This window comes from Caretta caretta, chromosome 23, assembly GCF_965140235.1.
Source record: "Caretta caretta isolate rCarCar2 chromosome 23, rCarCar1.hap1, whole genome shotgun sequence".
Taxonomy (NCBI): Eukaryota; Metazoa; Chordata; order Testudines; family Cheloniidae; genus Caretta; species Caretta caretta.
The window spans coordinates 5,949,908-6,019,668 of record NC_134228.1 but is presented as its reverse complement, the minus strand read 5'-3'; the positions used below and the strand labels follow the sequence as shown (position 1 = coordinate 6,019,668).

General features: G+C 53.7%; 2 protein-coding genes across 6 annotated transcripts in view; one reads left to right on the top strand and one right to left on the bottom strand.

Annotated features, from left to right (window-relative positions):
* Positions 1-27,039: 27,039 nt before the first annotated feature.
* PGLYRP1 (peptidoglycan recognition protein 1) lies at positions 27,040-37,387 on the top strand. The gene is made up of 7 exons (XM_075122661.1): positions 27,040-27,087; positions 30,240-30,309; positions 32,535-32,606; positions 33,485-33,543; positions 34,096-34,352; positions 35,784-35,902; positions 37,284-37,387. Exons 1-7 carry the CDS (start codon positions 27,040-27,042, stop codon positions 37,385-37,387), a joined length of 729 nt encoding a protein of 242 aa, XP_074978762.1.
* Positions 37,388-55,543: 18,156 nt separating this feature from the next.
* CCDC61 (coiled-coil domain containing 61) overlaps positions 55,544-69,761 on the bottom strand; it is a 17,167-nt gene continuing 2,949 nt past the window's right edge. For 3 of the 5 annotated variants that reach the window (XM_075122419.1, XM_075122418.1, XM_075122422.1), the window contains exons 2-14: positions 67,730-67,918; positions 67,179-67,261; positions 66,638-66,801; positions 65,648-65,800; positions 64,932-65,148; positions 63,840-63,922; positions 61,427-61,674; positions 60,630-60,708; positions 59,991-60,115; positions 59,623-59,701; positions 58,905-58,971; positions 57,890-57,962; positions 55,544-57,073 (exon numbers count right to left, since the gene is read on the bottom strand). In XM_075122419.1, the coding sequence (XP_074978520.1) occupies positions 56,976-57,073; positions 57,890-57,962; positions 58,905-58,971; positions 59,623-59,701; positions 59,991-60,115; positions 60,630-60,708; positions 61,427-61,674; positions 63,840-63,922; positions 64,932-65,148; positions 65,648-65,800; positions 66,638-66,801; positions 67,179-67,261; positions 67,730-67,877 (1,617 nt within the window). In that variant the 5' untranslated portion in view covers positions 67,878-67,918 and the 3' untranslated portion in view covers positions 55,544-56,975. Of the gene's footprint in view, positions 57,074-57,889; positions 57,963-58,904; positions 58,972-59,622; positions 59,702-59,990; positions 60,116-60,629; positions 60,709-61,426; positions 61,675-63,839; positions 63,923-64,931; positions 65,149-65,647; positions 65,801-66,637; positions 66,802-67,178; positions 67,262-67,729; positions 67,990-69,761 lie in introns of all 5 variants that reach the window. The other 2 variants (XM_075122421.1, XM_075122420.1) reach the window with 1 other exon arrangement.

Below are 69,761 nucleotides of genomic sequence, written 5' to 3'. Positions count from 1 at the left end.
CTGGCAAAGAAAGCTATCAGGTTGGTTTGACATGATTTGTTCTTGACAAATACATGCTGACTGTTACTTAATTATCTTCTAGGTGTTTGCAAATTGATTGCTTAATTATTTGCTCCATTATCTTTCTGGGTACAGAAGTTAAGCTGACTGGTTTGTAATTCTCCACGTTGTCCTTATTTCCCTTTTTGTAGCTGGGCACTATATTTACCCTTTTGCAGTCCTCTGGAATCTCTCCCATCTTCCATGACTGTTTGAAGATAATTGCTAATGGCTCACATATCTCCTCAGTCAGCTCCTTGAGTATTCTAGGATGCATTTCATCAGGTCCTGCTGACTTGAAAACATCTAACTTGTCTAAGTAATTTTTAACTTGTTCTTTCCCTATTTTAGCCTCTGATCCTACCTCATTTTCACTGGCATTCACTAGGTTTGACGTCCAATCACTGCTAACGTTTTTGGTGAAAACTGAAACAAAAAAAGTCATTAAGCACCTCTGCCATTTCCACATTTTCTGTTATTATCCCCCCCTCCACTCCATTGAGTAATGGCCCTACCCTGTCCTTGGTCTTCATCTTGCTTCTAATGTATTTGTAGAATATTTTCTTTTCACCCTTTATGTCTCTAGCTAGTTTACTCTCGTTTTGTGCCTTGGCCTTTCTAATTTTGTCCCTACATACTTCTGTTATTTGTTTATATTCTTCCTTTGTAATTTGACCGAGTTTCCACTTTTTGTAGACTCTTTTTGAGTTTCAGATCATTGAAGATCTGGTTAAGACAGGGTGGTCTCTTACCATACATTCTATCTTTCCTACACAGTGGGATAGTTTGTTATTGTGCCCTTAATAACGTCTCTTTGAAAAACTGCCAACTCTCTTGAACTGTTTTTCCCTTTAGACTTGCTTCCCATGGGATCTTACCTACCCAACTCACTGAGTATGCTAAAGTCTGCCTTCTGGAAATCCATTATCTTTATTTTTCAGTTTTCCTTCCTACCATTCTTTAGAATCATGAACTCTGTCATCTCATGATCACTTTCACCTAAACTTGCCTTCCACTGTCGCCACCCCATTGCCATCTGGTGCACTGCCTTGTGGGAGATTTATGCAGGGCATTGTGGGACACCAGCCCCCCCAGGGAACAGAGGGAGCTTCAGGGGCAATTCCTCTGCTCCATCCCCTGATCTGCCCCTTTTGGGCTGTTTTTAGTTCCACACTCCCCTTGGCTCGCAGTTCCACACTCCCCTTGGCTCGCCGGCAGAGGCCTGGGTGTTGGACGGCCCAGTAGAGTTCCTGTGGCTGGCCTAGAGACAGGCCTGAGACCCTGCTGCAGCCAACTGCCACAGCGGCAGGCGGACAGCCATGAAACTGGGACAACCGAGGCATGGCCGATGCCCACTCTGACCCCTGCCCGGCAGCTCTGTTCCCTGTGCCCGCCAGAGCCAGACCCGCCGGCTCCGCCCACAATCATTTCTGCCCGTCAGCACCACAGGGCGAATCCAGCTCCGACTGGGCAAGGCAGAGCACAGCCTGGTGCAGGCATCCCCGCTCTGGAGCTGCACCCCAAAATCCTCAGGAAAGTAAGAACAAAATCCAGGGCTGCCCAAGCTGATCCAAGTCATCTGAGCTTTTGGGGGCCTCCCGTTTCCTCTGCAGCCTCCAGGGCTAGAATCTTCCCTTATGAGCTGGGTGCATCCTTGTTATGGGCTGGGTTAAACCCCCATTGATGGTTGGTGGGGGCGAGTGTGTGTGTGTGTGTGACACACCCCGGAAAAAGCTGGAGAGAGCGATTTTGGGTCTGTTGTTAGCTAAAGAGGCCCGCGTATATTCTTGGTCAGAAACAAGGCTGCATCAAAGAAAATCCCAGACTCCATCAATTTCTACTTCCAGCTGGAAGGTCCCCAGGGCCCCGAACTTTGACAAGCCACTTGACTTCCTTCATTAAAAAAAGGACAACTCAGGCCCTCTCAGGATCCCAGGAATTCGGGAGTCTGGGGTTTTCAACACCCCGCCCCCCCACCCAAATAACAGCATCGTGAAAGCCATAAGAGTCGGTGACGCGGCCCCCAGCAGGATGGTTGGCTGAGTCCTCGGTCGCTGGGCATAGGGCTGTGTGCTGGGGGGCTCAGAGCTTTGCTGGGATAACCAGCCGCTGGGGCGAAATGCCAAGCACAGACAGCTCAGACTGGACTTGCTGGCACATCTGGTTTAAATGGCACCTAAGTGGCATCAGGCTCTTGTGCCAGCTTTTGCCATGGTGCGGCAGGGAGAGTTTTGCTGAGCGCATTGGATTCTGGGGTGGCCTCTTCTCAGTGGGGAATGAGCATGGGGATGCAGTTCCCTCCTGACTCCACCAGGGGGCGATAGCCCATTGCAGGGCAGGAGCCTTTGGTGACAGCCGCTGAGCCAGCGCATGTGGGTAGGTGGGGGCCACCCGCTAACCCACCCAGCCTGGCATGAGTGCCTGTCTGGCTAGAGCTGGATCCCCCTGAGTGCTAGGTCCCGATCCAGCCGGGCACCCGTTTCTCCCTACTCTCAGTCCTTTCAGTGCGGGGAAATGAAGAGTTAATCTGGGCTGTGCAGGGGCGGGCCACCGTCTGTTCCCTTATCTCTCCATGTCCTTGGCCCGCACAGGTCAGTGCAGTGCGTCCAGGGTTAACCATTAAGCAGGACTTCCTGTTTGCCGCCAAATGCAGCAGGACCGAACAGGGGAATTAGTAGGGTTGTTAGGGGTCCAGTTTTCAACCAGTATGCCTGGTCGAAAAGGGACCCTGGAGGCTGCAGTCAGCACTGCTGATCGGGCCATTAAAAGTTCTGTCGGTAGTGCAGCAGGCCTAAGGCAGGCTCCCTGCCTTCCCTGGCTCTGCACATCTTCCAAAAGTGGCCAGCTCCCAAGCAGAGGGGCGGCCAAGGAAGTTCCGCATCGCATCCGCAGCTCCTATCGGCCAGGAACCATGGCCAATGGAAGCTGCATGGGCGAGGTGCGGGCTTTGCGCACTGCGCAGAGCCGCCTGACCACACCTCCACCTAGGAGCTGGACATGACGTCCGCTTCCGGGAGCAGCGTGTAGCCAGAGCAGGCAGGGAGCCTGCCTTCGCCCCACTGTGCTGCCAACCAGGAGCCGCCTGATGTAAGTGCTGCCTGCACCCTGAACCCTCTGCCCCAGGTCAGAACCCCCTTCCACAACCTAACTCCCTCCCAGACCCCACAGCCCCTGCCCAGCCCTGAGCCTAGGGTGACCAGATGTCCTAATTTTCTAGGGACAGTCAAATATTGGGGGCTTTTTCTTATGTAGGAGCCTATTACCTCCTACCCCCATCCCAATTTTTCACACTTGCTAGCTGGGCGCCAAACCTGAGCCCCATCCCACACTCAAACTCCATCCCAGAGCCCGCACCTTGAACCCTCTCCTGCACCCCAATCCCCTGTCTCAGTCCTGAGCCCCTCCTGTACCACAAACCCCTCATCTCCAGCCCCACCCTCAGCCGGAGCCCTCACTTCCTTCCACACCCTAACCCCCTGCCCCAGCCCAGAGCCCCTTCCCACACTCTGAAGCCCTCATTTTTGGCCCCACCCTGGAGCCTGCACCCCCAGCTGAAGCCTGCATCTCCCTGCACCCAAACCCCCTGCCCCAGCTCAGTGAAAGTGAGTGAGGCTGGGGGGAGGGAGGGGGGCTGGAGTCAGTGGGGGATGGGGCCTCAGAGAGGGGTGGGGCAGGGCCGCAGGAAGAGGCGGGGTATGTGGTGAGACAAGGATGTTCGGTTTTGTGCAATTACAAAGGTGGCAACCCTAGGAACGAGAAAGAGAAAAAGGAGAAGAAAGACCAATGCAAAGCTGGTGGAGGGTGCTTGTCCAGCTGGCACCCACTGGCATCACTGGCCCAGGAACTGGAATCCATAATACCCTATAATAGGGCTTGGAGACATGGAAACAACGCTGCCAGCTGGAGACTGGCAAGCAAATAGAAAGGTGTCAGATGCTGAGATACAGGAAAGTCCACGGTTTTCCCCAGGAATTGAAATTAGGGGGGGTGTTTGAATTTTCAGGGGGGTGAGGGCCAATGAGTGGTGAGACTGTGAGGGTGGACTGTATGGTGCCATAGTGAAAACTGAAAAATATTTCACACTCATTTTTTTAGATTTAACTCATGTTTTAAAATCATCACACAAATTAAAGTTGGCTACTCAAGCATTACATCTACATCCTCCTTGGTTTCTTCTTGTAATTTTGCACAACTCTGTTAATGAACTTCGTGCAGTGTGTTCATCTTTGATGGCTTCTTGTGTGTCTGGTGTGACATTCTATACCTTGGGGGAGTGGCCTGTAACCCCCATACTCCTATTTATATGCAATTGTGATCTTTCATATAAAGCATGGCATCTAAGGTATCAGGGTAAATGTTATGATCTGCTGAAACCCACTGTTCCATCTAAATATATGTATCATTAATTCATACGAAGTTATGAGATTGTGTTGTATGGTTGTCAGTAAAACATGCTGCAAGTTGGGGAATCGGCCAGATATTAGCTCCCCACAGACAACAGCAAGGAAAGTAATCAGTGCCTGGGCAGGTGTCAAAGAGCCGTCAACAGCCATTGTCCAGCAAGGGAGCTACAATTCAATGACTCATCTGCATAAGGCCAGACCAGGGGAATTGCTCAATCTTCCCTGGGGACTGAGAAATGCCCACCGGACATGCCTGGACTTGTGTTCTCCAAGCACATGGATTGAAGGCTGCAAGCAACAAAGACACTGAGAAGACTGAAGACTCCAACAGAGGAGACTGGCCCAGGTTTCAAGGGTGAAACCTGTATACTATGAACTGTAATATCCAGGGGGGTGAGAAAAACTACTTAATCTAGATGTTGCCCAGTCTAATAGGGTTGAGAGTTTAGACTGCATGCTTATATTTTATTTTCCTTTGGTAACCAGTCTGACTTTTTACCTACCACTTATAATCACTTAAAATATACCTTTTGTAGTCAATAATTTTGTTTAATTGTTTATCTTTACCAATGAGATTGCCTGAAGTGTTTGTTAAGGGTGTTTGCTCAGGTTTACAAAGGCTGGGGTATATCTGCTTTCCATTGATGAAGTGGTGAACCAGTTAATAAACTTGTACTGCTTGTCTTGAGCAGTGCAAGACAGTATATTCCTGAGGTACAAGGCTGGGAGCTGGGGGGATTTGGCTGGTGCCTTCTTCTGTGTGATTCATGAGTGGATCTGGGAGCATTCATGCAATCTAGCTGGGTGAGGGGTTCCACATGCAGTTGTGCTGAGTGATCACAGCACCTGGAGGGGTTTGCTGCTTGTCACTAGCAAAGCATTGTGAGAGACAGCCCAGGCTGGAGAGTTAAGGAGGCATAGCAGTCTCAGGCTTCACCCTGGGGATTTCGTCACAGTGTTGTAGTCAGCAGGATGAAATATACAGCTTGTTGTACTAAGCATGATTTGCACTTCACACACTGGTGTAAAGATTTTAAGTGAGGTTTTAGGTGTGGTGGCTAAGGACAGTCAGGAGAAGGCTACAGCTTTGTTATTTTCTGTTTGCTTATTTTGGGAAAGGGAAGAAGGGACAGAAAAGCAGGAAAATGAGTGAAAGCAGTGAAGCCGTTACGAAGTTGGAGTTTTTGGAGTGCAGTTTGCAGAAAAAGAGAGAGAGGACCAGAGACTATTGTAACTGAAAGAACTGGAGATAAAAACGAGAAGGGAAGTGAGCAGGAGGAAAGAGAAAGACAGAAGGAGGAAAGAGAAACAGGGCAAAAACACCAACTGGACCTGCTAGAGAAACAGACCCAGAATCCACCAACTCCAGCGATTCCCATCACACCAAAAATCCACAAGTGGAACCATTTATGTTTTGCATACAATGAGGCGGACAATATTGCTGAATATCTGACTACTTTTTGAAAGGCTGTGTGCAGTGCATGAAATCCCTGACGCTAAGACAGTTCCTACCCTGATTGCAACCAGTGGTTCTCAAAATGTGGATCGGGACCCCAAAGCGGGTCACAACCCCCTTTGAATGGGGTCGCCAGGGCTGGCTTACACTTGCTGGGGCCCGGGACTGAAGCCCGAGCCCCACTGCCCAGGGCCAAAGCCAAAGCCCGAGAGCTTCAGCTGTGGGTGGCAGGACTCAGGTTGCAGGCCCCCTGCCTGAGGCTGAAGTCCTTGAGCTTCAACTTTGCCCGCCCCCTCACCCGAAGCAGTGGGGCTCGGGCTTTGCCCCCTCCCCGCACCTGGGAGAGTGGAACTCAGGCAGGCTCGGGCTTCGGTCCCCGCTCCTGGAGTCATGAAGTAATTTTGTTGTCAGAAAGGGGTCCCAGTGCAATGAAGTTTGAGAACCCCTGTTTCAGACTATTGTAAATTTAAAACCACTGTTTTACAAAGAAAAGGAGGACTTGTGGCACCTTAGAGACTAACCAATTTATTTGAGCATAAGCTTTCGTGAGCTACAGCTCACTTCATCGGATGCAAGCTTATGCTCAAATAAATTGCTTAGTCTCTAAGGTGCCACAAGTACTCCTTTTCTTTTTGCGAATATAGACTAACACGGCTGTTACTCTGAAACCTGTTTTACAAAGGTTTCAGATTACCCCTGAAATGTAGAGAGTTAAATTTAGGACTCTTAAGAGGGATATGTGAACAAAATGAAAGATTCGATGGGAAAGTGGGTGAGGGACAAAGGTGTTACAGGCGTTGAAGGAATGTTGGATCTTGTTGCTCAAGAGCATTTCCTAGGCGTATGTAAGGCTGATGTAACCAGTGTCTATGGGACAAAACGGTAAAATCTGGGAGGAAGCAGACAACCAAGAGCTCCTGTTAGTTCCTGTCCTCAATACAGACACCCCCCACAGGTGATCAAAACCTGTGATATTGGTTTTGTGAGATTAGCCTCTGCAGAACCAGATATGGAGCACGTTCAGGTTGTCCAAATTAATTGCAGGAAATACTTGTGGCAGAAGGATACAGGGGCCCAGATCTCTCTGGTGAAGCAGAGTGTGGTCCCAAAGGCTACTATTTACCTGGCCAAATGACAGAGATTGTGGAGGGTGGGCAAAACCAGATTCCTCATACCCCTAGCTAAAATCCATGTGGGGTGGGAAGATTTGGAAAGTGTTTTGACTGTGTGGGTAATAGAACACCTCCTAGTTGAGATGCTTCTTGGTAATGATTTTTTCCGTGTAGCTCAGGTTAAGGTATTTGCCTGCAGCAAGAAGGAGTTTTATGCTGGGACCCCCTGAGGGAAAGGGTAAGGTCTCAGGAACTGCTGAGAGAATGGGAGACAGTGTCCTTGATTCTTCTGCAGCAGAGGGAAGCCACATGCTTCCAGGTGTGGGAGTGGTTGAGACCAACTCCTGCATTGCAGCTGGTGGCAACTCCATCTCAGGAAGGGGTGCGGGTGTAATGCCTTCCAGGGAGAGAATTCTCCAGGTTGTTAGCTGCCAGCAATCTGCAGATGAACTAGAGACAGACCCTTCTCTAGGGACCATAGGGAGATGTGTCCCAGAGGAGAGCCCAGGGAACGGTGATGGAATCTCAGAAACCACAGGAGTGGGTGAGGATTCCTGGGACATTGTAACACCGGGAAGCAGGCTGCTTCCAAGAATGGGAAGGGCTGAAACTAGCTCCTTTCCAAAAAAAGGCAACACACCCTCAGGATCAGGGGCAGGAGAGATGTTGTCAGTGATTAAGGAAACTATTCCAGTTGTTAGCTGGCAGAATTTTGCAGATGAAGAAGGGACAGATGACCAACCGCCCCTGGCTTTAGCAAAGGGTTTAATTAGCCCCCACAACCATCTTTTCCCCACCTGCAGATTAGTGAGCTCAGCCCAAGCAGCCCGGGAATGCAATTCCTTCCAAGGACATGCTCAGTTGAGACCTAATGACATTGACTTGGTGGGCAACAGAATGTAAAGAAGAGCATGGCATGGATTTTATTAACACTACTGAGTTGCTTGTCAATGATCTTGTGACTATACCTGCCTGGGGGCACACATACGTAAAACTCCTGAGGGGGATTCTGGGCGACTGCGGGCATGCATAATTAATGAGGCAGACTTTTTTGATTTTTTGAGCCAAAAAAAGCTTCGGCCGAAATCATAGAATCATAGAATATAAGGGTTGGAAGGGACCCCAGAAGGTCATCTAGTACAACCCCCTGCTCAAAGCAGGACCAATTCCCAGTTAAATCATCCCAGCCAGGGCTTTGTCAAGCCTGACCTTAAAAACCTCCAAGGAAGGAGATTCTACCACCTCCCTAGGTAACGCATTCCAGTGTTTCACCACCCTCTTAGTGAAAAAGTTTTTCCTAATATCCAATCTAAACCTCCCCCACTGCAGCTTGAGACCATTACTCCTCGTTCTGTCATCTGCTACCATTGAGAACAGTCTAGAGCCATCCTCTTTGGAACCCCCTTTCAGGTAGTTGAAAGCAGCTATCAAATCCCCCCTCATTCTTCTCTTCTGCAGGCTAAACAATCCCAGCTCCCTCAGCCTCTCCTCATAACTCATGTGTTCCAGACCCCTAATCATTTCTGTTGCCCTTCGCTGGACTCTCTCCAATTTATCCACATCCTTCTTGAAGTGTGGGGCCCAAAACTGGACACAGTACTCCAGATGAGGCCTCACCAATGTCGAATAGAGGGGAACGATCACGTCCCTCGATCTGCTCGCTATGCCCCTACTTATACATCCCAAAATGCCATTGGCCTTCTTGGCAACAAGAGGACACTGCTGACTCATATCCAGCTTCTCGTCCACGGTCACCCCTAGGTCCTTTGAAATGTTGCTGCAGTTCTGCCTTTTGCCCACCAGAGGATGCTGTGTCTGATTCCTACATAAAGAAACAGCCAGGCGGCCAGTGGTCCCTTAAAGACGACCAGATTTATTTGGGCATAAGCTTTCGTGGGTAAAAAAAAAAACCCACTTCTTCAGATGCATGGAGTGAAAATTACAGATACAGGCATAAATATGCTGGCGCATGAAGAGAAGGGAGTTACCCTCCAAGGGGAGAACCAGTGCTGACAAGGCCAGTTCAGTCAGGGTGAATGTGGTCCACTGCCAATAATTGATGAGGAGGTGTCAATCCCAAGAAAGGGAAAATTGCTTTTGTGGTGAGCCAGCCACTCCCACGTCCTATTCAAGCCCAAATTAATGGGGTTAAGTCTGGGAATGAATTGTCACGCGGCGGTTTCTCTTTCTCTGGTTTTGAAGTTTTTTTGTTGAAGGATGGCTACTTTTAAATCTGTTCTAGAATGCCCAGGGGGATTGAAGTGGTCTCCTACTGGCTTTTGTATGTTACCATTCCTGATGTCTGATTTGTGTCCATTTATCCTTTTACGCAGAGACTGTCCAGTTTGGCCATTGTACATGGACTAGAGAACCAAGTGTCAACCCTCCATTGCAACAGAGAAAATGAAGATTTTCTGGGTAGAAGTCAGTGTTTGGTTCTGGAAGCACAACATGCTGAAGAATCAGAGAGGACAGTGCAGAACGGGGAAGAATATTGGCAGCATTTAACTGGGAATTGGTCCTGCTTCGAGCAGGGGGTTGGACTAGATGACCTTCTGGGGTCCCTTCCAACCCTTATATTCTATGATTCTATGATTCTATGTGACCTCCAGAGGAAGAAAGAGGAGAACCTATGAACCCCCAATACAGATAGAGGTGCGAAACCGTTTTCAGGCTCTCTGCACAGTTACTACTGTGGAGAAGGATTTGGAAGAGCCCTCTGGGGGAAGGGATCAGAAGGAGACCCATCGGCCGGAAGGCATGGGATGCATTGTCCTGGAGATGCGGGTTCCATGACCACCACTCCCAAGAGGAGGACACGGGTCGTGGTGGTGGTTGGGAACTCCCTCCTACGGGGGATGGAGTCATCCATCTGCTGACCAGACCGGGAGATTCGAGCAGTGTTTTGCTTGCCTGGAGCTAGAATCCAGGATATGACAGAGTGTCAGCCAAGACTGATCAAGATCACGGACCGCTACCCCTTCCTACTTCTCCAGATGGGCACCGATGATACTGCCAAGAATGACCTTGAGCGGGTCACTGAGGACTACGTGGCTCTGGGAAGAAGGATAAAGGAGTTTGAGGCGCAAGTCGTGTTCTTGTCCATCCTCCCTGTTGAAGGAAAAGGCCCAGGTAGGGACCGTCAAATTGTGGAGGTAAATGCCTGGTTATGCAGGTGGTGTTGGAGAGAGGGCTTTGGATTCTTTGACCATGGGATGCTGTTCCGGGAAGAAGGATTGCTAGGAAGATATGGGATCCACCTGACGAAGAGAGGGAAGAGCATCTTCACAGGCAGGCTTGCTAACCTAGTAAGGAGGGCTTTAAACTAGGTTCGCCAGGGGATGGTGACCTAAGCCCAGAGGTAAGTGGGGGAGTGGGATACTGGGAGGAAACACAAGGAGGCGGTTTCAGAGTGGTAGCCGTGTTAGTCTGTATCAGCAAAAAGAACGAGTACTTGTGGCACCTTAGAGACTAACAAATTTATTTGAGCATAAGCTTTCGTGGGCTACAGCTCACTTCATCGGATTAATGCAGTGGAAAATACAGTAGGAAGAAATATATATACACAGAGAGAACATGAAAACAATGGATGGTGCCATACACACTATAGTGAGAGTGATCAATTAAGGTGAGCTATTATCAGCAGGGAAAAAAAACCTTTCAACGGGTCACTTGCTGGAGGATTCTCTGCTCCTTGAAGTCTTTAAACCACGATTTGAGGACTTCAATAGCTCAGACATAGGTGAGAGGTTTATCGCAGGAGTGGGTGGGTGAAATTCTGTGGCCTGCGTTGTGCAGGAGGTCAGACTAGATGATCATAATGGTCCCTTCTGACCTAAATATCTGTGAATTTTGTAGTGATAATCAGGATGGCCCATTTGCAACGGTTGACAAGAAGGTGAGAGTAACAGTGGGGCGGGGAGAGGAATAAGCATGGGGAAATAGTTTTACTTTGTGTAATGACCCATCCACTCCCAGTCTTTATTCAAACCTAATTTAATGGTGTCCAGTTTGCAAATTAATTCCAATTCAGTGGTCTCTCGTTGGAGTCTGTTTTTGAAGGTTTTTTTGTTGTAATATTGCCACTTTTAGGTCTGTAATCGAGTGACCAGGGAGATAGAAGTGTTCTCAGACTGGTTTTTGAATGTTATCATTCTTGATGTCCATTTATTCTTTTACGTAGAGACTGTCCGGTTTGGCCAATGTACATGGCAGAGGGGCATTGCTGGCACATGATGGCATATATCACATTGGTAGATGTTCAGGTGAATGAGCCTCTGATAGTGTGGCTGATATGATTAGGTCCTATGATGGTGTCCCCTGAATAGATATGTGGACAGAGTTGGCAACGGTTTTGTTGCAAGGATAGGTTCCTAGGTTAGTGTTTTTGTTGTGCTGTGTGTGGTTGCTGGTATTTGCTTCAGGCTGGGGGGCTGTCTGTAGGCAAGGACTGGCCTGTCTCCCAGGGTCTGTGAGAGTGAGGGATCGTCCTTCAGGATAGGTTGTAGATCCTTGATGATGCGCTGGAGAGGTTTTAGTTGGGGGCTGAAGGTGACGGCTAGTGGCGTTCTGTTACTTTCTTTGTTGGGCCTGTCCTGTAGTAGGTGACTTCTGGGTACTCTTCTGGCTCTGTCAATCCATTTCTTCACTTCAGCAGGTGGGTATTGTACTTGTAAGAAAGCTTGATAGAGATCTTGTAGGTGTTTGTCTCTGTCTGAGGGATTGGAGCAAATGCGGTTGTATCTTAAGACTTGACTGTAGACAATGGATCATGTGGTGTGGTCTGGATGAAAGCTGGAGGTATGTAGGTAGGAATAGCGGTCAGTAGATTTCCGGTATAGGGTGGTGTTTATGTGACCATCGCTTATTAGCACTGTAGTGTCCAGGAAGTGGGTCTCTTGTGTGGACTGGTCCAGGCTGAGGTTGGTGGTGGGATGGAAATTGTTGAAATCATGGTGGAATTCCTCAAGGGCTTCTTTTCCATGGGTCCAGATGATGAAGATGTCATCAATGTAGCGCAAGTTAGGGGACCAGAGCTGAGGAAACATTGTTCTAAGTCAGCCATAAAAAAGTTGGCATACTGTGGGGCCATGCGGGTACCCATAGCAGTGGGAAGCCTCCTGATTCATACTGAGAAAGTAGGGCAATCAACAGGTTATCTTAGGTGCTTGTACATGAATGCAAGAAGCCTGGGAAAAAAGCAGGAGAACTAGAAGTTCTGACACAGTCAAGGAGCTATGATGTGATTGGAATAACAGAGACCTGGTGGGGTAACTCACTTGGCTGGAGCACTTTCATGGATGGGTACAAACTGTTCAGGAAGGACAGGTACGGGAGGAAAGGTGGAGGAGTTGCATTGTATGTAAGGGAGTGGTATGATTGCTCAGAGCTCCAGTATGAAACTGCAGAAAAGCCTGTTGAGAGTCTTTGGGTTAAATTTAGAGGCGAGAGCAACAAGGCTGATGTCGTGGTGGGCACCACTGGATCAGATGAAGGATGAGGTAGACGAGGCTTTCTTCGGACAACTAACTGAAGTCTCCAGGTCACAGGCCCTGGTTCTAATGGGGGACTTCGATTACCCAGACATCTGCTGGGAGAGCAATACAGCGGTGCACAGACAATCCAGAAAGTTTCTAGAGAGTGTTGGGGACAACTTCCTGGTGCAAGTGCTGGTGGAACCAACTAGGGGCCGTGTTCCTCTTGACCTGCTGCTGACAAACAGGGAAGAATTGGTAGGGAAAGTAGGAGTGGGTGGCAACCTAGGCAGCAGTGACCATGAGATGGTTGAGTTCAGGATCCTGACAAAAGGAAGAAAGGAGAGTAGCAAAATACCGACCCTGGACAGAAACCCAGACTTAGACTCCCTTAGGGAACTGATGGGCAGGATCCCCTGGGAAGCTAATATGTGGGGGGGGGGGGGGGGGGGGGGGAAGGAGTCCAGGAGAGTTGGCTGTATTTTAAAGAAGCCTTATTGAGGGTGCAGGAACAAACCATCCCGATGTGCAGAAAGAATAGCAAATAGGTAAGCTTGACTTAACAGTGAAATCTTTGGTGAGCTTAAACTCCAAAAGGAAGCTTACAAGAAGTGGAAATTTGGACAGATGACTAGGGAGAAGTATAAAAATATTGCTCGAGCATGCAGGGGTGTAATCAGGAAGGCCAAAGCACAATTGGAGTTGCAGCTAGCAAGGGGTGTGAAGGGTAACAAGAAGGGTTTCTACAGGTATGTTGGCAACAAGAAGAAGGTCAAGGAAAGTGTGGGCCCCTTACTGAATGGGGGAGGCAACCTAGTGCCAGATCATGTGGAAAAAGCTGAAGTACTAAATGCGTTTTTTTCCTCGGTCTTCACAGACAAGGTCAGCTCCCAGACTGCTGCACTCGGCAACACGGTATGGGGACGAGGTGAGCAGCCCTCAGTGGTGAAAGAACAGGTTAAGGACTATTTAGAAAAGCTGGACATGCGGAAGTCCATGGTGTGATGGGTTGGATCACAGAAACCCCCTTGGGAACAGCCAACTGATGTGCCAAGACTACATCTGCCCCTGCTTTCCCTGCCAGCTTGGGACTCCAGCACCCTGCCTTGTGGAGCCAGACACACCCGTCTGCTCCAGCACAAACCCAGGGTCTGATCCACATGCCCCAAAGCTGCAGACTTAACTGAAAGCAACTTAAGAAGTGTTCCTGTCTTTGAAACTTAGATGCCCAGCTCCCAATGGGGTCCAAACCCCAAATAAATCTGTTTTACCCTCTATAAAGCTTATACAGGGTAAACTTATAAATTGTTCGCCCTCTATAATACTCATAGAGAGATATGCAGAGCTGTGTGCCCCCTCTGCCCCCCAGGTATTAATACCTACTCTGGGTTAATTAAGAAGTAAAAAGTGATTTATTAAATACAGAAAGTAGGATTTAAGTGGTTCCAAATAGTAACAGACAGAACAAAGTGAATTACCAAGCAAAATAAAATAGAACATGCAAGTCTAAGTTTAGTACAGTTAATAAAACTGAAAACAGATAAAATCTCACCCTCAGAGATGTTTCAATAAGTTTCTTTCACAGACTGGACTCCTTCCTAGTCTGGGCACAATCCTTTCCCCTGCTACAGCCCTTGTTCCAGCTCAGGTGGTAGCTAGGGAATTTTTCATGATGGCCGCCCTTTGTTTTGTTTTACCCACTTATATATCTTTTGCATAAGGCGGGAATCCTTTGTTCCTCTGGGTTCCCACCCCTCCTTCTCAATGGAAAAGCACCAGGTTAAAGATGGATTCCAATTCAGGTGACATGATCACATGTCACTGTAAAACTTCATTACCCACTTGCCAGCCCATACAGGAAGACTTACAAGTAAACAGAGCCATCTACAGTCAATGGTCCTGGTTGATGAGAGCCATTAAGATTCCAAACCACCATTAATGGCCCACACTTTGCATAACTACAATAGGCCCTCAGAGTTATATTTCATATTTCTAGTTTTAGATACAAGAGTGATATATTTATATAAACAGGATGACCACACTCAGTAGATTATAAGCTTTGTAATGGATACCTTACAAAAGACCTTTTGCATGAAGCATGTTCCAGATACATTATATTCACACTCATTAGCATATTTTTATAAAATCAGATAGAGTGCAACGTCGCACCCTCCTCCTGAACTTACTGCCAGAGGCTTGGACACTGATCGTGGCAGAGGCAGTTTACCTGAAATTTGTTTTTGGGCTCCTCTCTGGGGCAGACACTCCTATGTCCCCCAAAAGGGAAAGAGACCCTGATCCAGCTGTGGGCTCATAGCTACCAGCTATGACAGAGCTTTCACTGGCCAGCAAAATCCCACCCCTCTTACACTGAGGTTGGGCTTGCTTTTAGCTACAGAGTTCTTGGGCTTTGTTCCCACTGCAGCAGTTACCAGAACCCCCACTTTCAGCTCCAGGATACATGTCTCTATGCACCTTTTCCACTCCATTACAGCCAGTTTGTGCTTCTGGGTCTCAATTTGCTTTGTTTTTTAAGTCCAGGGTTTGCTGGTGGGCAGCCTTTTCTTTTCTCAGGGCAGCCTTTTCCCAGCCAAATTGCCCATCAATTTCCATTTGTTTTTCCTTTAGACCGTCACTCGATGAGCTGGGATACCACAGAGAACCCCCTGCTGCCAGAACAGGCACCCCTCCACTCCTGTCTTGCTAAGTTAGACACTCCAGTCAGTTTCAGCACAGACACAGAGGTTGGGCCACACCCATCTGCAGTTTGCTGAAATTGAGATGCCCTGAGCTGAGGGCATTCTTAGGTAACAGAGATTTTCCCAGTACCCCGTGTTCAGCCTTTCTGGGCAATTTGCAACTTGTGTCATTCTAGCTTCCTCTGATCTTCACTCTTACTTATTTTGCTTCCTTTTCTGTCCCTATTTCCCTTACCTGAAATAAGCCAACAGAAAATAACAAACCGGTAACCACTTGGTCTGTTTTTCAGCCACCACACTTAAAACTCACTTAAAATCACTACCAGTATCTTAAAGCAATTAGCTGTGCACAGATCCGGCCGACTTCGCCACTGTGACGGGTTGGATCACAGAAACCTCCTTTCAGAGTAGCAGCCATGTTAGTCTGTATTCGCAAAAAGAAAAGGAGGACTTGTGGCACCTTACAGACTAACTGATTTATGTGAGCATAAGCTTTCGTGAGCTACCGCTCACTTCATCGGATGCATAGAATGGAACATATAGTAAGATAGATAGATATATACATACAGATAAGTTGGAAGTTACCATACAAACTTTGAGAGGCTAATTAGTTAAGATGAGCTATTATCAGCAGGAGAAAAAAACTTTTGTAGTGATAATCAAGATGGCCCATTTAGACAGTTGACAAGAAGGTGTGAGGATACTTCACATGGGGAAACAGATTCAATTTGTGTAATGACCCAGCCACCCCCAGTCTCTATTCAAACTCAAGTTAATGGTAGCTAGTTTGCATATTAATTCAAGCTCAGCGGTTTCTCCTTAGAGTCTGTTTTTGAAGCTTTTCTGTTGCAAAATTGCCACCCTTAAGTGTTTTACTGAGTGGCCACAGGGGCTGAAGTGTTCTCCTACTGGTTTTTGAAAGTTATGATTCCTGATGTCAGTTTTGTGTCCATTTATTCTTTTGTGTAGAGACTGTTTCTAGTTTTAGATACAAAAGTGATACACTTATACAAATAGGATAACCACACTCAGTAGATTATAAGCTTTGTAATAATACCTTACAAAAAACCTTTTGCACGAAGCATATTCCAGTTACATTATATTCACACTCATTAGCATATTTTAATAAAATCATATAGAGTGCAACATCACACATGGGTCCAGATTTAATGCATCCGAGGGTGCTGAGGGAGTTGGCTGATGTGATTGCAGAGCCATTGGCCATTATCTTTGAAAATCTGTGGTGATCAGGGGAAGTCCCGGATGATTGGAAAAAGGCAAATATAGTGCCCATCTTTTAAAAAGGGAAGAAAGAGAACCTGGGGAACTACAGACTGGTCAGCCTTACTTCAGACCCCAGCAAAATCATGGAGAAGGTCCTCAAGGAATCCATTTTGAAGCATTTGGAGGAGAGGAAGGTGATCAGGAACAGTCAACATGCATTCACCCAGGGCAAGTCATGCCTCACCAACCTGATTGCCTTCTATGATGAGATAACTGGCACTGTGGATATGGGGGAAATGGTGGATGTGATATATCTTGACTTTAGCAAAGCTTTTGATACGGTCTCCCACAGTATTCTTGCCAGCAAGTTAAAAAAGTATGGATTGGATGAATGGACTATAAAGTGGATAGAAAGCTGTCTAGATTGTCAGGCTCATCAGGTAGTGATCAACGGCTTGATGTCTAGTTGGCAGCCGGTATCAAGCGGAGTCCCCCAGGGGTCAGTCCTGGGGCCGGTTTTGTTCAACATCTTTATCAATGATCTGGATGATGGGATTAATAGCACCTTCAGCAAATTCTCAGCTGACACTAAGCTGGGGAAAGAGGTAGATATGCTGGAGGGTAGGGATAGGGTCCAGAGTGACCTATACAAATTGGAGGATTGGGCCAGAAGAAATCTGATGAGGTTCAACAAGGACAAGTGCAGAGTCCTGCACTTAGGACAGAAGAATCCCATGCACCGCTACAGGCTGGGGACCGACTGGCTAAGCAGCAGTTCTGCAGAAAAGTACCTGGGGATTACAGTGGACAAGAAGCTGGATATAAGTCAGCAGTGTGCCCTCATTGCCAAGAAGGCCAATGGCATATTGGGCTGTATTAGTAGGAGCATTGCCAGCAGCTCGAGGGAAGTGATTATTCCCCTCTACTTGGCACTGGTGAGGCCACAGCTGGAGTATTGTGTTCAGTTTCAGTCCCCCCACTACAGAAGGGTTGTGGACAAATTGGAGAGAGTCCAGCAGAGGGCAACGAAAATGATTAGGGGGCTGGGGCACAAGATTTACGAGGAGAGGCTGAGGGAAGTGGGCTTATTTAGTCTGCAGAAGAGAAGAATGAGGGGGGATTTGATAGCAGTCTTCAACTACCTGAAGTGGGATTCCAAAGAGGATGGAGCTCGGCTGTTCTCAGTGGTGGCAGATGACAGAACAAGGAGCAATGGTCTCAAGTTGCAGGGGGGGAGGTCTAGGTTGGATATCAGGAAACACTATTTCACTAGGAGGGTGATGAAGCACTGGAATGGGTTATCTAGGGAGGTGGTGGAATCTCCATCCTTAGAGGTTTTTAAGATCAGGCTTGACAAAGCCCTAGTTGGGATGACTTAGTGGGTGTTGGTGGGATTGAACTAGATGACCTCCTGAGATCTCTTCCAACCCTAATATTCATTATTCTATTCTATGATTCTATGGTAGAGGGGCATTGCTGGCACATGATGGCCTATAACAAGTTAGTAGATGTGCAGGTGAATGAGCCCCTGATGGTGTGGCTGATGGGGTTCGGTCCTATGATGGTGTCGCTAGAGTAAATATGGGGACGGAGAAGGCAATGGGGTTTGTTGCAGGGATTGGTACCTGGATTAGTCTTTCTGTGGTGTGGTGTGTAGTTGCTGGTGAGTATTTGCTTCAGGTTGGGGGGCTGTCTGTAAGCGAGGATTGGCCTACCTCCTAAGGCCTTTGAGAGTGCGGGATCATTTTCTAGGATAGGTTGTAGATCGCTGATGATGTGCGGGAGAGGTTTTAGCTGGGGGCTGTACATGACAGCCAGTGGTGTTCTGTTATTTTCCTTGTTGGGCCTGTCCTGTAGTAGGTGACTTCCGGATACCTGTCTCGCTCTGACAATCTCTTTTCTCACTTCTCCAAGTGGGTATTGTAGTTTTAAGAATGTTTGGTAAAGATCTTATAGGTGTTTGTCTCTGTCTGAGGGATTGGAGCAAATGCAGTTGTATCTTAAGGCTTGGCTGTAGACAATGGATCGTGTGGTGTGGTCTGGATGAAAGCTGGAGGCATGTAGGTAAGTATAGCGGTCAGTAGGTTTCTGGTATAGGGTGGTGTTTATGTGACCATCACTTATTTGCACTGTAGTGTCCAGGAAGTGGATCTCTTGTGTGGACTGGTCCAGGCTGAGGTTGATGGTGGGGTGGAAATTGTTGAAATCCAGGTGGAATTCTTCAAAGGCCTCCTTCCCGTGGGTCCATACGATGAAGATGTCATCAGTGTAGCACAAGTAGAGGAGGGGCGCTAGGGGATGAGAGCTGAGGAAGTGTTGCTCTAAGTCAGCGATAAAAATGTTGGCATACTGTGGGGCCATGCGGGTACCCATAGCAGTGCCGCTGACTTGAAGGTATAAGTTGTCCCCAAATCTGAAACGGTTGTGGGTGAGGACAAAGTCACAAAGCTCAGCCATCAGGTGTGCCGTGGCCTCCTCAGGGATTGGCCTACCTCCCAAGGCCTGTGAGAGTGGGGGATCATTTTCCAGGATAGGTTCCTAACAACTTGTAGTCCATCCTCATGTGGAATGTTGGTGTAGAGGGCTTCTACATCCATGGTGGCCAGGATGGTGTTTTCAGGAAGATCACCGATGCATTGTAGTTTCCTCAGGAAGTTGGTGGTGTCTCAAAGATAGCTAGGAGTGCTGGCCACGTAGGGCCCGAGGAGAGAGTACAAATAACCAGATAATCCTTCTGTAAGAGTGCCAATGCCTGAGATGATGGGGCATCCAGGATTCTCAGGTTTGTGGATCTTGGGTAGCAGATAGAATACCCCCGGTTGGGGCTCCGGGGGTGTGCCTGTGTAGATTTGTTCCCGTGCTCTAGCAGGGATTTTCTTGAGCAGATGGTGTAGTTTCTTTTGGTACTCAGTGGGATCGGAGGATAGTAGCCAGTAGAATGTGGTGTTGGAGAGTTGTCCGGCAACCTCCTATTCATAATCCGACCTGTTCATGATGACTACAGCACCTCCTTTGTCAGCCCCCTTGATTATAATGTCAGAGTTGTTTCTGAGGCTGTGGATGGCGTTGCATTCTGTACGGCTGAGGTTACGGGGCAAGTGATGCTGTTTGTTCACAATTTCAGCCTGTGCACGACTGTGGACGCACTCTATGTAGAAGTCCAGTCTGTCATTTCGACTGTCAGGAGCAGTCCATGCAGAATTATTCTTCTTGTAGTGTTGGTAGGAGGGTTCCTGTGGGAGAGTTTGCTGTTCAGTGGTGTGTTGAAATATTCCTTGAGTCGGAGACAGCAAAAGTAGGCTTCCAGATCACCACAGAAATGCTTCATGTGCATGGGGGTGGTGGGGCAGAAAGAGAGTCCCCGAGATAGGACAGACTCTTCTGCTGGGCTAAGGGTGTGGTTGGATAGATTAACAATATTGTTGGGTGAGTTAAGGGTACCACTGTTGTAGCCCCCTGTGGCATGTAGGAGTTTAGATGGTTTACTGTCCTTTTCCCTCTGGAGAGAAGTAACGTGTGCATTGTAAATGGCTTGTCTTGTTTTTGTAAAGTCCAGCCACATGGAAGTTTGTGTAGAAGGTTGATTTTGCTTACTCTGTCCCCATGTCTACTCTAGTAACACCATCATAGGACCCATCCACATGAGCCACACCATCAGGGGCTCATTCACCTGCAGATCTATCTACTAATGTGATATATCCATTGTATGCAGGCAATGCCCCTGGCCATGTACAATGGCCAAACCGGACAGTCTCTACGTAAAAGGATAAATGGACACAAATCAGACATCAGGAATGGTAACATACAAAAGCCAGTAGGAGACCACTTCAATCCCCCTGGGCATTCTAGAACAGATTTAAAAGTAGCCATCCTTCAACAAAAAAACTTCAAAACCAGAGAAAGAGAAACCGCCGCGTGACAATTCATTCACAGACTTAACCCCATTAATTTGGGCTTGAATAGGACGTGGGAGTGGCTGGCTCACCACAAAAGCAATTTTCCCTTTCTTGGAATCGACATCTCCTCATCAATTATTGGCAGTGGACCACATTCACCCTGACTGAACTGGCCTTGTCAGCACTGGTTCTCCCCTGGTAGGGTAACTCCCTTCTCTTCATGTGCCAGCATATTTATGCCTGTATCTGTAATTTTCTGATATATAAAGAAAGAAAATTAAATAAATAGACCCATTCAGCCTAAATACTAACATGTTCTGATACCATGTGTCAAGTCACTTAAGGGACCCTGGTTAGGTTTAACATTGGAAAGTCTATTCTTACTCTTCAATACAACAATTGAAATCGGGGCTCCAGTTTCTGGTGTATTCTGAACAGGGCTGAGCACACAAATGATGCCCAGCGAACAATCCAAATGGAAGAGTGTGTTGGCATGCTGGCTCTACGTTCAGACAGATTAGGGGCAAAGGGGGCACAGGAGGTGGGCAGGAACACAGTGCAGGGGTTCGGGAATCCATGGGGGCCAGGGGGTGCCAAAATACAAATTTGCCCAGATGCCATTTTCCATAAGGCCGGCCCTGATTTCAGCTGGCCATGCGGGAGCCTCCCTGCTAGCGTGGGCTGGGCAGGCTCTGTCACCAGAAACACTGTCCCACGGCCGCTGTAACGCTTCGACCCGGTGACCAGCGATCTCAGCTCTACTGAGCTGCAGCAAAAGCCTCTGGACGGAGGCTAATCAGCTTAGTCATCACACACTGGAGAAAGAGGGTTCCGAAGTTGTCTAGGACCCTTAGGCAGAACCCACAGCCCCAAACACCTGCCAACCTCTCTGGCTCTCCCTCCTCTGGGCCTGCCAGGCATCACTCCCTCATCCCAGGGAGTAGCTGTGGCCTACTTGGCTCCAGGCCTAGATTGTTGCCAGCCTCCTGGTTATATAAGACCCTCCAGCTGAGCCTCCTACCAGTCAATTCCCTACTCCCTGTCTCCTTCTCCAGGTGCAGCCGGTGCAGTTAACAGGGCCTCATTTATCCTCTCAGGGCCAGGTTAGCCCCCACAAACTTCTTTTCCTCGCCTGCAGATGAAAGTGAGCTCAGCCCAAGCAGCCCGGGAATGCGATTCCTTCCAAGGACATGCTCAGCTGAGACGTCATGACATTGGTGGGCAACAGACTGCTATAAGAAGAGCATGGCATGGATTTTATTAACACTACTGAGCTGCTTGTCAATGATTTCATGACTATAGATACTGGTGACTTCTTTCTCTAATTGTCACTGTAATTGGCAGTGGAAGTCACTAGATTTGTCACTGGAGACTTTGACACTTATTTTCTCACTAGCCAAACCAAAACGTCAGTCAATCTAGTGACAAAGTAGCTAAACTAGAAACACCCGGTGAGATGGGAGAAGCTGGGGCAGACAGAGTTTGTCAGGCCCATCTAGCAGGGAGGCTCCCCCACGACCAGCCGAAATCAGGGCCAGCCTTATGGAAAATGGGCACATTTGTATTTTGGCGCCCCCTGGCCCCTTGGGTCCCTAACCCCTGCCCCACTCCTGGGCCCCCATTGCCCCCAATCTTAGAGACAGCATGCCGACACACTCTTTCCCAACACACACTTTCTCTCTGTCGCTCCCCCCCCCCACACACACACACACACACTTCAGCTGAAAAGCGACTGGCAATCTAGTAGGATGCCCATGGAACGATGGGCTCAGGAAACCTGCAGCATGTGTCGCTCTGCCTGCCCCATGAGGCATTGCAAACCCTTCTCAAAGCAGCTGCAGCCAGTTGCCCAGTGGGATAGCTACCCACCGTGCACTGCTCCCTGTGTCGAACGACGCAAGAGCTGCTAGTGTGGACGGGCTCTGCCGACACAAGGGGCACAGTGTGGGCACGTGACAGTGCTTTAATTACAGCACTTTCATTACACAACGTGACTTTTGGTGACAAAACTCTGCCGTGTAGACATAGCCCAAGAGAATAATGGAAGGAAAAGCCAGGGGCCCATTTACGGGGCACCTCCTAGCCCCAGGTGGGGTCTTCGCTGGGTGTGAAATGTGAGCGCTGCAGAGGACAGGGGCTGCTCCCAGCCTGTGCCAGGGAGTCAGGATTTTGTTTGCACACGGAGGCCGGGTGATGAAGATAAGAGAGGGCTGGTGATTATATTAAGGATCTGGAAGCTTTATATGAGGCTGTGACACAGGAATCCCTGGGCGGGAAGGGGAGGGGTTTGGAGACAGATCGCAGGGGACTCAGAAGACCTACAGCCAAGGCTACGATGAGAAAAGGGGGAGATTTGGGGGCAAAGGTGAAAAGAAGGGGCCAAAGCCCAGGGAAGGGTGTCCCGTGTATAGAGAAGTTCCCACTCTGCCTGTTGTACTTATGTGGCCCCTTCACAGTAGTATCTGAGCCTCGCAAGGTCTAACCAATTTCTCCTCCCAGCCCCGGTGAGGTCGAGCCGAGCTGCTCTCCCCATTGTACAGATGGGGCACTGAGGCACACACAGACTAAAGGCCAGATCTTCAAAGATATTTTGGCACCTAGTGGGATTTTCAAAAGCACTTAGAAGGTTTTGGTGCTTTGTAAACCCCACTAGATACCGAGCTGCATCTTTGGTGCCTAAAAGCCTTTGAAACTCTGCCCTTAAAGCCCTGGCCTGAGCTCAGACAGGAAGCCCATTGGAGAATTAGAACCAGGTCTCTCCGCGCTAGCTCCCTATGCACTGGGCAAGCCTCTCTCTGCTGCATGCTGCAAAACAAGGACTCGGATAGATGGGAGCGAACCCAAGGTGGCCAGGTCTCTGAGCCTGCAGCAATCAGTGTGGGGCGATTGGGAAGGATGTCATGGTTTACAGCGTGAAAAGCAGCCCAGATGTCAGAAAGGATGAAGAAAGAGAGAGAATGATAGTAGATCACTGAGCCCCCCACGGGTGGCAGGTTCTGCCTCAGGCCTGGCTGCAGAGCAATGGCTGTTGTGCAATTTTCCATTTACCTGAAAACCATTGTGTTTTTTCATTCTGTGTTGTGAGTGTGAGAAATGGAAGGAATGAGAAGGTGCCAGATGAGGATCAGAGGTGATTATGCCTCAAATTCTCAGGGTTTCTGCTGTATTCAGGCCCGTTCCAGAACAAAGACCAGAAATTGCATCCACAGAGTCCACAAAGTCAACGATTATTGTCATGATTTGTGTTATTCACTGGGCACCATCTGTGTGCTCAGCCCTGTTCAGAATACGCCAGAAACTGGAGCCCCGATTTCAATTGTTGTATTGAAGAGTAAGAATAGACATTCCAATGTTAAACCTAACCAGGGTCCCTTAAGTGGCTTGACACAAGGTATCAGAACATGTTAGTATTCGGGCTGAATGGGTCTATTTATTTAATTTTCTTTCTATCTATAGGAATTAGATACAGTGCTCCTTTCAGCTCATTTCTAAGTTATTCTCTGCAAAAATACCAGAGTTTTCAGGTTCCTAAGTAGCCCTGGAATCAGAGTTAAAGTTGCCCCCCAGATCCCCACCTACCAAAATCTGAAATGGTGACCCTGGGAAAAGTGCCTCGAATAGACGGAGGAGCTCAGTAGAAGTACGGGGGGAGCGTCACCTGCCCAGGAAATCCCAGCGAGCAGAGAGGCAATTGTGGGTGGCTGCCGTGAAGGAGACGCTGTGACGTTATTGACAGAATCTGTAACCGTATAGATCGCTGTTGCAACCACTGTTATATATTTGCAGCGAATATTGTACAAAGGTTGTTGTGTGAGGTGTCTATGGGAAGGTTATGATTTGCTGGGTATAATTATGCTATCTGTATGTGTGTATCATTTTTGTAGTTGAAGTTATGAATATTGGTTCTATACTGTCTGTATTTCAAACTTATGCTATGCTTCTGGGTGACACCCCAGACAAGTTGGTGTCAGCTCTGCCTAGCCTGCTTGATGGCCCATCAAGGACCATCAGCTACACAACTGACCCACTGAGAGAAGGCAGACACGCCTTGGGACTCAGGAAGGCCTGCAGGGACCTGCCTATGGACAGAACTCTAAGGTTTTTTCTTGCTATGTGCCCGAATGCTTGTCCTTGGAACAAAGAAAGCAGAGGCCACATTACAAGAGACTATAAAAAGCTACTGCAGCTCCTCCATCTTGTCTTCAATCCTGCTTCATCGCTCTGGAGGGACTTTGCTACAAACGGAAGCTCTGTACAAAGGACCGAATGACCCATCCCAGCTGTGGATGTTCTCCAGAGACTTGATTTGAACCTGCCGTTTATTCCATCACTGCTACAAGCCTGAACCAAGAACTTTGCCATGACCGTATGTCATTGATTCCATTTAACCAATTCTAGCTCTCATCTGTATCATTTTCCTTTTATGTGTAACCCTTCTGCCCGTCAGAGTTGGCAGCAACAAGGGCTGGGTTCAATATCTAGGGGATCCATTCCAATAACACAATGCAAACCGGCTCGAGCCCCCACCCAGTGACCTGGGACAAATATATACCACCCCCGCTGGGCGCCTCCAAGAGGCAATACTTCCCCTCTCGCAAGCACATAGTCTGAGTGTAGCAAAAAGCCTTTTAATAACAGAGAGAAACAATGTGGCATTATGTTGGGGAAACACCACCAACAGGATTCATAACACAACCCATGAGCAAAAAACCCACCCCAAGCAAATTGGGGCATGCCCCTTTCCCTTTGGTTCTTGAGTCCAGCAACCCCAAATCACCCAAAGTCCCAAAAGTCCAATGACCCAAAAGTCTCTGTCCCTGGTCAGGGCAGCCCCAGAGTTCGAAAGTTTATCTGTGGAGCTTTACCTCCCAACCTGGGTGGAGATGGGACGGGGGTAAGAGGCACCTTACATGATCTGAAGCTGACCGCCCCACAGCTCCATAGGCCTTCGCTTCGCTCCACTCCGCTCTGCCAGCTGCCCCATGAACTCCTTCGCTCAGCTCCGCGGCCCACAAGCAGCTCCCGCCATCCCACAAACTGCTCCACCAGCCGGTCCACAAACTGCTCCGCGTCAGACCAGCAGCTCCCGCCGTCCTACGCACTGCTCCACCAGCCTGTCCACAAGGCACTCCAGCCGTCCCGCAAACTGCTCCACAATATATCTTCAGGCTCCCCCACTACTTAACACAACGCTCAGTGATTTCAGCTCTTAGTCAGTTCAGCTCTTTGGTGAATTCAGCTTGTAGTAGGGGAGCCTCAGTGCTGGTGCACTGTCAGCCCAAAATGAGTTCAGCAGCCTGTAACTAGACTCCTAATGGAATCAAAATTAGCTCTGATATTCCACAGTGGAGAGAGGAGGAAGTGCAATTAGCATGTAAGGCCCTCACCAAGGGGCCCATGCCACAAAGTATTCATAATTGTCCCCAGCCTCTCTCCATTCACAGAGTTTTAAAACCCATGACCCTTGCCTAGCGAGTGCTACTTAGTTGATGGTGAGTCCCTCCATCATAACAAAAGGCCAAGTACAGTTCCAAGCACAGTTCCCATAATCAGCGTAATAACAATTTATTCTTCCTGCCCCAATAACAGGGACACTGGGGATCCCACAGCAGCCAAAGTGACCATTTGGGCAGCTATGGCCTCATTCTAGGTGGGGTGGGTGTGCCTATGCAAATGAGATCAGCCCCTGAAGTTCTTTTCCACAACTTGCCACACCTCACCACCAGATGTCAGGGTGGAGCTCATCCTGACACTACATCTGAATAAAACTTTAGATTTTAGATTCTAAAGGATTGGCAACGGCATGATTTATGGGTAAGATCTGATTTGTATATTGACCTAGGTCTGGGGCTTGGTCCTTTGGGATCGGGAGAACCATTTTTCTTTTACTGGGGCATTGGTTTTCATAACCATTCACCCCCATAACGAGTGGCACTGGTGGTGATACTGGGAAACCGGAGTGTCTAAGGGAATTGCTTGTGTGACTTATGGTTAGCCAGTGAGGTAAAACCAAAGTCTTCTCTGTTTGGCTGGTTTGGTTTGCCTTAAAGATGGAGAAACCCCAGCCTTGGGCTGTAACTGCCCTGCTTTAAGCCGTTTGTCCTGAATTGGCACTTTCAGAAGTGTCCCACCAAGGGCAGCATCGTTACAGACGTCGAAGAGGAGAAGTAAAATGAAAGATTCTCTGGAGAAACTTGGAATAAAACCCAAGCCAGCCCGATGGGAGATCCAGAGACAGCTCCAAGAAGGAAGCTGTAATATTAACCCTCTCCTAATGAAAACCATTAGTGTGACACTTCTATAAACTCTTCCCAGGCAACCTGAAATCAGGGTTAACAGTCAAAACTCCCCGAAATGTAACCACTACTGGGAAACAGGCCGAAACAACGTGCAGATAGTCAGTCAGGGTTTGATAGAAAACCTAACAGGGCTGGAATGGGAGCAGAGGACAGGGATCGGGTCCAAGCAGAGACCCACCCCTGGGAGGGGGGACACCACCTCTGAGAAGCTCTGGGGTGGGCAGAGCAATGTGCCATAAGTGGCCCCTGGGCTCGCTTTGCCTGGGGTTGCCCCAGAGTCCTGACGCAGTGCTGGGAAGGCTGGCTGCCCCCTGTTCCCACAGCGTTCCCCATGTGACTGAGCCTCCGGAGTGAGGGGTCACCCAGCCAGCTTGACAGTGGTGTAGGTTTCCGAAGCTGAGCTTTCACACCCCAACCCCCAACCCCCGCATGTCACGATGCACCCTACGGGGGGCAGCCCCATCGGCTCCAAGGGGGAGCGGCAGGTGGGAGTTCAGGGGAGACGCTCACTGGATGGAGAGATCCTGGCACTGCTGAGAACATCGTTAACCCCATGTCGCAATGCCCCATCAAATGCCCCCCGGGAGTGAAATGTGGGCTGACGTTCCCGGTGCAGAATCCTTCCCTCTGCGACAGCCCAGATCTCACAGCCCCGGGAAGGGTCGGGGGCTGGGTGTGGGTATTGCCAGGTAACCCCTCTTCTGTGCTTTTGGGGGGGGATATTAGGGCTCCGAAAGAAAACGGGGGAATTGGACTCCTCAGTTAGCTCCAGGCTGCATGGGACTGGATGAGAGACATGCCCATCAAACAGCTGGCCAGGAGAAGGGCGGGTCCCGGAAAGCTCATTAGCAGGTGGGTGGGTTCGCTGATTGGTTTAATGCCTGTTCTCGGCAGTGCTGTCACCGTAAGCACCAAGGTGCTGCTTTGGGGGAACTGGTTGCTGGTGGGTGCAGAGCACCCACTAATTTTTCCCCATGGGTGCTCCAGCCCCAGAGCACCCACGGAGTTGGCGCCCATGCTCCAGTCCCAGACACAACCCCAGGAACCTCCATCTTGCAGTGTCCAGTTATGCCCACTGGACACTGCAAGCTTATATGAGTTAGTCAATTTAACAAACAAATTGAAATGCACCAGGCTTGTTATCCCAAGGGGACTCTCTGACATGCCTCACACAAAATGCACTGCTTCAGATAGAATAAACAAACAAATTTATTAACTACAAAGACAGATTTTTAAGTGATTATACATCACAGCATAACAAGTCAGATTTGGTCAAATGAAATAAAAGCAAAATACATTCTAAGCTGATCTTAACACTTTCAATGCCCTTACAAACTTAGATGCTTCTCACCACAAGCTGGCTGGTTGCCCTTCAGCCAGGCTCTCCCCTTTGATCAGCACTTCAGTTGCTTGGTATGGTGTCTGTAGATGTAGGTGGAAGAGAGAGGAAGAGAATGGCAAACATCTCTCCCTTTTATCATGTTCTTTCTTCCCTCTTGGCTTTGCCCCACCCCCATCCCCTTCAGAGTCAGGTGAGCATTACCTAATTGCAGTCCCAAACTGACCAAAGGAAGGGGAGTGACTTACTCGAGAGTCCAACAAATCCTTTGTTGTTGCCTAGGCCAGTGTCCTTTGTTCCTGTGAGGCTGGGCTGGGTTTGTCCCATCCATGCCCTGATGAGATGTGAACTGCCTCTCTGCTCTTGGGGAGTTTTTTCCTGGGCTTGCTTTAAGCCATGAGGAGACATTTTTCAGCCTCATAACTATATATATGAAATTACAACCTATCACGTTACTATAACATCATTATAACAACAATGCTCAGTGCACCATGAGCCTTCCGAAGACACCCAACATGACAAACTTTGCATTGGATACTACACAATCATTTTACAAGGATGAACATGGGGGTGCTGGCTGTTCCCCCAAGTACAGAGCGTCACACTCAGACACTGTGTGTCTGGGCAGCGCCCGGCCTGACGGGCCCTGATCTCGGTCACTGTGTGTCTATGCAGCGCCTGGCGCGAGAGGACCCTGATCTCAGTTGTGATACTACTCCCCATATTCTTCATAGAAATATTGTTATGATATGAATGTGGCATAACTGAGATGTGTTTTATGCAAGATGGGTCATGTGAGATATCCTTGGAAAGGTTATGATTTACAGAATATGATTATCCTATTTGTATGCATGTATCCTTATTATATGTAAAGTTAGGAATATGGACTATGTATCAATTACAAAAGCGTTTGCTCCTGGAGAATGCGCTCCAGATAAAATGCGATCAGTCTGGCTGGTTAGTCAATGGGCCATTAGGGAAAACAATAGGACTCTGAAGATGCTAATCTCCCACCTTGCTGAGAAGCTTCCTGAGAAGCTGCTTTGACACTGCAGGGTCATGTGATCATGTCACCTGGTACTGGACCCCATCTTGGCCTACTAGTATTTTTCCACTAATAGGGGGTCAGGGTCAAACTGGGAAACAAACGATTCCCGCTATGTGTAAACGCTATTTAAGGTAGGGACGTGAGTAAACCCTGACCAAGATGACTGCTGGAAACATCTGAGAAACAAAGACAACAGGGGGAAGAAGTGCTGAGCCAGGGATGGAAAAGGTGTCTGGACGGTGAAAGAAATACCTGGAGTTCTAAGCTGCAAGCAAGAGCAGTTTGTCATCAAGAAACTCTGCAAAACTCCTTAAAACAACATTTTAGGGTGAGAAATTACTACTTGTAGCCAGTTTCTTTAGTGTATTAAGCTTAGTTTCCGTGTTTGCTTTATTTGCTCAGTGATCTGCTTTGATCTGTTTGCTATCCCGTATCAGCCCTTTAAATCTACCTGTTTTAGTGAATAAACATGTTTTTGTTTATTATAAAACCCAGTTTGTGGAATTCATAGCTGGGGGGAGGGGCAATGAGCTGTGCATATCTTCCTCCACATTGAGGGAGGGAGCAAATTTCATGAGCTTACGCTGTACAGTTCTCTGTGCAGCCCAAGACAAAACAATTTTGGGTTTGCACCCCAGAGGGGGTGTGTACTTGAGTGCTGGGCAATTCTCGAGCTGAGTCTTCCCTCGCAGAGCTGATTTCAGGGTCTGTGTCTTTCTGCAGCTGTGTGTATCCCTACTTGTGTGTATGTGCTGGAGGAGGTTGAGGGCCTGGCTCAGCAGGACAGTGTAAGGGAGCCCAGGCTGGTGCAACAGGTAGGCTCAGTGGTACCCCAGTACATCAGTTGGCACCCCGGGGGGGAGGGGGGCAACCTATCACATAGGTCACTGTGTATCTTGGCAGCGCCCGGCGTGACGGGGCCCTGTGATGGGCGCACGAACTGTCCCCGGAGAGGGCGGGGTTAGGGAACTACCCTGAGCCCAGTGGTAGGGTTGCCAACAGTCCCTTATTACAAGAGACGTCCTTTATCTTTTCATCTCTGTCCAATTAGATTGGGAGCTGCTGAATGATGCAAAAACCAGCAAGAAAGATGCCTGGAGAAGGTAGATGAGTCCTTCTTATTGATGATGCTGATGATAATCTCAGGAAGTGGGGCAGGGCAGAGGTGCTAAGAAAACATCCCCTTGTTGGGAAATACAATGTAGGCATGAGCCACCCTTCCTGGCAGCTCTGCCCTGCCACACCCGCAGGGCCTTGCCCGGCCGGAGGAGGAGCTTGGCAGGGAGCCGAGAGCAGATCCCTTGAAAGGCGCCAGCGGAGGTGAGCAGGGCTGGGATTGGCAGCTCTGCAGAAGGAGACCGGAGGCAGGCCCAGCGGATGCTCTACCTGAGCTGGTGAGAGGGAAGGACTCTGGGCATTTGCAAGGTCGGAGACATCGCCTCAGGTTTGTTCAGGTCTGTGCTTTTCCCTCTGGCTTGGGGAGGCCGGCAGGAAGTGACCCAGGAGGGTGACGAGGGGCGGGGGATGACACAGAGCTCTCTGGGGGCAGGGTTCAGCTGCCTGCCTTGGGGCCCTGCTGGAGCCCGGGGGACAGGATGGCCCAGGGCTCCCCGGCCAGGGCTGGAGGCACACAGCCCGTCCCTGACGCTAGCGACTCAGGACTAGGGAGATCCCCCATCCCAGAGAGTCTTGACTCTGGGGCTTTGGCCGGGCGATGCCTGAAGCCCTTTGCTGGACAGTGGAACTAGGATTTGTTGGACCCTTTACGTACCCCTGAGGGGCTGGACCCGGCCTGTAACCCAGCCGGAAGGCGAGACAGGAGGGGACAAACAGCCGCAGGGAGGGAGCAGCTACCTACAGGGGGCACCTGGTCAGAGAGTGTCTGTCATGCCCTCACCTGACCACTAGGTGGGAGCTGTGGGCGCAGATCCCTTCCCTGGCCCCGATCTCGGTCACTGTGTGTCTGGGCAGCGCCCGGGGTAGTACGGAGAGCCGGGAGCCCTGGGCCTGGGGCAAGATGTGAGTGAGTCAGGCCATGGGTTAAAGCAAATGCTGACAAGTTTGCTGTGCAGTTCAGGTACTTGGCAAACGTGTTGCTTGTGTCCTAGGCACTAGAGAGTTACGTAAAAGTAGCTTAGCTGGGACAAATACAGTCAATTTAGTGCCAGATAAAATGGCTGGACAAAATAATGAAGAGGAAGGTTTTGCCCAAGGTCTCAGGACCCAGGGGAGGTAACAGACGAATATTGTGACACAGGGAAGGGGGCACGTAAGCTGTTTGTCTCAGGCTGTTACTCTCGGGGAACCTCGCCGTCAGCCTTTGCGTGGCCTAGGGGACAGCGGCGACTCCTGCTGCTGACTGCGCCGCTCCTTGCCACGGGGCACTCGCGTCAGTGAACCGGTAACCACGGCGCCAGGGTGCTAGGACTGTGCCTCCCGGGCAGTGAACCTGGCCGAGGGCCTTTCTCACCAGACAGACCGTGCTGTGGGCTTTCTTTGGGAGTACCATTGAGGTCTGCTGGATTCACATCCTGCCTTGTCTGCTGTTCGTGTTGGTAACATTTGAGCTCCAAGAACAGAAACTCCGGGCAGCCTAAACAGTTTTATTGAGGCAACGACATTCCAGCCTTCAGCACTTAACAATACCTGGCTTGACGGGGCCTCAATCCCGGTCACTGTGTGTCTGGGCAACGCTAGGTTGGGATCTCCAGGTGCTGCCTTAGTGCCCTGCAGCTGGAGTTCAGGGGAGTTGGGGCAGGCGGCATGTCTGGATCGGTTAGAGCAGGAAATGGCAGCCCAGATGGTGGCTGACGTGCTGTCCCCCCATTGCGGCGTTCCCCAGCTCCCCAGGCCGGGTGGTGCTCTGTGCCCAGCCTTGCCCACGTTGGGATGAAGGTTCTGCCCCTGGGGTCGCGCTGCCAGGCCAGAATCGCTCCCTCCCCTCGGCGCGCAGTCTGTCGGCCCTGGTGCTGCAGGAGCCCAGCTTGGTCTTTAGCAACTGCAGCCCCCTGGTGAAATCCCTCCCCCACTTCCTCCTCGGTGGCTGGGCTCCCGCCAGCATCGGCACGATGGTTTATTGACCAACTACCTGGCCCCAGCCCCCGTCGCCCTCCCAGGCGCTTATAGAGAGAAGCAGGTGCCGGCGTCCAGAGCTCACTCTGCTCCCAGCTCTGCAGGAACCCAGGTGGGCACATGCCAGCCCCTCTCTGCACCCCACGGGGCGCCGGTATCCATGGACCAGCTCTGCCCCCCAGCACGGCTCTTCTCCCCGCAGCCCCAGCTGGGCAGGGGGCTGTTAGTACAGCTGGGCCACCACCGAGCCTGCTGCTCAAGGGGCTCTCATGGGGACCGGGGAGCCCAGAAGGAAGGGGGGGGGGGGGAGTCTGGGCAGGGATGGGACGCTGCCCTCAGGTGACAGGCCGGGCTTGGAGCCCAGGACAACCTGAGCGCAGAGGGATCTGCTACCCAAGGGCTCTGGGGGTGTTTGGCTCCAGCCCAGCAGCGCCCCCTCCTGTGACGGCTGTGACGGGCGTGTGTCCCCACAGGGCCGAGCGAGAGGAAGATGCTGCTGCTGACGCGGGTCGTGTGGCTCTTAGCGCTCTGTGCCGTGGCGCTCGGTGAGTTCGGATCCCCAGGGCTGGGGGTGCGGGGCAGGGCTGGGAATCCCTGATGCAGCTAAGAACCCAGGGGGCGGAAACGCAGGCGTGGAAAATTAACGATGGAGGTGCCCAACTAACTCGCCCCCTGGCCTGGTGCCCAGGGTTGGCCTGCCCCTACAGATCCGGAGACGCCCCTCGGCTCCAGTCCAGCCCATCCCTCCGCAAGGCAGGGCTGGGTCAGGTCATTCCCTGCCACCCGTTCCCCAGAGCCCTAGTGTTCATCGGCCAAAGGGGTGAGGCCCCTGGCTCTGCCCACGGGGAGCCGATCCCAGAGTGCCCCCCCCCCCCAGCCCAGGCCGTGTCCCCTGCCAGCCCAGCTCCATCCGAACTGCCCTGGGGCATCCAAGAGCCAGAAAGTGCCAGCTCCCAGCATGCAGAGGGGCAGCGAGCTGAGGCAGTGTGGGGAGGGCAGGGGAAAGGGGGCTGGGGAGGGGGGAGCAGGGGCAGAAAGAGGGTGGGGGAAAGCAGGGGCAGAGGGGTGGGGTGGGGGGAGCAGTAGCAACACTAGCTGGTTCCCGGCTCCCACCAAGGCCCTGTTAGGAGGATTCGTGCTGGGAATGTCCCTGCAGCCTAGACGTCGCCCCCTGGATCGGAGCAGGGCCCATCTACCCCGGTGTCCCGGCTCCAGCAGCGGCCAGTGCCAGATGCTCCAGAGGGAGGCGCCAGACACCCCCTAGTGGCCCATGATGGAATAACCCAGCCACAGCAGAATTTCCTTTCTGTTCCCCCCAGGTAGTGGCCCCAAGCCCCAGGGCAGGAACCCATCCAGTGCCACCCACTGTGACGCTGGCTGTCCTCGTTCTCTGATCCGTTGCTGGATCCTGCTCTTTGCCCAGTGACAGCCAGTGACAGGGAGTTCCCCAGGCTGATTGTGCCCAATGAGCTCTTTCTCAGGGTCAGATGTTCTGACCTTCCAGTTTCTGGGGCGCTGGACTCCAGGCTGGTCACTCTGTCTCTGAAAGGATCTGGCAGGAGGTGCAGGGGGCTGAGCAGTGGGAGGCCCGAAGGATCAGGGGCCTCCCAGATGCAGAGAGAGCAGAAAGGATGCAGAGCGGAGGTGACAGGCTGGAGGGATGCAAATGACCGGAGGGGGCAGAGGAGACAGACAGGATTAGAGCTGCACACCCTGGCTGGGAGCTTCCCCAACCTGGGCTGAGTTCGGAGCACCAGCCCCACCCGCCATCTCCAGCCCAGCCCTTGCTTGGCCTCCCTCCAGCCTGGCCTGGCTCCCCGTTCACCCCTTTGCTGCCAGCAGCGGGTGCCGCTACGGGGCGACCAGGCTCCCGGCCAGGCCTCTCTCCAGCCCCGTCACATTTAACGCAGGGCTGCGCATCCCCCCTGCACCGTGCCCCACCTTTGCTGGCCCCCACCCCACCTCATTGCTGCGGCCTCGACCTCACTCAGCGCACCAGCCCTGGGCCCGATCCTGCTGCGTGGGCTGGGGCAGGTGGGGGGCACCCACATTAATCGTAGCCCTTTCTCCCCTTCCCCGCATGGCACAGGCTGCCCCCGCATTGTCTCACGCCAACAGTGGGGGGCCCGGCCCCCGAAAAGCAGGGTCCCGCTGAGGACCCCGGTGCCCTACGTCATCCTCCACCACACGGAACGGAATCGCTGCTACTCAGAGACCATCTGCAGCCAGCAGGTCAGAGCCATCCAGGACAACCACATGGACAAGAGGGGCTTGGCCGACATCAGCTACAAGTGAGAGGGGCAGGATGGGGTGGGGGCCTCCCCACAGCTGAGGGCAGACTTGATGCCACTGCCCCAGGCAGCCACAGGGGGGCAGCAGAAACCACACTGAAGGGAGAGCTGGGGCTGGTGGGCATTTAATATTTTTGACCAAAAAGAGGGAATGGGGGAGGGGTGCACCCAGAGCCCCAGCTGTGGGGGAGGGGTGATGGGGGGGCACAGAGCACCCCTGGCGGGGGGGAAGGTGAAATGGGGTTTATACTGAGCCCCTTCCATGGCGGGGGCGGGGAAGCAACCTGTAAAGTGGGGGAGGGAGCCAGGGAAGGTGCTGAGACTTGGGGGGTGGGAACCAGGTTCAGGCTCGGAAGGACCAACTCAGTAGCTCCTATCGCTGTTTCTCAGGCAGTTCCTCGTGGGACCCCGCGTGCCCCCCCTCCCACATCCTGCCCAAGTGCTGGTGCAATGTCCCATCCCCTGCCCCACCCCAGCAGCTGCCGCACGTGCTACGGCCCCTCCCCCAGGCCGGGACCAGCAGGGGTTGGTAGACGGGACCAGGCTGGGCTGTGGGCCTGTTTCCCAGTGGCCAGCCCAGACCCAAACACTGCCATGGCTGCTCCAGCCCCTCCCCCAAGTCCTGCCCCGCCATGAGACACTGGGGGTCGGGGGCAGGTGGAAAACATGGCCGGTGCAGAGATGTGTTTGCACCCGCAGCTCTCCCAGTTCTGCCAACCCTGCCCGCTATGAAGCACGATGGGGGGTAGAGAGCCCCTGGCAGGGGGAGACGGGGGGAGGGGGGGCTGAAGGAGTCCCTGAAGAGCGGTGGATGGGAAGGGGGCAGTCATGGAGCTGGTTGGGGGATGCAGGGCTGCAGGGAGCTCCTGGGTTGTGCCACGAGTTCGGCCGACAGACACCGCACGGCCTGCGCCCTCCTCGTCTGTGACACCGCCCCGTGCCGGTGTCCTCGACGCCTTTCGCTGGGGCTGGCCTGACGCCCCGCCACAAAAACCTGGCTGGAGATTTTGCTCCGTGAAACATTTTGAGATGGTGACGTCGGAGGATGGAAACCCAGCTGGGAATTTCCCGGGGGGCAGCAGGTCCCAGCGCTGTCCTGCCCCAGATCTGGGCCGGCTACCGCCCTCGCTCGGCCCCCAACTGTGTCCTGGAGAGGCCCAGGGCTGCTTCTATAAGGGGAGTTACACACAGCGCCACCAAATGGCCAAACAGTGCAATACAGGTTAGAGCCCCCACACACATTCCAGTCCCTTTCCTCAGTTTTTTGGGTTTTTACCTCCATGGCAGAGGATTGAGCTTCTAGTTCCAAGGGTCCCAGGTTCAAACCCGGGCAGGGTCAGCGACAACGGTGGGGGAGCTGCCGAGAGTGACGGGGAGGGGAGGGTGAGGCCGACGTGCCTGTGTGGGTCTCACACTGCGCTCTGCCTGCAGCTTCCTGATCGGCGAGGACGGCAGAGTCTATGAGGGCAGAGGCTGGAGAACGAAGGGGGCCCACACGAAAGTCTTCAACTCTAGGTCCCTGGGACTTGCCTTCCTGGGCACCTTTTCCAGTAAATGGGTCTCTTCTATAGGCATTTCCCCAGCTAGGCCACGAGGGGAGCTGGGAATCTCTCCTGCCGGGCTCCTGCCCACAGCGGCTCTCCCCTGCTGACCTAACGCCCAGGGCCGGGGGTTCTGCCGCAAGGACCATCTCCGGGTGACCTAGGAATTGGTAACTAATGACGAGGGGTCACTGCTGTAGAGCGACCTGGCTGGCTGCGAGCAAACAAGGTGGGGTTGTAATCCAGCCAAGCAGAAGGGCCGGGATCGGGTCCAAGGAACACAGGCCAGACCTACAGCCTGGAGCCTGGAAACCAGTGACCCAGAAAGGATCTAGGGCCAGGGAAAGCACCTGAGCAGGAGCAGCCCGTAGGACCCTGGAGCTGTAGCAACCTTTGGCGGTACAGGGAGGGGAAGAGTGAGTAGGAGCGGTGGGGGGGTCACCTGTGTACCCCATCATGGGGCCCATCGCTGGACCCTTGGCTGGCTCTGGTGGCCATGAGGAGTTTGCTCACTGGCTAATGGCCCCCCCTGTTTGACATTTGGGCTGGGGACCATGTCTGGCTTCAGCTCCCGGCCCCTGGCCCCTCTTCTGCCTTTCTCCGCGTGGCTTACGCGCCCGCCAGGTCCTGTATTTCCTCCCCGGGTGATCACCTGGATGGGCTGAGCTCTGCCTGTCCTGCCCTGGCAGCCATTTCTCCAGCCCAGGGATTGTGTTTGTGGCTCTTTTGTGGGCCCCAGAGCCGGGCACAGGATAGAGCATCCGTCTCTCCACGGCCAGACACAGGGGGAAAATCCCCTCCCTCCGATTTCCCTGATCTCATGAGCCCTGCGTGTCCCCACATCACCCTGGGAGCTAGGCTGTTGCTTGTCCATTGTGACCCCTAGATCCAGAGCCCAGCTGTCCAGGTTGCAGTCCCTGGGCTGGAGCTGGGGCCTGCGTCCCTCGAGCTGTAACTGTCCATGGGGCTGGATAAAATGCATTTGGTTTGCCTGGGCTCAGCGTGCGCTGTAGGACGGCCCTGGCCTTGCCAGGCAGAGAGAGCCTGAGCTGGGCACTCACAGAGTGGCTGCAGCTGGGTGCACAGGGCACCCGGTGCCCCCTCCCAGCTGAGAGCTTGGGGCAGGGGATGGGATTCAGCGAGAGATCTGCCCCTGGGCTAACCCAGCTGGCCTCACCGCCATCCCGCTGGGTTCTTCCACGGTCGAGCTCCCCGTGCGAGGGGCACCAGGAGATGCAGCAGGTGGGTGGGGGGGAGTGACATTGACGTGGCCCGTCGAGACCGGGAGTATGGGGGGGGTTATTTATTCAGGCCACAGTCATATCCCCTGAGCAGCAGACACGGGACAGAGGTCAGGGTGAGATTAACAGGGGGATGCTCTATCCAGCAGAGACAAAGCCCAGCGTCGCCACCCTGAACCTCACCAAGAGACTGATCCAATGCGCCATCTCCAAGGGCATCCTGAGCCCCAACTACACCCTGATACGCGGTTAAAACTGACTATCCCGGCACTGACCTCTCCAGGAGCATCAGCAGGGGGCCCAGGTTCAAAGCCTGAGTCCCTGCAGCCTCGGGGCACCCCTGCGCCCATCGCTGACCCCGCCCGCGGCTTCTGCCTGCTCAAGCAGCACCTCCACCCCCCAGCAGGGGGCAGCCTCCCGCTTCTCGCCCACCTGCTGCCTCCTGGGGCCTGGAGAGCAGGGATCTGAGAGTTGGGGTTACGCTCCCATCTCCCCTGGGCTCTGCTGCCCTCCCCCAGGGCTCAGATTTCTAATAGCACCTGGGAGCCACCTGCCTCCCCCAGGCTGCTTCCTTCGGCAGACGCCAGGCCGAGCCCCTCGCTCCCGCCCGCAACGGGCATGTCAGCTTAGCCCGGGTCCACACAGAGCCAGGTCCAGGGTCTTACAGCGTCCAGGGGGGTGGGGCCAAGCCTCAGCTGAGCTCTGTGGCAACGGCCCTGCCAATCCCTGGGCAGCTCAGGAAACATCGCCTCCATTCCTGTGTGAAACGACCGAGCAATTCTCAATCCCAGAGTCAAATCCGCCTCTGCCCCCAGCCCCCCGAGCTCTGCAGTGAAGATTTCATCTGGAATCCCCCAGAAACCGGTCGCTAGTTAACCCCCCACAAAGGGAACCCAAGTGTGCCCGAGCCCTGACACTCGGCTCTGCCTGGCCCCCGCAGGGTCTGGCTCTCAAAGCTTTCAGCGCTCGCCCCTTTGCCCCGACAGTCCGTTCCCGCGAGCCTCTCTTACCGAGGGGGGCAAAGTGTTGGATCTTCACACAGCAGGTGCCGGGGAAGGACCCGTCGGGTGGGTCGCAGAGCCCCACAAAGGGGTTTTTAGTTCAAGTGCAATTTGCCTTTACCCCAGTGCCCCGTGGCTTAGCACTTGCTTTGCTTGGGAGCTACTGAGCAGTGACAATAAACCAGCTTCTAGCACATGAAAAGTTGAAGCGCCGGGAATCATTTCATCTCCTGTTAAACCATCACCACCACCACCCTGCTGCTGGGCTGGGCTGGGCGAGCTCAGAGGGTGTGATTATGGTCTGTCAGATTAGCACTAAGAGGCCCCCTTGGGCTAGGTGCTATACACACAGAACATGAGACAGACAGCCCCTGCCCTAAAGAGCTCACAGTCTAATTAGACAAAGGATAGGAGGGGAAACTGAGGCACAGGGAGGGGAAAAGGGTTTTACCCAAACTCACAGGGCCAGTTAGTGGCAGAGCGTGGAACAGATCCCATGGGTGCAGTCAAGTGCTCTGCCCACTAGGCTGTGCTGCCTCTCAATCCAGAGGGAGGAGGTGAGAGAAACCAAGGGTGCCCCTGTTCCACATGGGTCACACACAGGCAGGCCCGGCAGGAAGGGGAGGGGAGCTGGGGTTTGCTCTTGGTGACAGGAGCTGGGGCTGCGGCTGGCGACCGGCTGGAGGGGACCGGAGCGGAGGGAACAGCCATGCCCCACAGTGCCCAGGGCTGCCCAGCACGTGGGGGCGCTATGGGAAGGGGGCAGCAGCACTGAGGGGGCAGCTCTTTGTTACGAGAGTCGCTGTGGAGCAGCCCCCAAGCAAGGCTGGGAGCCCAGCACCCCAGGGCTGGATGGGCCCCATAAACAGGAGCAACCCCTGGTGGGCCGGCAGCTGGAGGCCGCGCTGCCGAGAGCGCAAGTCTGGCCCCCCCGCAGCCCCCGGTGTCCTGTCCCTGGCACAGTCCGGGTTCAGCCCAGTTATTCCGGCTTCTGAGCCGTGGGCCCCGGGGGACGCGACCAGCTGGGATCCAGGCCCCCTGCTGGGGCAGCTGGAGCTGCAGAGAATGTGTGAAAGCCCCCAGGAAGGGAAGGCCCAGCCCACTGGGCATCGGCCTCTTCAGAGAGTGAGACCTCCAGTTGCCTTGCCTGCTCCCTTGGGTGTTTTGGCCACTGGCTCCACGGAGCTCAGCCCAGGAAGGGCGAAGGATCCTGTAAGGCCCAGGGAGGGGTTGGTCCCCTCGCCAGGGGAGGCTCTGGGCAGTCACAGCCACAGGTACTCGGCCAGGAAGGCAGCCAGGATCTTGCAGAGGTTCTCCACGGTCGGGGGGTGCAGGTTCTGCTCCGTGTCCTCCATCGTGTGCCAGACCCACGGGAAGGGAGTTGTGATGAGGTGCAGCACCGGCACTCCTGCGGCCGGACAGATACACGGACGGTCAGCGGGGATCCAACCTGGGACCCGCAGTGCTAGAAGTGCATCTCCAATAGCTGTCAGCAGTAGTAGGCTGTTAGCCCCATGTGGCCCAGCCACTAGAGGGCGACATGTGCCACATTCTAAACCCACACACGGCCTCAGCAGAAGTAGCCAGGCCCTCAGGCACCAGGGCACGACCTGACCTTACATCCAGGAGCCGCCTGCTCCCCTGGCCTCGCATGGAACAGATAGCCAGGTGCATTCTGGGACAGGGTGGCCAGGTCCAGAGACTAGATAGCAATAATGTAACTATAAACTGTTTTGCCTCCCAGGAGCCCAGAGCCCACATTAATAACACCACTCTTTTCAATAGTGGATCCCAAAGCCCTTTAGAAAGGAGGGCGGTCTCATTATCCCCATATTACTCGTGGGGAAACTGAGGCACGGTGAAGGGAAGGGTTTTGGTCAAGGTCATCCAGCAGATCAGTGTCAGTGCTGGGACTAGGACCCAGATTTCCTGGGTCCCAGACCATTGCTCCATCCAGTAGGCCACCCTGTCAGCATTCACACACAGCCACCTCTGGGGTGGTGTGCGCCAGACAGGCCCACAGCAACGCTTAGCAATCGCACCGCACTTGTCCCCAGTGGGTCCCAAAGCCAGCTCAGCCTTGGGCTCAGCGGGCGGGCTGAGCTGCAGGGACTGATGGGGTCAAGAGGGCTGCGGAGTGGGATTGGAAAGCGCCAGGTCAGTGCCTAGAGCTACATGGGACTTTTCAGCCATAACTTTTCTCACACATTTTTAAAATGAAGGGTTCTTCCCCCACCTCCCCCCCTCACCAGCTCCCATTCCTCCCAAGGGCAAATTTCACCCTGCCCTTGGTCTCTCATTCACAGCAGCTACCCCCAAGAGGCCCTAGGCAGGTCAACGGAGAAATTCTTTCATCAGCCTAGCGCTGTCTACACTAGGGCACAGAGCAGTTTAACTACCATGCTCAGGGGTATGAATTTTTCACACCCCTGAACGATACAGCTGGGCCAACCTACCTTTCTAGCGTAGAGCAGCCCTCAGGCCCTCTGCAGACTCAGGCAGTTTTGCTGTGTCGGTCACACCCGGGGCAGCTTCCCAGCAACGGGCTCAGGCTGGCTGCAGACTCAGGCAGTGTCCGTCACACCAGGCCAGGGTTGGAAGGTTTTCTTTGCAACTGTGAGGATTGGAAACTTCCTCTTTGAAGTGAAAGCCCAGATTCTGATGACATCACACCAGCCACATAAAAGGGTCCCTGCGGCCGGATCCAGACGGCACCCCCTACAGACACCTGGCTGCTAAGCCAGGCAGTGCCTTCTGGTTATCCCTCCGCCCGGCATGCTGCGGTGTGACTCCTGGGAGCCAGGAGAAGCCTTGCTCCTTTACTGGGGGAGCAATGGCTGGCAACTCCCGGAGACACCAGACATCCACTCTCTGTAACTGAGCCCTGGTCTACACTAGGACTTTAGGTCGAATTTAGCAGCGTTAAATCGATTTAAACCTGCACCCGTCCACACAATGAAGCCCTTTATTTCGACTTAAAGGGCTCTTAAAATCGATTTCCTTACTCCACCCCTGACAAGTGGATTAGCGCTTAAATCGACGTTGCCGGCTCGAATTTGGGGTACTGTGGACACAATTCGATGGTATTGGCCTCTGGGAGCTATCCCAGAGTGCTCCATTCTGACCGCTCTGGACAGCACTCTCAACTCAGATGCACTGGCCAGGTAGACAGGAAAAGAACCGCGAACTTTTGAATCTCATTTCCTGTTTGGCCAGCGTGGCAAGCTGCAGGTGACCATGCAGAGCTCATCAGCACAGGTGACCATGATGGAGTCCCAGAATCGCAAAAGAGCTCCAGCATGGACCGAACGGGAGGTACGGGATCTGATCGCTGTTTGGGGAGAGGAATCCGCGCTATCAGAACTCCGTTCCAGTTTTCGAAATGCCAAAACCTTTCTGAAAATCTCCCAGGGCATGAAGGACAGAGGCCATAACAGGGACCCGAAGCAGTGCCGCGTGAAACTGAAGGAGCTGAGGCAAGCCTACCAGAAAACCAGAGAGGCGAACAGCCGCTCTGGGTCAGAGCCCCAAACATGCCGCTTCTATGATGAGCTGCATGCCATTTTAGGGGGTTCAGCCACCACTACCCCAGCCGTGTTGTTTGACTCCTTCAATGGAGATGGAGGCAATACGGAAGTAGGTTTTGGGGACGAAGAAGATGATGATGAGGAGGAGGTTGTAGATAGCTCACAGCAAGCAAGCGGAGAAACCGGTTTTCCCGACAGCCAGGAACTGTTTCTCACCCTAGACCTGGAGCCAGCACCCCCTGAATCCACCCAAGGCTGCCTCCTGGACCCAGCAGGCGGAGAAGGGACCTCTGGTGAGTGTACCTTTTAAAATGCTATACATGGTTTAAAAGCAAGCATGTGAAAGGATTACTTTGCCCTGGCATTTGCGGTTCTCCTAGATGTAGTCCTAAAGCCTTTGCAAAAGGTTTCTGGGGAGGGCAGCCTTATTTCGTGGTAGGACACTTCATGGTAGGACACTTTACCACTCCAGGCCAGTAACACGTACTCGGGAATCACTGTAGAACAAAGCATTGCAGTGTATGTTTGCTGGCATTCAACCAAAATCCGTTCTTTATCTCTCTGTGTTATCCTCAGGAGAGTGAGATATAATTCATGGTCACCTGGTTGAAATAGAGTGCTTTTCTTCAGGGGACACTCAGAGGAGCCCATTCCTGCTGGGCTGTTTGCCTGTGGCTAAACAGAAATGTTCCCCGCTGTTAGCCACAGGGAGGGGAGAAGGTTGAGGGGGTAGTCACGCGGTGGGAGGAGGCAAAATGCGACCTTGTAACGAAAGCACATGTGCTATGTATGTAATGTTAACAGCAAGGTTTACCCTGAAAGAGTGTAGCGACTGTTTTATAAAATGTGTCTCTTTAAATACCGCTGTCCCTTTTTTTTTCTCCACCAGCTGCATGTGTTTCAATGATCACAGGATCTTCTCCTTCCCAGAGGTTAGTGAAGCTTAGAAAGAAAGAAAAAACGCACTTGCGATGAAATGTTCTCCGAGCTCATGCTGTCCTCCCACACTGACAGAGCACAGACGAATACGTGGAGGCAAATAATGTCAGAGTGCAGGAAAGCACAAAATGACCGGGAGGAGAGGTGGAGGGCTGAAGAGAGTAAGTGGCGGGCTGAAGAGAGTAAGTGGCGGGCTGAAGACAGGGCTGAAGCTCAAATGTGGCGGCAGCGTGATGAGAGGAGGCAGGATTCAATGCTGAGGCTGCTGCAGGACCAAACCAGTATGCTCCAGTGTATAGTTGAGCTGCAGCAAAGGCAGCTGGAGCACAGACTGCCACTGCAGCCCCTCTGTAACCAACCGCCCTCCTCCCCAAGTTCCATAGCCTCCACACCCAGACGCCCAAGAACGCGGTGGGGGGGCCTCCGGCCAACCAGCCACTCCACCACAGAGGATTGCCCAAAAAAAAGAAGGCTGTCATTCAATAAATTTTAAAGTTGTAAACTTTTAAAGTGCTGTGCTTAAAGTGCTGTGTGGCATTTTCCTTCCCTCCTCCACCACCCCTCCTGGGATACCTTGGTAGTCATCTCCCTGTTTGTGTGATGAATGAATAACGAATGCATGACTGTGAAGCAGCAATGACTTTATTGCCTCTGCAAGCAATGATTAAAGGGAGGAGGGGAGGGTGGTTAGCTTACAGGGAAGTAGAGTGAACCAAGGGGCGGGGGGTTTCATCAAGGAGAAACAAACAGAACTTTCACACCGTAGCCTGGCCAGTCATGAAACTGGTTTTCAAAGCTTCTCTGATGCGTACCGCGCCCTCCTGTGCTCTTCTAACCGCCCTGGTGTCTGGCTGCGCGTAACCAGCAGCCAGGCGATTTGCCTCAACCTCCCACCCCGCCATAAACGTCTCCCCCTTACTCTCACAGATATTGTGGAGCACACAGCAAGCAGTAATAACAGTGGGAATATTGGTTTCGCTGAGGTCTAAGCGAGTCAGTAAACTGCGCCAGCGTGCCTTTAAACGTCCAAATGCACATTCTACCACCATTCTGCACTTGCTCAGCCTGTAGTTGAACAGCTCCTGACTACTGTCCAGGCTGCCTGTGTACGGCTTCATGAACTATGGCATTAAGGGGTAGGCTGGGTCCCCAAGGATACATATAGGCATTTCAACATCCCCAACAGTTATTTTCTGGTCTGGGAATAAAGTCCCTTCCTGCCGCTTTTGAAACAGACCAGAGTTCCTGAAGATGCGAGCGTCATGCACCTTTCCCGGCCATCCCACATTGATGTTGGTGAAACGTCCCTTGTGATCCACCAGAGCTTGCAGCACTATCGAAAAGTACCCCTTGCGGTTTATGTACTCGGCGGCTTGGTGCTCCGGTGCCAAGATAGGGATATGGGTTCCGTCTACGGCCCCACCACAGTTAGGGAATCCCATTGCAGCAAAGCCATCCACTATGACCTGCACATTTCCCAGGGTCACTACCCTTGATATCAGCAGATCTTTGATTGCTTGGGCTACTTGCATCACAGCAGCCCCCACAGTAGATTTGCCCACTCCAAATTGATTCCCAACTGACCGGTAGCTGTCTGGTGTTGCAAGCTTCCACAGGGCTATCGCCACTCGCTTCTCAACTGTGAGGGCTGCTCTCATCTTGGTATTCATGCGCTTCAGAGCAGGGGAAAGCAAGTCACAAAGTTCCATGAAAGTGCCCTTACGCATGCGAAAGTTTTGCAGCCACTGGGAATCGTCCCAGACCTGCAACACTATGCGGTCCCACCAGTCTGTGCTTGTTTCCCGAGCCCAGAATCGGCGTTCCACAGCATGAACCTGCCCCATTAGCAACATGATGCATGCATTGGCAGGGCCCATGCTTTCAGAGAAATCTGTGTCCATGTCCTGATCACTCACGGGACCGCGCTGACGTCGCCTCCTCGCCCGGTATCGCGTTGCCAGGTTCTGGTGCTGCATATACTGCTGGAAAATGCGTGTGGTGTTTAATGTGCTCCTAATTGCCAAAGTGAGCTGAGCGGCCTCCATGCTTGCCTTGGTATGGCGTCTGCACAGAAAAAAGGCGCGGAACAATTGTCTGCCGTTGCTCTGATGGAGGGAGGGGCGACTGACGACACGGCTTACAGGGTTGGCTTCAGGGAGCTAAAATCAACAAAGGGGGTGTCTTTACATCAAGGAGTATTTCAGGCAGGACTTCACGGAGGGTTCCAATAAGAAATGGTGCACCTAAGTTATTGTCCTTATTGGAACAAGAAGGTTAACCTGGCCTCTGATTGATACATGGCTAGATTTACCTCGCTGCACCTTCTCTGTGAGTGACTGCAGTGTGATCTAGAAGAATGAGTCCCCTAGACAGGGGAGGGGGGGAAGCAAATGAGTACAAAACAAATCTGGTCTATTTCTTGTTTTGATCCACTCCATCTATCTTTTACATCTTTGGCTGGCAGCAGACGGTGCAGAAGGACTGCATGCCATCCACATCTCATGGCTGCTCGGCAGAAGATGGTACAGTACGACTGCTAGCAGTCCGTATCGCCTGCCCGCTCACCATAAGACGGTTCAATAGGACTGACTGCAGGACTAAAGAGAATGACCTGGTCAAGTCACTCCAAATTTAGTCCCTGCACCCATGTCTGCCCAGGCGCTCCCAGCCGACGTGGCCAGGAGCACCTCGGACATGACGATGATGGCTACCAGTCGTACTGTACCGTCTGCTGCCACAAGGCAAGGGGTTGCTGCTACTGTGTAGCAATGCCGTACCGCGTCTGCCAGCACCCAGGAGACATAGGGTGACGGTTACCTGAGCGGGCTCCATGCTTGCTGTGGTATGGCGTCTGCACAGGTAACTCAGGAAAAAAGGCGCGAAATGATTGTCTGCCTTTGCTTTCACGGGGGGAGGGAGGGAACGGGGGGCTGACGATATGTACCCAGAACCACCCGCGACAATGTTTTAGCCCCATCAGGCATTGGGATCTCAACCCAGAATTCCAATGGGCAGCGGAGACTGCGGGAACTGTGGGATAGCTACCCACAGTGCAACGCTCCGGAAGTCGACGCTTGCCTCGGTACTGTGGAAGCGCTCCGCCGAGTTAATGCACTTAATGCACTTAGAGCATTTTCTGTGGGGACACACACACTCGAATATATAAAACCGATTTCTAAAAAACCGACTTCTATAAATTCGACCTAATTTCGTAGTGTAGACATACCCTGAATACACACACAGCAATGCCTTATCCATACCAACCGCTCGCTCAGGCACCCGATGGTGCTTTCTTCCGAGCAAGCATATGCAGCCACCATCAATATCCCACCACATTTTTTAAGACAAAGAAAAACGCAGCGAGTGCTACCCCATGCAACGTACTTCAACGCTTAGCCGAGCGCTCGGCCACAGGGATTGTTCGCTATTTGGTCTGTTCCTGTGCGGCCGCAAGGGCTCGATGGCCTACATGGGCACCAGGTGAACCAGGCTTGGGGAGGCTAGCCCCTAGTCCAGCCCATTCCTTCTGCCCAAGGCCCTGCCCCTCCCGCTGAACCCCAGCCCCGGGCCACCTGGCTCCCCCCACAGCCCACTGAGTGGACAGCACAGCCCCCCTCCCGCAGCCCTGGAGCACCCGGTGGGTGGGTGGGTGGTGCACTCTCACCCCCCCCCACGCGCCAGTCGGGCGGTACGGTACTGCTCCTCCAGCCCCAGAGTGCCAGGCAGTTGGCGCACGCTCTCCCCCGCCCGCACACCGGGCGGGTGAAGCGGCCCCCTTCCCCAGCCCCAGAGCGCCGGGTGGGTGGGAGGCACAGCCCACCCCCAAGCCCCGGAGCGCAGGCCAGCCCTCATTAGCCCCAGCCATGGGGGAAGAGCCCCTACACAGCACAGTGCTGGGAAGCATAAAGGAGCCTGGGGGCAGGGCAAGGGTGGGGCCACGCAAGGCTGTTTGGGGAGGCTCAGCCTTCCCCGCCTTCAATACCCACCATCCATGACGGCCTGAGAGTCCAACATCGGAACAGAGTTGATGCAGCCATGTACTAGGGGGCCTGCCTCTGGGCCACCTCCACCCCTTGCTTGGTGGAATTTTATCCCAGATGTTACAAGCCACCCAGAGACCGGCGTTCGCTGGAATGTCTTGTGGCATTCTCACGACAGGGGCGAAAAGCATAAGACACCGACTCTCTGCAGACCGGAGTGACCATAAACATCTGCGTTACGAATGAAGTCGTTCGACTTTATGCCCAGCATATAATGTTGGCATTTTGTGCCCAGTCTGAGGGTACAGCAGAAGGGGGAGGTGGATCCTCTGCTTGTCTGTCATGCTGAGATGATGCTGATTCATTGCAGATGTCCCTTGGCAGACGCTGCGCTGCCAATCCAATGGAGACCCTCCAGCAGAGAGTTGGAGGAATTAGCGAGTATCAAACCCAAAGCCGGAGATGGCATCGCCAGTTCTGTTATTCAAAGAGCTCGGAGTCACAGATGGACCCAATCCTAGATTTGGCAGCTTTGTCTTTGGCACACACAGCCCAGCTCCAGCTCTTTCGAAAAGCAGGAGAACCAGTGGCTTTTCCACACTCCTTAACCCACCACACACCAACCAGAGAAACGGTCTTCGAATACAGAATACTTTTTGCGAATACAGACTAACACGGCTGTTCCTCTGAAACCGGTCTTCGCCCACTTACCAACAATGTGTTATCTCTGCCTGGCTTCCCGGCCCTGCCCCAGGACCCCCGACCCCACCCTGGCAAACATTATGTCCCATCAGGGTGAGCACCCAGTCCATCAGTCTCCAGCAGAGGTTCTCAAACTGGGGGGTCAGGACCCCTCAGGGGGTCACGAGGTTATTACATAGGGGGTCGTGAGCTGTCAGCCTCCATCCCAAACCCCACTTTGCCTCCAGCATTAATAATGGTGTTAAATACGTTAAAAAGTGGTTTTAATGTATAAGGGGGGTCGCACTCAGAGGCTTGCTACGTTAAAGGGCTCACCAGTGCAAAAGTTTGAGAAACACGTCTCCAGGCTTCGCTGAAAGATCAACGCTGCTCTCTGCCTCCCCCTGCTGGAGAGTGAGGGGAGGCGTCTGAGTGACGTTCTAGCTCATTGAAAAAGATCAGCGCCGCTCTCTGCCGCCCTCTGCTGGAGAGTGAGGGGAGGCGTCTGAGTGACGTTCTAGCTCATTGAAAAAGATCAGCGCCGCTCTCTGCCGCCCTCTGCTGGAGAGTGAGGGGAGGCGTCTGAGTGACGTTCTAGCTCATTGAAAAAGATCAGCGCCCCTCTCTGCCGCCCTCTGCTGGAGAGTGAGGGGAGGCGTCTGAGTGACGTTCTAGCTCATTGAAAAAGATCAGCGCCCCTCTCTGCCGCCCTCTGCTGGAGAGTGAGGGGAGGCGGCTCAGTGACGTTCTAGCTCATTGAAAAAGATCAGCGCCGCTCTCTGCCGCCCTCTGCTGGAGAGTGAGGGGAGGCGCCTGAGTGACGTACTGGCCCATTGAAAAATATCAGCGCCGCTCTCTGCCGGCCTCTGCTGGAGAGCGGGGGAGGCGGCGGAGAGCGGCAGCAGCTGACTTGCGGCTACCAAGCCAAGAATGTTTTCTGGGGGGCTTGATGGGCGAGCCCCTGGTTTCCTCTTCTCCTCTGACAGCTAATCCCAGCCAGCTCCCCAGCACTGCGGGGCGCAGTGGGACGCCCCCCCTCTTGAACCCTCCCTGCCCTGTGTCCCAGAGACCCCCCTGGCTGTGTGTGTGTGGAGGGGGAGGGGGATTCTGGATGAGATTCCCCCCGGGGGGGGCAGCCCCTCCGCTGGGTGGACTGGGGTGCAATTAGCCCCCACGCCAGCTGGGTCCCACTTTGCTGCATGTTGGACCCCCACTGTTGTGAGGAAAGGGCTTAACCCCTGCCCAAGGCTCGATTCCCCTCCCCCGGGCGTCCCGATCCTTCTCCCCACTCTCCAGGGGGCCTGATCCTGGCCTTCCTCCTGCCCCCCAAAAAGCCAGATAAATCCTGTCCCCCATTAACCCTGGTACAGTGACTAGGTATATGGCTGCTGCTGGGCTGGCTACCAGGGTGGCTGGGCCAGGGGACTACCCAGGGGGCTGGAGCAGCTGCAGGTTGGAGAAGGGGAGGCAGAGCCTCCTGCCATCTATGTCCTGTGCTCAATGCGAGCACCGGTTACCCAGCTGCAGGAGAAGCAGCGCGGCTAGAGTCCCCGCCCCATCTGTATAGGCCCCGCCCCAAATATGCATAAACCCCGCCCACATCCCAATAAATCCCTCCCCGGAGAGCCATAGGCTGCTCCCACCTATGTCACTCCCCCTCATTTTCAGGCTTCTCCCCTTCATGCAAAGGCCCCTCCCCTCCCCCAAGAAACCCCGCCCTATCGTCTTCAGTCCCCTACCTATTTCGCTCAAAGCCCCGCCCCTTTTCTTCCTAGCGAGACCACGCCCCCAGTCCCGGCCACGCCCTATCGCATGCCGGCCGCACCTCTGAGTGCGTTTCTGCTGCGTGCTGAGCCTCGACAGCAGCGATCATGGAGAGGCCGAACGGGGCCGCCCAGAGCGCGGGGTGAGGGGCGGGGTGCTGCCCTCCATCCCATAGACCTCCCCGGCCTCCCATGGAACAGCCAGGGAGCCCCCACCTCCACCCTATAAACTCCCAAGCCCCGCATGGGATCCCCCTCCACTCTATAAATCCCAGTCACCCATGGGACCCCCCTGCACCCATTAAACCCGCAGTCCTCCATGGGAACCCCCAGCCAGGGACCTCCAGTCCCTCATGGGTCCCTCCTCCACCCCATAGACCCCCAAGCCCCCCATGGGACCCCCTCAACCCCATAAATCCCACAGTCCCCCCCTGGGACCCCCCCTGCACCCAATAAACCTTTGGTACTTCATGGGACCCCCCCCTCCACCCCATAGACCCCCCAGTCCCCAACAGGATCTCCTCCTCCACCACATAGACCCCCCCCCAACCATAGGCCACCTGACCCCCATGAGAACCTGCTTCCAGCTTTATAGACCTCCCAATGGTATCCCACTCTCCAGCCCCATAGACCCCCAGCCAGGGACTCCCTGCCCTGCATGGGACCCCTCTCCTCCACCCCATAGACCCCCTTTCGCCCCTAGGACTCCCCCTTCTCCACCCCATAGACCCCCCAACCATGGACCACCTGCCTCCCATGGGAACCCACTTCCAGCCCCGATAGACCCCCCCCATAGGACCCTCCCCTCCCCTCCATCCCCAGAGGCCTACCTGCCCCCCATCGGAACTCTCATCCTGCCCCACAGATCCCCAACCCCCTGCCCCACATGGGAACCCCCCACTTCCAGCTTCCTAGACTCCCCTCCTCCAGCCCCACCCAGCCAGGCCACCTCCTCCCACAACCACCCTTTGGTTATGGTGTTTGATGATTTTTTTTTTTTAAAGCATTGGGATTGTTCGTGTGGTTTGCCTCAAGAAACAGCCTCAGATCTTTGGAGCAAAAGCCCAAGAGTTGAATTGGGTGTTTTGTCTTGAAAGGGGAACAGTGTCGGATCCCTCAGGATGGGAGATGGGGACCACAATGGGACCCCCTGAGTGTGAACATCGGCTGGGTGCCTATGTGCTGAGGAGGCTCCATAATTACTTTTATTTAATGTAACTGAGGGCTGGCTGGCGTCTGCTGAGTTCTTTCCTTTTGGGAATAAAGGTTTTGTTCGTACTTCGGCTGCGTTGGGGATTGAGGGATTATATTTTACTTAGAGGATTAGAGAATGGGACATGGGGCCTTTCCCCTCTAGGGGGCTCTGGCTCTGATCCAGCCCCACGATGGGGGCCTGGCTGGCTCAGGGGTGCCAGGACTGAGATGAAAATCTGCCCATATTTTCCACGGGCCAGTTCCTAGAGAAGAAGCAAAGGACTTTCTTGTAGCACTGGCTCCTACGCAGCCCCCGTCACTCAGCTGGGGTCTCTCTAGAGCAAAGAGAAGAACAAGCATTTGGGATCAAATTAGCACAGTACAGAGAAAATTGAAGGGTATCAGGAGGGGCTCTGCAGGTGAGGGATCCCAGTATAAACCGCCTCCACCCCAGAAGCGGCTGCATCTCAGCACCTGGTGAGGGGTCCCTGTATGAAACCTGGACAGCAACTCCTTTCTCCACCACACTTTCCAGGGGTGGCTCTGGCCACACGAGGCTCTCAATGGAACAGACCGAGTCCCCATCCCCACCCTGGTCCCCTGGCGGCATTATTAAGTCCGTGTAGCGGGCTACATCGGTGGGAGCTACATTTTAGTGCAGATGCTTACGGAATTAGGTCTATGGAAGGCAGCATATGTCAACCTAACTGTAGTGTAGACCAGGCCTGTGTGTCTATGCAGCGCGTCCGTCACACCAGGCGATGGGTTGGAAGGTTTTCTTTGCAACTGTGAGGGTTGGAAACTTCCTCTTTGAAGTGAAAGCCGAGATTCTGATGACGTCACACCAGCTACATAAAAAGGTCCCCGCGGCCAGATCCAGACGGCACCCCCTACAGACACCTGGCTGCTAAGCCAGGCAGTGCCTTCTGGTTATCCCTCCGCCCGGCATGCTGCGGTGTGACTCCTGGGAGCCAGGAGAAGCCTTGCTCCTTTACTGGGGGAGCAATGGCTGGCAACTCCCGGAGACACCAGACATCTACTCTCTGTAACTGAACATACGCACAGCAATGCCTTATCCATACTAACTGCTCACCCAGGCACCCTATGGTGCTTTCTTCCGAGCAATCATATGCAGCCACCGTCAATATCCCACCACATTTTTTAAAACAAAGAAAAATGCAGCGAGTGCTACCCCATGCAACGTACTTCAACGCTTAGCCGAGCGCTCGGCCACCGGGATTGTTCGCTATTTGATCTGTTCCTGTGCAGCCCCCGGTCTTGGTCACTGTGTTTCTGGACAGTGCCCGGCGTGATGGGGCTCTAAACTTGGTTACTGTGTCTGGACAGCGCCCGGTGTGACGGGACCCCGATCTCGCTCACTGTGTGTCTGTCCAGTGCCCAGCACGACAGGCCCCCGGTCTCGGTCACTGCCTGTCTGGGCAGCGCCCGGCCCGACGGGGCCATATGTCAGCTGGGGCCTCCAGGTGCTACTATAATTAATGAGATTTATGCACCTGTGGAGTAGCCTCGAGCTAGTCCCTTCCCCCTCCGTGCCTCAGCCCCCTTATCTGTAAAATGGAGACAGTGACACCGGCCATCGCTGAGAAGTGCGAGGTCCTCAGCAGGGCCAGTTGCTTTGGCATCAGTGATGTCTGGCCCTTGCACTGATACCTCTGTCCCAAGGCTCATTTCTGACCACGCAAGGTGTTCTTCCACCGCTGGACTAAATCCACCTCTCCCAGAGACACTAGCTGGGTTAACAGAAGAATTCTTCATCATCTAAGCACTGTCTCTACACTCGGGCTTAGAGCAGTTTAACTACAGCAATCAAGGGTATGAATTTTTCACACCCCTGACCGACGCAGCTGGGTCGACCTACCTTTCTAGTGTAAATCAGCCCTCAGGCCCCATGCAGACTCAGTCACTGTTGCAGTGTCGATCAGACCCAGGGCAGCTTCCCCTTCTCAGAGCGATGGGCTCAGGCTGGCGGCAGACTCAGACAGCATCGCTGTGTCGCTCACACCAGGCCAGGGTTGGAAGGCTTTCTTTGCAACTCTTGAGGGTAGGAAACTTCCTCTTTGCAATGCAAGCCGAGATTCTATGTCACTCCAGCCACATAAAGGCATCCCAGGGGCCGGATCCAGACTGCACGCCATACTGACAACTCTGTGCCAGAGGGATGGTGGAAGATCATCCTGGGACTTGAACGCCCCTGTCGGTTTCTCTGCGTGTATTCTCAGCAGCACCATGGAGAGGTGCACTGAAGGCGGGTGGCTCTAAAGCTGTTAGAAACGGGGCTTGGCAGAATTCCCTTTTTTAAGAAACTCGACTGGATCAGACATATGTTTATTTTTAAGCATTTTAAAAGATTTGGAGCAACTGAACATTCATTTATTCGACATTGGTGAGGCCTCATCTGGAGTACTGTGTCCAGTTTTGGGCCCCACACTACAAGAAGGATGTGGATAAATTGGAGAGAGTCCAGCGAAGGGCAACAAAAATGATTAGGGGTCTGGAACACATGACTTATGAGGAGAGGCTGAGGGAGCTGGGATTGTTTAGCCTGCAGAAGAGAAGAATGAGGGGGGATTTGATAGCTGCTTTCAACTACCTGAAAGGGGGTTCCAAAGAGGATGGCTCTAGACTGTTCTCAATGGTAGCAGATGACAGAACGAGGAGTAATGGTCTCAAGTTGCAGTGGGGGAGGTTTAGATTGGATATTAGGAAAAACTTTTTCACTAAGAGGGTGGTGAAACACTGGAATGCGTTACCTAGGGAGGTGGTAGAATCTCCTTCCTTAGAGGTTTTTAAGGTCAGGCTTGACAAAGCCCTGGCTGGGATGATTTAACTGGGAATTGGTCCTGCTTCGAGCAGGGGGTTGGACTAGATGACCTTCTGGGGTCCCTTCCAACCCTGATATTCTATGATTCTATGAACTGTCCAGTTGCAGGACGTTATGGGGGGACCGTCGGACAATAATTATTGAATGACGGTAGATGTTGAGATTCAAGAAGTTAAATCGATCCAAATGGCATCCCTGGGCCAGCTCTGCTAACACGGGCGTTGCAATGTGTTTTAGCACGTTAAGGTGGGACTCGAGTTCTCAAGCAGAATTTGTCTTGAGTTGCCTTTAAACTTCAATTTTCATCTGCCCAAATGGTTTTTCGGGGGTTTGCGTGTGCACGCGGAAATCGACGCTTCCTGACATTTATGGATAAAAATCTAACCTTTCCAAGCCCAGGCATAAGCCAGGTTTAGGCTTTAAAACTCATCAGATCTCGCAGCCCCGACACTCCGTTCCCACAGCCCCTTCACTTCATTGGAAAAGGCTTTGCAAAATCTCCTGCCTGTACTGCCTTCAATAACCAGGAGTCACTGCGACCCACCACCAAAATGCAGCCAACTCTAAGGTGGGACAAGGCAGCTATATAACAAGCCCATGACACAGCAGTTTAGAACAGGAAGTGAAGAATACCAGATCTGAAGCCTCAAGGGGAGTTTAAAGAGGTAGGATGGAATCACCCTGGTTGGTAATTCGCTGGCGACAGGGGCTGACACCCTGCATTGTACAAGGAGACAGAGATCTTTAACCTTAAAGAGTGAACGCCTCCAATCTCGGTGTCTCTGGGTTTGACTAATTTTGTTTCAAAACTTTTTTTGAAAAATACTTCAAAATTCTCAGCGCATCCCACAGCAGGGATGAAAGGTGAAAAGTTATTTTTTTCGTTCAAACTGACTTCATTTAAGTTAACTTATAGACAAAAATCTAAACCAGGGGCATCCTTGCCTCCCCATCTGTAAAGAGCCTCCCCAACACACTGGTCGTGCGGATTAACCAGTATCTGGGAAGCGTTTTGTAAACGTAGAGTCCTGTACCATGGGTAAGTACAAATAACTTTCAAAGTAATCAAATGATCAACATGTCGCTTGACCCGACTGCAATTTTCCCCCCGATTTTTGTTGGGCAACATTTTTCAAAATTTCAGCTTCTCTTCCCGATTTGGGACAGGGAAACGTTTTTGAAACCTCACAAATTTTCCCAGCCCAGACCTGTCTCCCACCCAGTGCTGAGAGGATGGTCTGTGGGATTGGTCTCTCCGGATTCTAACCACACCTGTTCCTACTCTCTAGCAACAAAGCCAAGCTGTTAGCAGCTGCTGGCGGCAGCTAACACAAGGCCGCTGATCCGGAGGGAATCCCTGCAGATGCTAAAGAAGTAGCAGCTCCAGGGATGTGCTGGGCAGAGAGGGTGAAGCCCACCCTGAGGGAAGAGCCTAGAGGGCAAAGTCCTAAAGCCAGCCCCTGCAAGCGCCTCAGGAGCGGCTCTCCCACACTCCTCTGGCGGCCCAGGAGGGGTCCCTGGGATGGGTCACGCTGCGTGTGTATAGCCGGCAGTGCGTTGTGAATGCACCCAGGGAAGGATGGGGCTATCCTACATTCACCCAGCGAGGCTGCAGCCCCCTCACGCTCGTTAGCCACACCCTGCTGCCCTCTCAGGCCCAGCCCAGCTCGGCCATCGCATACTGCTGCTCTGCGGTATCTGAAATAAAGGAGGGCACAGACCATGGCCAGAAAGACACCCAGTGATCACCCAGACCGGAGAACCCCAACCCAGCCGTTCCAGCAGCCAGCCCCTAGCTGGGGGTCGAGCTAGGGCTGAATGTTGAGATGTGTTCAGTCTTGATGGAGAGAATCCAAGGGATGGAGAAATCCCCCCTCCCCCCAGAGGAATTGCTCCAATGGTTATTCATCCTCATTATTAAAAATTTGCACCTTATTTCCACTTTGAATTTGTCTTATGTCAGCTCCCATCATTGGATCCCATTTTATCTTTGTCTGCTGGGTTGAGGAGCCTTCTACTCTCAGAAATCTCCTCCCCATGGAGTGCAGACAAACTGGGAAACCAAGTCACCTCCGACCTGTCCCTTGGCTAAACTAAATCAATTGAGCTTCTTTGGTGTCTCGCTAGGCGGCAGGTTTCTCAGTAACACGGAGCCATGCTAGAGGATGGTGGTTCAAAGCCTGCATTCCTATCACAAAACCACAGCCCCGGAGACTGACTTACACCCCCACAAGACAGGCTGAAGGCTCACTGCGCTTTGGGCTCCAGGCCTTTAACCTTCACTAGCCCTCACATTCTCTGCAGATGTGTAAGTGGAACGAAAACTAGCCTGTTGTGTGTCACATCCCCTCTACTGTTCCCAGCTGATGGCGATTCTCCTTTGGCTCAAGGGACGGGGCTTCGGTGGCATGAGCCAAATTCCATCCCCACCATCGCTGGCGCAGGGTGGAGCAGAGGCACGGGAGGGGATCAGCAGCCGGCGGGAAGTTAGAAAAGTTTATTTACAACAGGGATCATCACACAACACAGCAGAGCAACATCATGTAAGGGGATGGGGCGCACACAGGATCACAACACAAACACCTGCCGCCCACTGGGACGCTGAAAGGAACCAGATACCACTCAGGGGCCAGCACTGCCAGATTAACCGTGGATGCCGCTACTGTCTTGTTCATGGAGTGAACCGGAGAAGTGGGGGGACCAGATCCCATAGCAGACAGGGCTGCTGAGGCATGGGGCTTTTAGCTCTAACAGCTGAATGCCCAGTGCTGAGCTGGTCCAAAGCTCCTCCAGGCCCATCAACCAGGCAGGAGGCTTAGAGCAGCTGAGGGACCAATGGCCAAAGGTCTCCTGAAGCCCCGTATGCTGCCATGAAACCAGATGAGGGGGAGCACAGGGGACGCTCCCCCAGCCGCTCAGACACGGGAGATTTCACGCACCAACGTTAAAAGCAGTTCAAGCTGCTGGAACAGCCAGAGACTGAACACTAGCTCGCTCGTTTCACTGCCTCCAGGCACGACCAGCTCAAGGAGCCGGAGGCTGGTGCCTCTCCCTGCTCACTCTCTCCCGGGTGCTCAGATCAGGGGATTGAGCGCAGGGCAGCCTGCTCGCCTAGGCAGGCAAACTGGCCGCAAGGCATCCTACCCTCTCGGCTGCCGTGGTGGGACGTGGTTAGCTAGGAGCAGCTGGTGCAGGGAGAGGGCTTGGCAAGATCAGACCGTGCCACAGAAGCAGGTAAGTGCCGTCCCTGTCTGGAGCTTGCTTGGCCTGTGTGTTAAGAAGCTGCCCCCTTTCCCCCACCGATTGCAGGATTCCAGCTTCCCCACATCAGGCTGCTAAAACTGAGCTAAACAGGAGAGAGAAGGTGGAGTTGTGGGGGCTAGAAGAGGGTCCCATCAGCCTGTTGAGATCTCCATAGGACCCTCCACTCCGCAGTGGCCTTCCCCTTCCCAGAGGGGGTCAGAAATCCACAAGCCACAGTGGGGCAGGCGCCTCCTAGCTGCCACCAATGCGAAGGGAGTCACTCCCAGGAGGAAATGTCCCATGATCCTTTGCTCCTGGGCTACTTGGGTACAACTACAAAGCCACCTGCCTTCTGTCCAGCCCGTGGGGGTGGGGATTTCTGATGGGAACAAGCTATGGGGGAACTAAGATCCTGAGCCCCCACTCCCAAATATCCACCTTGCTAATCTTCTATTGTCCAGCCTGGAGTAGAGCCCTGTCCTGCCCAGAGACAGCAGGGCAAAGGGTCCCTGTGGGAGAGAGACGTCTTGGCTTGGTCCATGGGAGCACCAAGGGAGGGAGGGCTCCAAGGCCTGGTTGCTTGGCCCACCTCTCCAGGCCCCCCTGCAAGCAGTGTGGAGGGCTCCGAGCCTGGGCTGCGTGCCCGCCCTCCCCCTCTCAGACTCCACTGGCTACGTCCTGGTGTCCAGGTTGTTCATGTACTCCTGCAGGGCCTGCAGCCGGGCGTCGATCTCAGACAGGTCGGCCGACGGCTCATCATACAGGTTCTCTGTCAGAGGAGACGAGCATTCGTTGGCTGGGCCCTGCGATCACCGGGCCAGCCCCACACTCTAGTCCCCGGTCCCCTGGTGAGCCGGGACCATGAACGCCATAGCCTCAGGAGTGAGGAACTGCTCAACAGGGAACCTCTCTCCGGCCCTGTGAGCAATATCAGAGGGCTCAAGGCCAGGCAGAGGGAAGCTGGGTATGAGAGGGAACTTCTGAGGGAGGAAAGGTTTGGGGGAAGCCGGGGCACGTGTGCAGGGATCGAAGAAACCGTATCACAGAATATCAGGGTTGGAAGGGACCTCAGGAGGTCATCTAAGTCCAACCCCCTGCTCAAAGCAGGGCCAATCCCCAATTTTTGCCCCAGATCCCTAAATGGCCCCCTCAAGGATTGAACTCATAACCCTGGATTTAGCAGGCCAATGCTCAAACCACTGAGCTATCCCTCCCCCATAGTCTGCAGAGAACCGTGGGCTGCTCCAAAAGGATTTGCCTGCTGCTGAAATGCAGCCACCTCTGGGGTGGAGTGTGGCAGCTGTTTATATCGGGGGTGGGAGTGAAAGTAGCTTGTCCAGTTGACGCTCCAAGGCACATGGAATTTGGCAGCACTCTGGGGCTAGGAGTCCTGCTCATGGGAAAAGGGCCAGAGGCCTCCATAACCGTGGTGGGGACAAACTGAGTGAAACGAGGCATCCAGATGACAGGAAGTCTAAGCAGCAGGGCAACTGCTCGTGCCATGACGGGGCCCTGGGGTCAGCCCAGACTGCGAGGGGAGAGCACCCCCTGCTGAGCCCACACTCTGCAGCCCAGCCCAGTTCACCTTTATCCGCTCGCTTGCTCGCAGTGGGGGTGCTGGCCAGGCGTTTCCTGCGGCCGGCATCCGTTCGAGGAGCCTGCAGGGAGAGGAGAAAGCTGCAGGGTCGTCTCCCAGCTGATCCCCCACTCTCACCCCCACCCCGTCCCCGCCAGCGCCCCACTTCATCCAGGAATTACCAGGGCTGTCCGAGACAAAACCAAGCTGACTGGGGCAGAGTCCCGTTCCCTGCTGACGCATTTATTCCCAGGGTGCAGGGAAAACGGGACACCTGGGCTCTTGACCGCAGCCAGTCAGCGGCAGAGGTGGGAACAGCCTCCAGGTGTCCTGGCTCCCAGCCCCCCTGCTCAAACCACGAGACCCCACTCCCCTCCCAGAGCCAGGGATAGAACCCAGGAGTCCTGGTCCCCTGATCTAATCATGAGACCCCGCTCTCCTCCTATAGCTGAGGCTAGACCCCAGGAGACCAGGCACCCAACCCCCACTTTAACCACTCAGCCCCTCCCTCATCACAGCCCCTCCCCCTCCCAGATTCGCCCGGTGCTCTCTGACCTACTCCAGGTCATTTAGCACTGAAGGCAGAGGGACTGCCTTGTAGCAGCTGGGTGGGGAGGGAGACCCCAGCGCCCCCCACGGCCCCAGCCTCTCCTGACTGGCGGCGACTTGGAGCCCTGAGCTGGCTTCCTGCAGGAGGGAAAGGGAACCCGTTGTCTCCACGTCGCCCCCCTCTGGCTGGAGCATGCATGGAGCTGTGAGGAATCATGTCCTCAGCCAGAAGCTCTCAGCATGGGCTCCAGCATGGGCTTTGCCCCCACAGAGAACAGGCCACACCAGCCCCGGGGGCCCCCACCTTTGCCTCATGCACACAGGGATCTGGAGCAAGATGCCTGCTGCCCGGAGGGCCTGGGGGCTGCGGCACAGCCAGGGCGGCGCAATGGGGCCTGTGTCCCACCAGGCCCTGGCTTACCTCCCACCCAGGCTAGTTGAGAGGCGCCCTGACAGGGGACAAAGAAACACTTACCCCGGTGGGGCCGTTCCAGGAGGAGGAACTCAAGGGCTTCCTGCCTCTGGGTGCCCGCCGCCTGCCCCTGCCGGAGAGAGAAGGAAGAAGGCCGCGGTGATGGGGCAGCGCTCCACCAGTTAGCAGCCTGCAGCACCAGGCAGCAGCCGGCTCGGATCCCTGCTCCCGTGGCTAGCAGGGGTGCGCTGTGATGGAGAGGCCAGGCACTTGTCCCTGGGGGGAGTCGTGCCACTCAGACACCTCCCTATGCGGCACCAGGGCCCCACCGTGGCAGCTCCAGGGTAAGCCAGCTCCCGTACCCCCAGGCATCAATCTCTAGTCTCTGGCATCTCAGGAGTCCCCACAGCCACCAGCTCCCACCCGCCGGGAGGGCCTGGCCCAGCTTCCAAGAGAGGCCTCCAACTGTGGGTGCCCACCCTTGGCGCCCCTGAGCGTGGCGTGCTGAAGTGCTGAGTGGCCTGCGTGCTAGACGGAGGCAATGGGAGCTGCTGCTGCTCAACCCTCCAATAATCAGGCCCCAAAACAGAGATCACGTCTCAAAAGTTGGGTCAAAATGACTTGCCAAAGCAAGTAAGTGGCAGAGCTAGGATAGAACCCAGGGGTCCTGGCTTCCAGCCCCCCTGCTCTAACCACGAGATCCCACTCCCCTCCCAGAGCCAGGGAGAGAACCCAGCCCCCCTGCTCTCCCTGTCCCAGTAGCAGATTGTGATTTCGTTACCTTAGGGGTACCGGCTCGGAGTAATCATCCGCTTCGCTGCCCGAGCTTGCTGAAGAGCGCTGGCTGCGGAAGCTCTCCACTGTGAGAGTGAGAGACAGTAAAGGGGAACTCAGTCCTGGCAGGGGGATCTCCAGAGCCCAGCGTCCCTGCCCCCCAAACCCTCCCACACACACGCACTCCTACAACGCACCTCACTGGGGAAGTTCACGTCTAGCATGGGCTTTCCCAATACCTGCTCCAGCCTTTATCAGCTGGTCCCCGGAGAAGGGACACCCCAGGGGCTGGGAGATGTGGCCATGGGGCTCCCAGGCAGTGGCAAGCCCAGTGCAGTATCCCACCCCGGAGACATTCCTGGTCCCAGGACGTACCCGACGAGCTGCGACCGCGACTCCTGCCCAGGCTGTCTCTGCTGAAGGCTGCCAGGCCCCGGGAGTGGGAGCGGCCCCAGCTGCCGGGCGGTGCATCACCCGCGCCCCGCCGGATCCGTCGCTGGCTGCGCCCAAGGGAAGAGGGTTATGTGCAGAAGCCGGCATCTCGCGACCTGAAGCTTCCTTGCCAAAACGGGCTGCCTGCCCGTGAAATGCAGCCACCTCTGGGGTGCGGCAGGCACGCAGCTCGTGGCAGGAAGGGAAGGGGACCGCAGGGAAACAGAGGACTGGGACCCCGAAGCTGCCACCACGGCCCTTGCTAAACCAGCCGGAATCCTTAAATGGGCCCTGGGGCTCCAAGATCTCGGTGGGTTTCAGATGTCACATGGCGTTCCTGCCATTGGAGCCGTGTCAATGCCTCCAGATTAACCCTTGTGGCTCCCACACCCTGCCCTCCCCGAGGACGGCGGAAGGGCTCAGATTCGGGGGGGCAACGCCCACCAGAGCACTGGCAAGAGTCCACTTCCCAGGCAGCACAGGGGCCACTGAACGCAGCAGCTAGAGGTGGAAACCCGTGGCCCCGAACACCCCCCACCTCCACCCAGAAGATCAGGGTGTCCCTGGGGGGCGGGGACTTACTTTTTCAGTTCAGCCTCCTTCTGCTTCCGCTCTTTGGCCTTCACAAAGGCCGTGGGGTCGAAGCGTGGCGGCCGGGTGCCTGGGAAAGGGGAGACCGGCAGCGGGGTCAAGGGCGGGGGCTGCTGCTGCCACACCTGGGATCTGAGACGGGGGGAGGGAGGGGCTGCTGCCGCCTTGCCTGGGATCCAAGATGGGGGTGGGGTAGGGGTGCCAAGGGCAGGGGGTGTTGCTGCCACCCTTGAGATCTGATCACCCCGCAGTGCAGGGTGAGTAAACGAGAGCCCTGGGATGGTCTCCCTTCCCAGAATGGGCACAGCACGGGCAACAGCAGCCCTGCCCAACACAGTCCCCTCCCCACCTTGATGGGGCAAGACAGGTGTTTGGTCCCCCTGGTCTATTCAGCTCTTGGCTGAGGCTGCTGAGTGGGGCTGCCTGAGGTGGACCCCACGCCGGTTGGCTAGGAACTGGGCTGAGGCCCCAGGCCCCCAAATCTCATGTCACACTGGGGACCAAGGCCCAGCATGCTGGTCATCACAGTGAGAAGTGGCTCGGAACCAGCCACCTGGAGGAGAAAGGCTGGGTAGACCCTTCCCCACCCCTCCAAACTGTTCAGCGTTCAGCTGCAGGAACTGGGGGGGGAGGGGGATTGCTACCTCCCCCGCATCACTGCATGTGACCAAGGTTCTCACCTTGCTTGGAGACATCTCTGTCGGAGCGTGGGAAGGACAACCTAGGGTCCCCAGGCCCTGTGATCTGGGCAGGGGACCCGCCCAATGGCTCCTCTCCTACCCCCTCACCTGTGGGTGATGGTGACTGGCGAGGGAGTCGGGTCTGGCTCCCGCCACGCCCTTCTCTGGACGTGGAGCGTGGCCGGTTCACTGGCCAGGCCCCGCCACACTCCCGGGAGTTGGAGCGCTCCCTGGAGGTGGAGCGTCGCTCCTCTCGGGCCATGGCCGCAGCGCTGCTCCGGCCCGGGGCAGCGTGACTGAAGCCATGGGAGGACGCCGATCGGTTCTGAGGGGATGGGCCGGTGGGGGTTAAGCGCCTGGAAAAAAAGGAGGGAGCAGTCAAAGTCCTAGATGTGAAGAACAGACGGGCCTGTTCGGGTCATCCAATCTGGCCTCCTGCCTCACACTGGCCACAGAATCCCCCTAGGTATCCCTGCATCCAGCCCAGATCTGACAGTCGAGCCACAGCAGAGATATCCAATGTCAGCGAAAGTCTCCAAGCCCTGGAGCACTCCCTATCCCCATCACTGGGTCAGTGGTTCCAATGGTCAATTCCCCTCCCCGTTAAACACTGGCGCCTTATTCCAAGTCTGAATCTGCCTAGCTTCAGCTCCAGCCACTGATCTTGTTCTGCCTTTGTCTGCTGGACTGAAGAGCCTCCCCTCTCAGAAATTCCCCCCGTGCCACAGGTTCACTGCTCTGTGCCGGCAGCTCTCGCCAGCCCTAACAAACTCACTGCACAGACCAGATGATCTGTGTCTAAATGGTGCCATGGGAGGTATCACGCACAAACGGTAACACGCTGGTCCTGAAAACCAGGGCGTAGTGGGGGCACGAAGGGTTATCAAAGTGCATTAGATTTCCGAAAATGCGTTCGGCAAGCAACACATAAACCTAATCTGCCTTAGACAAAGGAACGTGTATTTGCTTGTCTGACCAGCCTGGTGGCCAGGCAAAGGCAACACACGGTCATTTACATATAAGGTAAACAAAGCTAACGAGCAGGAAGAAGACAGCCTGACACCTAGGCTCCAGCAGAGAAAGGGGTCTGGGCTTACTCGCGAACAGCACGTTTCCAAGGTTTACTGGGCTCTAACATGTGGGGGAGGGAACTCGGGAAGCCAGGCTGAAGGAAGACGGGTGAGAAAACGTCTTTGAACAAACATGTTGAAACGTCTTTGAACAAGTCTCTCATGGCTGAAGTTAGACTGAAGCCTTAGAATTGTATTCTTCTGTTTGGTTGTAACCATTTGTGTCTTTATGCCTTAGACTTGGTATCCCTTAAACTGGTGTCCTTTTCTTAATACACCCGTTTTATTTTTCCCATAACCCAGCTCAGAGCTTGGATTGAAACAGAGGATTTGTTAACCCCACTAAGGTAACAAGCGGCTGTGGATGGGCTCTTTAAAGGAGCAGCGAGCTTGGTACGGTTCTGTGAGCATGACAGTAAGGAGGAAGGGGGCACTGCAGAGAGACATCTCTGGGGAACTTGGGAATGGGGATCACTGGCAGGGCCCGGGTGAGTTTGCCGGCGGGGCAGACATGCCAGCGTGCCCGGGAGCTAACACAGTTTCGCAGCAGCAAAGCTCCCACTTGCTGAGGCCGAGAGGGGTAACACAGTAACTTACAGCTCTGGGAACCCCAGAGGCTTGTCACACCTGCCCAAGGAGGTGCTGACAAACTGGGATCGCGTCACCTCTGAACCATCTCGGGGATAAACTAAACAGATCCAGCACACAGCTCTCATGTTCACAGGCAGGTTTTCCAGCCCTCGGCTCGTCCTCATGGCTCCTTCTGAATCCTCTTTAATCCTTTCGGATGTGCGGACACCAGAACGGGACCCACGCTCCAGAGATGGGCTCGCTAATGCTGGATACAGACATGGCCCTGCCACCCCACTCCTCCTCAATATCCCCCCCCCTTAGACCACCAAGGGTCATGCTCCCCGCTTAGCCCCAGCATCGCCCTGGGAGCTCCTGGTTAGCTGGTTCCCACCATGGCCCCTTGATGCTTTTCAGAGTGACTGCTTTCCAGGACACAATCCCCCAGCTCACAAACATGATCTACATTCTGTGTCCCTAGGTGCCATCAAAAAGATGCAGCCACCAGGGCTGGCTCTGCCCTGCAGAAGCCCCACTGACCCTTCAAGACAGCCGTGACTAAGGACTGATGTCCCCCATCCTCCTTACCCTGTCCCCTAGCAGGAGATCTCATGCATCAGAACATATTACAATCCCTGCAGAGTACGGGAAGCAATCTTCCAGCATCGCACAACTGGCCAGACGCATTATGGGGGTTTGATCCTTCCTCTGTAGCATCAGCGATCCACTAATACCAGGGGACCAGTATTTAAAGCCAGTGGGCAAAACCTGGGTTCGAGTATCAACAGAGGGGCCGGGATCCTTAGACAGGTGAATGAAAAGCATCTCCTTCAACCTCGCCTAGGGTCCTGATCCAGCCTAGAGCAGCTGGTGTCACTCACCCTTTCTTGTATAAGGCCAGCTCATTGGTCAGACTCTTCACTCGGACCCGGAGGCTCCTCTCCGATGCTTTCACCTCCGCCAGCTGCAAGGAAGGGGAAGAAATCTCATTTCTTCAGCTGCTGGACATGCTCTGGAACGGGCCCACGAAATCGACCCAAAAGACAGTCTTGCAGCGCAGACAGACAATGGAATCTGGGCAGGGCTACATGATTGCCAGCAACATTCCCCTTCACTTCCTGCCCTGAACTGGGGTGCTATGGTGTTGTGTTAAACAGCTGCCATGGTCCACCCCAGAGGTGGCTGCATTTCAGTGGTGGGCAAGTGAGCCCTGTATAGAGAGTCAAGGGCTTTGGAATTGTCGGGTATACGGTGCTATGTAAGATCTCAGGGTAATAATTATTACTAGGGCTGTCAAACAATTTATCGAAGTTTTAATCCCACTGTTAAACAATAATAGAATACCATTTATTTAAATATTTGTGGATGTTTTCTACATTTTCAAATATATTGATTTCAGTTACAGCACAGAATACAAACACTTGATACTATTTTTTATTACAAATGTTTGAACTGTAAAAAAGATAACCGAGGCATGGAGAGTGGTAGCAACTTGCCTAAGGTCACACAATGAGTCAGTGGCAGAGTCAGGTTTAGAACCCAGGAGCCCTAGCTCCCAGCCCCCCTGCTCCAACCCCACTTCCCTCCCAGAGCTGGAGCTAGGACCCAGGAGTCCTAATTCCCAGCCCCCTGCTCTGACGACTAGACCCCACTCCCCTCCCATGCTGCTTCCACTAAGGAAGTTTCGTCTCTCCTTCAGATCTTCGCCTTTAGGAAGCTCTAGCTCCACAGCTGAGGAATTTGGAGTCCTGACTTCTCGTCTATGGGGGGCGATGTCACACCAGCACTGGGGGAAGGGCTGGAGGAAGAGAAAAGGGGCTGTCGCACCAGGAGGCGTGTGGGGAGGCCGTCACACCAGTGCCAGGTTGGGTGCGGGGCCCTACCTGGGCAATGCTGTTACACCATCACCTAAATGGGGACGGAGGGGGGGTTGCCCTGGTGCCAGGGCCCAGCCGAGGGGTTCACTACCCCACCTCGTCAGCCAGCTGCCGGTTCTCCTGCAGACGCTTGCTGGCCGCTCGCTGGTGCTTGGTTCGCTCCTTCAGCAGCTCCTCCTCCAGGCTCTGGACAATCTTCTTCAGGATCTTCACCTCCTTCCCGGCGCTGCTCTTGCTGGAGAACTTCAGCTCCTCCTGCAGCCTGAGCAGGGCCGACTCCACCTCCTGCTTCTCCTCCAGCACCCGGCCCAGCCTGAGGAGGCAGAGACATGCCCAGGCAGTGGTCAGGGGGCGCAGCGGCTCGCAGGGCAGAGAAGGAGGCAGGGGATCAGCACTGCCAGTAGGAGGCGCTGTGACACATGACGCTTACTGTACATAGCGAATCCCCTCATGGCAGCAGACCTCAGAGCACTGGACAAACATTAATTCACACTTAGGTCCCGTTTTACAGAGGGGAAACTGAGTCACGGAGAGACGTGGTTTACTCCAGGTCACCCAGTGAGTCAGTGGCAGAGCCCAGAACAGAACCCAGGAGTCCTGGCTCCCAGGCCCTCTGTAGTAATACCCAGACCTCTCTCCTCCCTTAGTGTCAGTCTGAAGCATGGAGCTGGTATTCTCATTTGCATAGTGGATCGGCTGGGACAGCTGACTGTGCCCCAAGTCGTCCACAGGGGCAGCTGCACGAGACAGCCTGGGGGGAGGAATCAGCTCAACGCCGAGGCTCCCGTCACCCTGTCCCTCCCCTCACTCACTCATCCCGCAGCCGGCGGATCTCCGCATCCCGGAAATCCCTGCCTGGTTTGGCCTTCAGCACAGCCAGCTCCTCCTTCAGCTCCCTGATGACCTTCTGCAGCGCTACAGGGTCTGGCTTGCCCACATAGGGCAACGGGAGGGGGTAGTGGATCCTGTGGAAAAGCAAGAGGCAGGGGCAGCTGGGATCAGCACGTGCCCTGAGGTTGCTACAGTCACATGGCTACACATCCCCCTCTATCACCCCTCCCCTCCAGTTAGATTAATAGCTAGAATTAATTAGACTAGAAGATCACAGAGGTCCCTTCTGCTATTAATCTGACCCCCTAGTTAACCCAGCCAGAGAGACCTGCCCTGAATTAATTCCGCTTTGAGCTAGAGCAGATCTCTCTGACAAACATCCAACTGTGATTGAAAATTGCCAGGGATGGAGACTCCACCATGACCCTTGCCAAACTGTTCCAATGGCTAATTACGGTTAACAGCCTGAATTTCCAGCCTGAATTTGTCTAGCTTCAGCTTCCAGCCACTGGATCCTGTAAGACCTCAGTCTGCTACCTTGAAGAGTCCTGAACAAATATTTGTTCCCCAGGTAGGTACCGATAAGACTGGGATCAAGTCACCATTAACCTTCTCTTTGTTAGGCTAAACAGATGGAGCTCCTGGAGTCTCTCACTATAAGGCAGGGTTTCTAAGCCTTCAGTCATTCTTGTGGCTCTTCTCTGACCTCTCTCGATTTATCAACATCCTTCTCGAGTTGCGGACACCAGAGAGGGACATGGGATCCCAGCAGTGACCGCATCAGAGCTAAATCCAGAGGGAAAATACCCTCTCTGCTCCTACGTGAGATCCCCCTGGTGATGCAGCCCAGGACTGCGGCAGCCGTTTTGGCCAAGGTGTTGCACTGAGAGAGGCCTTCACCTGATGATCCACCACTAAGCCCAAGCTGCTGCTGTCTTCCTAGTCCACCCACCGCTCCGAGCTGCCCTTACCTGTCAAACTCGACGGAGTAGATGAGGATGAGATAGCGCTTGGAGCTCAGCAGCGAGGACTTGGAAGCAGAGGGCGCGTGCCTCGGGCCCACCCCAATCTTCCGGCTCCTCAGCGCCTCCAGGTCAGTGTAGGTGAGGAGGTCCAAGGTGACCGACTCGCTGCTCTGCGGGGGGGAGGGGGCAGGAGACGTGCTGACTCAGAGGGACGCACCAGCCCAGCCCTTCGTGCTGCACTCACAGTGAGGGAGGTGGTGGTGGGGATAGAGTGTGGCTGGCCATGGGGCTGCCCCGAAAGAGGACAGCTCCCACCATGCCACTCTGCACTAGAGCGAGTGACAGCAGTCCAGTGGGATGGGGTGGGCATGCGAGGCAGCTGGCTGTTACAGCCAGCTCCATTTTTCCACAGAACAGGAGGGACCCTTGGGCTCCTAGTGAGCTGTCCAGCGAGACCCGTGGCAGCCCAGATCCCCTTCTCCCATTGCCCTTGGGCCAGGTGCATGTGCCCCAGGGGAATGTTAGCCATGAGCTCTGCAGGCCTCACCTGGCTCAGGGCAGACTCCAGCATGCTGCAGAAGATCCCAAACTGCTTGAAGTTCCCGGTCTTGTGAGTTAAATCTTCAATGACTGGGAGCAAATGAAACAGGGAGAGACCCTTGTCAGGCAAGGTCAGGCTCAGCTCCCCCCAGGAGTCTGGGACTCCCAGCCCTCTGAGCGTATCACTGGACTGCACTTCTTCTGGGAACTGGAAGGAAACCCAAGAGTCCTAGACACTCCCCTGCTCTATCCACTAGACCCCACTCCCTCTCAGAGCTGGGGATAGAACCCAGGAGTCCTGGACTCCCAGCCCCCTGCTCTAACCACGACACCCCTCCCGCAGCTGGGGATAGAATCCAGGAGTCATAGAATCATAGAATATCAGGGTTGGAAGGGACCTCAGGAGGTCATCTATTCCATCCCCCTGCTCAAAGCAGGACCAATCCCCAATTTTTGCCCCAGATCCCTAAATGTCCCCTGGCCCTTGTTGCTCCCTCCCCCAGCTGATACAGCCCTCACAGGGGGTGACCCATGTAATGGGCTTGGCAGGACACTCACAGGCAGCATCAAACTCTCCTCTCCACTGATCGGTGGTGAGCCGGTCCTCCACTTCCACCTCCAGGACGCTCCCGTTCACGGTCATCCTCACAACGTGCTCCGTGCCGCGGAAGACGTAGTCAGCCTGAAGCCCCTGCAGCTTGGCCATGGTGAGCCCTCAGTGCTCTGGCCCTGCGTTCCCAGGCAACCCTGCGGCCGGAGAGGGAGTTCACAGGAATTGGGATTGACACTCAGGAGCCCGGGACTAGGATGGCAGGGGGCTGTGGGGTGGGAATGAGAAGCATGAGGAGAGTGGGGGGCGAAGCCCAAGGCTGCGGGTCAGCATTGTGGGGCATGGCAATGAAGGGAGCCCAGGGCTGGGATGCTAGGGGGAATGTGGGTCAGGATTGAAGGGCATGGAAGAGCTGTGTGTGGAGGGAGCCCAGGGTTTGGGCACAGGTGGCTGCAGATTGGGCCTGAGGGGCACTGGCAGAGCTCCGGGGGGGGGGGGGGGGGGAGGGGGAGCCCAAGGCTGGGACAGCAGCAATTGAGTCAGGGAACAGGGTCGGGACTGAGGGGCAGCAGTCCGTACAGCACCACGCTGCAAGTTACACTATCCCGTGGGAACGGATCAGATGTCAGGCCTAGCTGGGCCTGTGTGCCTGTCTCCTTCCTCTGTTAGTTCAGGACTTGCTCCAGCCACCCATGGCAGAGTACCCCATGCTGGGGAATTCCATCCCTCAGATCCAGAGCGCTTTCCGCAAAGACTCGGCCTGTTCAGATAACACACACGAGCCCCGGACTGTCCTGTCACTGGGCGTGTACAGCCTACTCCACTAACAAGGTGACCGTGATCCTTGGAAGTGTAAGCAGGGGAATAGCAAGGTGTAGAGTCTCTAGGTGATGTCTTTGGCTTTAGTCAAACCAAAAGGATGCTCACAAATTGGAGAGGGTTCAGAAGAGAGCTGCTGGACTGTTTCCAGATCTGGAGAAGCTGCCTCATAGCAAAAGATTAAGGGCTTCTCTGTGCAGGGACACTCACCGAAATAGCTCTTCTGGTGTAGTTATTTGAATATAAGTCTCCCCATCAACACTTTTGTTTCCAAAATACAAATGCCTTATTCCAATATATCTTAATCCACTCTTATTCCAGAATACGAGTGTCCACATGGGGATTTACACCAAAGTCACTACTCCAGAATCAGTATTTCAGTAAGTGCAGACAAACCCGAAGGAAGCTCAATCTGTTTAATCCAAGATTAAGCGGTGATTTGACCCTGGTGGTCGGCACCTCCAAGGGGAGGAGATCTCTGAGAGTAGGCAGCTCTTTATACCAGTTGACAAAGGCAGCCTGAGATCCAGTGGCTGAAGCTGGACAAATTCAGGCTAGAAATAAGGCACAATCTTTTAACAAGGAAGTTAACTACTCACTGGGACAACACACCCAGAGACAAGAGAGATTCTCCATCACTTGGGGTCCTTTAATCAAGCGTGGGTATCTTCTTGAAAGATCTGCTGTAGCTCACACCAAAATGGTGGACTTGATACAGAGATTACTGGGGGTGTGACGCTCCAGCTGGGGCTCGGCAGGAAGTCACACTGGATGAACAGAATGGTCCTTTCTGGCCACAAAAATCTACAATTCTGTTCACCAGCAGGATGCACAGGCCAAGCCCGTGAGCCGGCACAGCGACAATGTAGATTAGAACCACTGCGCACATGCGCCGGGGAGCAGAGTTCCCCGGCAGCACGCGCTGTAGCCCAGGCAGGCTCAGGTGTTTTTCAAACTGTGTTGTCTGACTGTACTACAGGTCCCACCGCTGGTCCTGGGAAGTGACAGCAATGGCAATGTTTGTCCAACCTGCTCTTACAAAGCTCTAATGATGGAGATTCCACAATCTCCCCAGGCAACTTATTCCAGTGCTTCACCACCCTGCAACACAGCCTGGTACAACTGCACTGACCCAATGCTCTAGGACAGAGGTTCTCAAACTGTGGTCTGCAAGCTCCATTCAAGTGGTTCATGGATAGTTCCCTCTAAGGTGCATGCCTG

Coding starts and splice junctions, on each gene's coding strand:
- PGLYRP1 (XM_075122661.1), top strand. CDS start 27,040: ATGCACCCTACGGGGGGCAGCCCCATCGGCTCCAAGGGGGAGCGGCAG. Junction 32,607..33,484: donor GCTCTGTGCCGTGGCGCTCG/GTGAGTTCGGAT, acceptor CTCTTTGCCCAG/TGACAGCCAGTGACAGGGAG. Junction 35,903..37,283: donor CTTCCTGGGCACCTTTTCCA/GTAAATGGGTCT, acceptor TCTATCCAGCAG/AGACAAAGCCCAGCGTCGCC.